The 72089-nt window shown below is 40.6% G+C and overlaps 2 long non-coding RNA genes across 5 annotated transcripts; one reads left to right on the forward strand and one right to left on the reverse strand.

Moving 5' to 3' along the window:
* Nucleotides 1-14497: 14497 nt before the first annotated feature.
* LOC143660918 (uncharacterized) lies at nucleotides 14498-21021 on the reverse strand. Of its 4 annotated transcripts, none has more exons than XR_013164322.1 (5): nucleotides 20835-21021; nucleotides 20566-20758; nucleotides 18569-19005; nucleotides 15455-15548; nucleotides 14498-14828 (listed from the first exon to the last, which is right to left on the reverse strand). It is a non-coding gene; the product is annotated as an uncharacterized LOC143660918 (long non-coding RNA). The 4 variants fall into 4 exon arrangements; XR_013164325.1 differs by having other exon boundaries at nucleotides 14502-14828; nucleotides 18569-18657; nucleotides 20835-21012; XR_013164323.1 differs by lacking the exon at nucleotides 15455-15548 and having other exon boundaries at nucleotides 14500-14828; nucleotides 20835-21017.
* On the forward strand, nucleotides 19369-42079 carry LOC143660920 (uncharacterized). Its single transcript, XR_013164326.1, has 3 exons — nucleotides 19369-20499; nucleotides 35466-35548; nucleotides 41923-42079. It is a non-coding gene; the product is annotated as an uncharacterized LOC143660920 (long non-coding RNA).
* The last annotated feature ends 30010 nt before the right edge of the window (nucleotides 42080-72089 follow it).

The raw sequence follows: 72089 nt of genomic DNA on the forward strand, positions 1-72089 counted from the left end.
CAAATAAATTCAATGTAACCATTGTTGTCATATTTATTGGCAAGCAAGAATCTGGCCTACAGTTTGCAAACGAAGACAACCCGATCCAAGTTTAGAAGCACCATTTTTATATCTTACTTGTAAAAGTTAAGAGGCTGACATAAATGACAGTAAAAGAGTTGTTTAAGGATGAAAGACCTGGTTGCAGGTAAAGGTGGAACCATCTTGAGCTGCTATTCCTATTTATTTCCTGCTCTTTACTGGGATGGGATGCTTCCATCATTAATGCAGTGACTTTTTACAATTTGGTGCCTTTGCTCCCAGATGCCAAAACCCTTGAGTTCCTGGGTCACGTCCCTTCCCAGTCAAGGGCACTGTCCTTCCCCTAGCAATATGAGCTGGAGGCTCGCTATGAAGACAGTAGGTCCCTCACACATGAGGTTGCTTTCCTGAGAGCCAAGGACGTCTTGATTTGGCCTTAGACAGACCTAGCCCTCCCCAGATCTGATAAGAGTCAAAGAATGCATACTTCTTCAGGCCACAATTTCTCTGTTTAAAGAAATAGAAGCATAGTAGGTTTAGCTCATGGGTTCTCTCAATGCAGTTTCCCATCAGCAGCATCAGCACCTGGGAACTTGTTAGAAGGACACAGTCTCTGGCCCTACCCCAGACCTCCTGAATCAGAAAATCAGGGGTTGGGACCAGGCAATCTGTATGTTAACAAGCCCCACCATCCAGGAAATTCTGATGCATCCTGAAGTTTGAGAGCCACGGGTTTAGTGCTTGTAAAAGTTCGGATATGTTTGATAAAAAATAATATTCTCTTACCTCCCAGTTCTACTTTTAGACATATGCAAATATGACAAGCAGAGGCAAATGTCAGGCAATGTGTTTTATTCCAGCAGGTCACCCAAGGTTGGCAGATATGCACCTTTCAACAAGGAAAACATCTGCAATCTTTCTTTCTATATCTTTAGCCTGGGTGAGTGGCTCGTAGTGTGTATCTGTCCCTTTTCTGTTTGAAAATATTTCACTTCAGTGATGGGAAGATTTCAGTAGATCTGTGACAAGATCACAGGCCGTAGATTATTTAACAATAGTTCTACTTTTGTGGAATTATTTAAAGTATCATAGTTGTGGTTCTGCTTCCAAGCCTTCATTTTTGAGTGTGGAATTCTGTTGGGAGCTATCATAATCACTGAAGAGTATACTATTACAGGCTGGGTATAAAAATATCTTTTTAATGACTAACAAATTAGTGAAATGTCTTGACCTGAATGGAGACCAAATAGAAGATGGGGCTTTTATGAAGAGGTGGGGAGACCGAATTGTCATCACATTGCTATTCTTAAATGTCAGTTGATTAGATAAAATTTGTGACATACTGCTTCAGCATAAGTGAGTCAGGCTGTGTGGCATCCAGAGTTGCTTGGAAACTGCAATTTTGTTGTGGTTTTAATTTTAGCGTGCACAGATGGACAGGCAGTCTTGGGTGATTCACTCCTTTGCTCCGTTAAGGATGGTGCTGAGGCCCTTCTCACACCACCTGGACAGTAAAGCCAGAGTTTGTAGAAAGTTTGCCTCCCAAGACACCAAGCACCAAAGCCACTACCTTTATAATTTTCTCCTGTAAATCGAATAATCATGTGTTATATACTTTTACCAGTTTGTTTTAACTTCTCTAACATTTAACCTAAGGAACCATAAATTGAACTGTGAGGGTCAAAATCGTGGTTGGTTTGTATGCATCTCAAAACAGTGTGTGTTTTGTTCACAGCAAAGACAACCGGTTTTGTCAAGTTTTTAACCTCACAGGTTTAGCATTTCGAACCCAAAACTTGAAATGCCTGAGGTATCAAAACTATTGTCAAAAGCAGCTTAGAGTCTAAAGAATCAGCTCTTGATGTCAATTAATTCCTTCTGAGCAAGGGTCTTAATGAGTTCATTTTAGGCCTATCAGCCAGGATGCACTATAGTTCCCTCAGAATATACGTGCATTCAAAGTGAAGGATCAAAGGCACATAATTAGCATGCGTATTCAAGGATTGACTCCATGTTTGCGTTTTTAAAAATCAGAAATAATTAAAATACCCCAAATGTGTCATGTCTTCAGTGGGTCAAGAACAAGAAATAATTTATTGTACGTCCTACACAATGTTTCAATTCACTGTGCCTATGCCTTGTGCATTTCTACTCAAGGAAGATGGTCTGTGCTGGAAGTTGGGACATTTTATTACTTTTTCCCAAAATGGTCTGTCATGGCTGTGCAAAGGGCTGGTAGTTTCTTTCAAAGGACCGACGCCATCCCCACAGTGGGCCTGCAGATTCTATGGTTCTAAGAATGAAGCAGGGCCGCCCTTCCCTGCTGTCCCTTTTCCCTGCCCCGTCTGCCCCTCGTGATAAGGGGTAACTCTCTGTTAGTCACAGGGGCCAGGAATCCGTGCTCCTGTGAGTCTTTATCTGCTGAGCAAGGCATGATTCTCCCACCGTGGGATAATCATAGTCTCCCCAGAGAGGGAGGAGCTGGGAGTTCACCCAGTTCACTCCATTCATTTAAACTCACACAGAAAGATTACCTGGAGACTCTTAGAAAGGCTGTGGTGACTCATTCCTAAGGAAAGACTTGGTTTCGTTTTACCCCTCCTATTCCACAACAGGAGCTCTGTGCTAGGCACCATAACTCACATCATCTCAATTAATCCCTCCACTTACATACGTCAATCGACTATTAGAGCGCAGATTTAGATCTAGGAACTCTGACACTGTATTTAACTCCCTGCTATGCTCTGCTCTCTCTTAATGGGTCCTAAGTAATAGCAATTATTCTATTTTGAGGATGTCTCCCAGTTCAGTGACACTTCCTCATCAAAGGCCTGCTGTAACCCCCACAACAGCCCTATGGGTGGGGGTGGGGGGGTGTATTTTACCTAATAATTTAGTCTTTTAGGATTAAGAGTTTCAATTAGATTAGGATTAAGGTTAGATCAAGTCATGTGAAGTTGAAGTACTTGGTTAAGATCACCAGCTGTGAGGTGAAGCTGGGATTTGAATTCCTCTTATTCTGACAATTGCAAAAACCATTTCCTCTTGCATTTTTATAGATCTCTTGATCCATGACTCACTGCCATTATTGTTAATTGTTGTTCTTTCTTCTAGAAATTCTAAATGTCTTCAGATACATGCTTTGGGGGCTGAGCTCTCTCTGTTGGGAGAACTAAAATAAATACCACATGTTGCCTTCTACACCCCTAGCATTGCACTGTCTCTCTCATTTCCTAGATGGCAAACTTTTCGAGGTCACTATCATAGCTGTTGTCAGTCACTTTTACAGCTCCAGTGCCTAGAATGGGGTCTGATTTATTTTAAGTGTATGAAGATATTTATTGAACAAATAAATGTCCATTGGTGATTTGGTAGTTTTTAAAAATGATCTTAATTTAAAAATCAAGTCATAACATTCCGGTTGGAATATCAATACTATTTTCTTTGTTTTGTAGGCTGTCTGAATGACTCCTATTTACAATGCACCTGTCTTACCTCCTTTTCCTACTATGCTGCAGAGACATGACTCATCCTTGGGAATGCCCTGTGAGTTGGCCACCAGGCCAATTCCCTAAAGACTCTGACTGCCATAGGAAACCTGGTTACATAGGCTGTGTCATTTAATCTCCTTGCCAGCCCTATAGGATTTTGAATTGAAAACTCTGCTCCCCATACCCCTCAATTTTTTTTTTTTTTTTTAGATAAGGCAATCAAGCCTTGGTGAGCTTAATTTGCTTAGGCTAACAAAAGTTGAGATTCTAGCACAGTTCTGTCTCCAAAGTTTGTGCTTTTAGCCACTTTACCTTCCCACTTCATTTTCCAGCAGCAGCTCCCCAGTGAAGTACCACCACTTTGAAAGTGAATGTAAGAGTTGTGAACTGTGTCTTTGTGACTATCTTCAATATCTTTCTTCCTGAAAAACTGATGTTGGGCCATACAGCTGAATTTGCACAAACTTCAAAGGAGAGAAGAAGAGAGGACTGTGCATTTGCATTCTTCCTGGGCTGGCTTCCAACAGGTTTCCATAGAAACTCTTTTTGTATATTTGAGAAACAAATTACTCTCCCTCAAACACCTCCCCACCCCACCTGCCACCCCCCAAAAATGTTAAGACATAAAAGTGAGATCAGGAACATAGCAGACATTTCTCTGGATGGTCAGTACAAAAAGTACTAGAATTCTAAGTAGAGACAGGCTGAGTTCTGCCGCAGGTTTTGACATAAAAGATTCAGATCTCTAGATTTCATCATGTTACTTCAGCCCATCAGAAACTGGATTTCAACTCTCTTATCAAGGTTTAGCTATTTTACCATCACAGTGATAATCTCACCTTTTGCATCTCAAACCCTGAGGAAAATTAGGAAGCACTCAATCCTGGTTTCTTTGAGATAGAGACTCTGATTGCAGTTGGGTTAACTGGAAAATTATTTTGCAACAGAAGATAATACGACATTTAAAATATTGCCTTCTCTTTTTGTACTTGGCTTAGCTTCCAGGTGGTATGAATATATGGAACAGTTTGATCAAGAAATTAAATTTCCATCAGAACAAATATGAGAGAGCAAATATTCTGAAATGTCTAGAGATGCTGTGAGATCCCATTCCAAGGGTCAAAAGCTTTGGCAAGGAAGTGGGGAAAACAGGTCTTCAGGGTCAAAAGTGGACCCAGAGCTCAGTTTTGCTACTAACTACTTGCTAGGATATTGGGAAAGTTACTTAAATTCTGTGAGCTTGATACCTGCTTTTTAGGGATATGGTGAGGATTAAATGGCATAACATATGTAAAACCCTTGATATAAAGTGTGTATATTCAAGAAATGCTAGTTCTTTTCCCTTGTTCCCTTTCCTCTCTCCTAGGAGATAATCCATCTATCTCTGTTAGAGGATAGCCCTTCCGGGGCAAGAGGGTATAATGCTGATTGGAGAAGTAACAATATAATGGATTGGAATTTGAATGCTCATCTGGGGATTTTGTCTGTGTTAACTGCTGGCTGATTTCACTACATAGTGACTTTCTTTATATCATGGTCCCTTTAGGAAAAATGGAGTTATGGCAGCAACAGCAGGATGTAAGTTTCTAGAGAACCATAGGGACAAGACTCATCCCTGCAATCACAATTTTAGGGCTAACTTTATATATATATATATATATATATATATATATATACTTTAAATGGGGCAGCCAAAATGAATATTTCTGTTATAGTTTAGGAAATGGCTGCAGATAGGAAATTATACCGTCAGACAGCAGAGAAGTTAGAAATAATTGGTTCTGGTTGACATCAATAGTCCCTTCAATTTAATCATAAAAGCACGGCATTTTATAGTGGAAACTTTAAAATCACTTACCATAGAACAGGAACATTTATGTTACCTTGTTCTATTCCTAAAACAAATGCTTAGGTAGCTTTTAAAAAACTTGTTTTGCAAATAAGGAAATTAAGGCTCAGAGAGGATAAGAGACTTGAGGATTTGGGTCCCCAGACTTCAAGTTCTCTTTTTGATACCATACTGGACTTCACTGATGAACTTTCTCTGAGCGAAAGTTCAGGAAAAAAATGTTCAGGTAGAGTAAGCACTGGAATTTCGTGAGCATTTCTGACTTGGCAAAAATGACAAGGCCTTTTGCATGTGGCAGTATAGCCCACTGGAGACCATTTCAATTTCAGCTAAGTCAATCTCATCATCCATGGTTTGTCTACACAGTAGCGCATTGGCAGACACACAAGAGTATCAGTTACTCTGATTACAGTGACTTTGGGGACCATGACCGATCAGTTTAGACCAAAACTCCAGTCATGATAGTTCTGGAAACTTGTACCGCCGTGGCGAATGTAGAGACAGGCACAGTCAGAAATCGCATCAATCACGCATAGGTTGTGTTTGTTATTGGAACCCGAATGGACTGACGGTTTTGGCTTTCTATAGCCATCATTTCACTTAAGACCAGAGTTTCAGACCACTGTGGAGTGAAAGCATCTCCTTGAGGGCCTTAGAGTCATAGTTTGCTCTGTGAATAAGATTATCAGTTATACGCCTGGTAAGTGTCCTGCAAATTTCTAATTGAGGTGGTGGAGTAAAGGACCTCCCTTGTTATAATACGTAGTGGGCAAAGTTACTGTTGTTAATTCTCAGAGCTTTCTAGATTCCTACGTTGTATTGGCATTTAAATGCATAAGGTTCCCTGGAGAAGTTCTTAGCAACTTCAGGAGAATGCTGCAAAAATTGTCCACTGAAGTTTGAGGAACTGAATCATTTAGCACTGCCATGTTCAATCTATCCCACCATGTCAGTGTCCCCACACAGAAGAAGAAACTGTCAGACATAACCACACACCTAAAGTCATTTTTTCTTTCTTAAATTTTAAGTTTCAAAATGGACAAATGGTCTTTAACTTGGGAGGGGCCCCAGAATGTACTCAATATCACAGAGTCAAATGATTGTTATTTATTTCCCAAACATGGCAATTTTGTATTTTGTGACATAGTCATGGCTCTGGTGTATATTGTGCCTTCTGAGACTTGACAGAGGTGCTCAGGTGGCTCAAGGCTGGGGGTGGTCACCTGAGCAGCTCAGGTACAACACAGAATCCTGCCACTTCCCCTTTCCTTGACTCAGTCTCAGATTGAAGTTGACATTCCCAGCCACAGGGGGCCCATGTGGCAGCTGCAAAGCCCAGATGTCCAGCTGGAGAAATATGGTCCATAGCCTGTTAACTTGACAGACGTTGTGACTCTGGGACAGGGAAAATTGGCAGCCGAGTTGTCATTCCTTGTAATCTTTTGAGTTGGTCATGAGTGGGCATGTTAGGAGTTTCCAAGCTCTTTCCTCCACATCCAGAAAGATCCAATGGAGAAAAAAAAGGAATCATCTGTTTTCTACTGGAATGATGGTCATTGGTGAAAAACAGATATGAAGTAACTTTTCCAAAATTATCAACTGTTGAACTGAAAAAGAACAGTATTTAAATTAAAAAGAAAAAATCCAAACTAATAAGTTTGTTGTGAGGCGAAAATGAACACGTGGGCCGTACATATCAATGATTTGAAAGATTTCTTTTTGAACTAGGTTAAATATTTGAACTCTTAGTCATACAAAAAGAGATTCATAGCTCTAGGAACAGGATTCCCCCAAAAGTTGAAAATGTTTTGGAGCCTAATACTTTCACAATTTAGACTTTATGTGCTGCTAATAAAATGGTATTTTTTATGTGTTGATCATTTACTCATACAAAATTTATCCAACTGACATTTTATGAAATATTTTTGAAATATTTATTGCTATGTGAGTCTGTCTATATCCTAATGAGATACATTGAAATCTTTTATCATTAAATAAGGTTTTAATGAGTGATGTCAGCAACAGAGAGAACACAAGATTTCAGGTTACAATTCTTTAGGTTACAATTCAGGTCCAATACAGTAGCCGCTAGACTACTAGACTATTCAAATTAATAATCTAAAGTGCTAGAGATTAAAATAAAATAGAAAATTCAAGTATATTGGACAGTGCAGGTATAGAACATTTCCATTATTGTGGAAAATACTATTGGATAACTGTGATCTAGAAACCTTCCTGGCTCCTTGGGGGTCAAGAACTATTTGGAAAACTGCCTTCTTTTTCTAGCCAGAATTTTCAAGAACAGTTCTTCGTGTTCAGTCTGAGATAGAGGAAAAGCAGGTCTATATTGTTACAAGAGAAAATATCAGATAGACATTGTTGGTGGAAAACATGATTTTCTAGTGTGACTCAATATCAGAATGGTGTCGTAGCAGCTGGTCTGTGGCAATCCTTATCAATTTTGAGAACCGGCCCCCATGAATCTTACATATGTGGTCCCTGCTACATGAAAAGGGGTGGGCTACCTTTTGCTCTTAAGGGACTGATTAGTAAACATTTTAAGCTTGTGGGCTAAATCATGTCTGTTGCAGCTACTCAAACCTGCCATTGGAGCACGAAAGTACCCTACATAATAGATAAAGAAATGAGCATGGCTGTGCTCCACCAATAAAACTTTATTTACAAAAACAGGCAGCCAGATGGATTTGGCCTGTGGGCAGTAGTTTGCCCGCACTTGCCCTGAGAGTATTTTTAATGGCTATCTCCTGGCTCAGAATTCGATTGACAATGCAATTAACACATTGACTGTGACTAACCAATATTTGCTCACTAATTCGCACAACATCGATGTAATTATAATGCGGACAGTTATCCATTTTAAACTTCCCTCCTATGGGATACAGTCAGATAAATAGATACTGTCAGCTCCCCTACAAGGTCTTTGACATTAGAAAAATTGCCTCGTTTTCAGCTGTGTTTGTATCTTAGAATGCCTACCTTAGGAAAGCAAGAACGATAGGAAGAGAGTGTGCCTTGGAGAATGGGATTAGGTATCAGGCTGCGTTGCTTAGTGGTTTGGTTTTTGTTTTCCTTGTCATATGAAAGCTTACATTACGTGAAGAAGGCAGTCAGACTAGGGAGACTGACACTCCTTCAGGATGCTTTCTAAGTAGATGGGCTGCCGCCCTCTAACAGCCACACTGTGCGTGCTTGTCATTCCCTTAGTAGGTCAGTGTTCCGTGGGTCTAGGGGTCAGTCCAGAAGACCCAGCCTAAAATCTCCTCCTTCATGCAGCCCGTCCAGGGTTTTGGAAAGCACCCGATGCCTTGTGCAAACTCTTCTCCTGCTTCAAATACTTAGATATTTTGTTGCTTGCGCTGAACCCTGATTGACACAAGGAGGTATATAATTTGTATAAATTCTGAAGTATGTCTAAGTTGATCATGTTTTTTGGAAAGTTATATCTCTAAATGAGGCTCCAGTTCCATTTCTTCGTAACCCTAAGTTTACGTTGTCCCCATCATTTAAAAAATATTTTTATTTACTTATTTTTTATTAGAGCAGTTGTAGGCTTATAAAAAAATGATGCAAAAGTACAGAGCTCCTATATGCCTCCTCCTCACACATGGAGTTTTTCCTATTATTAATACTGAGCATTCGTGTTGTAACTTTGTTACAATTGATTAAATAATATTAATATAATTATGATATTAACTTTATCCCACTGTATACATTAGGATATGTCACTCTTTGTGTTGTATATTCTATGGTGTTTGTGAGCATGTGGGTGTGTGCCCATGATAACTTACCTACCATCTAAAATTTCCCTTGATATCCCTTTTCAAACACAACTCAGTGGCATTAATTACATCACTATCATCTGTTGCCCAAACTCTACCATTACCCCAAAACAGAAACTCCATACAAAATAAGCATTAACTCCTCATTTTCTTCCCCTACCCAGCCCCTGGTAACCTGTATTCTAGTTTCTGACTTTTTGAGTTTGCATATTCTGCTTATTTCATATCAGTGAAGTCATACAGTATTTGTCCTTTTGTGTCTGGCTTATTTCATTCAATATGAAATGACCGTCTTCATGGTCCATCCGTGTTACAGCATGCATCAGAACTTCGTTCCTTTTATAGCTAAACAATATTTCACTGTATGTATATGCCACATTTTGTTTATCTATTGATGCGTTGATGGTCACTTGGGTTGCTTCCATCTTTGGGCCACTGTGACTAATACTATGATAAACATTGGGGTGCAAATACCTGTTCAAGTCCATGCTTTCAATTCTTTCAGATTTACACTAGAAGTAGAGCTGTCAGGTCATATAGTATGGTAGCTTGGAGTTAGGTTCCTCACAAAAATATGTTCTTAACCTTAAATCCGTTCGAGTGGGTGTGGACCTATTATAAATAAAATCTCTTCAAGGCATGGCCCCATTGAATCATGTTAGGCTTTAATCTGAAATAATAGAGTACTTTATAGGCAGAATGAAAGTCAGACACAGAGGCAAGACAGGAGAGACTGCCAATGTATACTTCCATGTAACTGAAAAGCCAAGGACCAAAGATGGCCTGTAGCCAGCCCCAGAATGCTAGCCTTCAGGAGGAAAGCATCGCCTTGCTAGCACCATGATTTTGAAGTTCTCTTAGTCTTGAAATCATTAATGAGTAAATCCCATTGTTTAAGCCAACACACTGTATGGTATTAGTTTTAGCAGCTCGGAAACTAAAATCCAGTAATTCTATATTTAACTTTGTGAAGAATTGCCAAATTCTGCTGCAATGGCTGCACTATTTTACATTCCCACCAACAGTATATCAGTGTTCCTGTGTGCTGGTTTGAAAGGATGTATGTCCCCTAGAAAAGCCATGTTTTAATCCTAATCCCATTTTGTAAAGGCAGCCGTTTCTTCTAATCTCTATTCAGCATTGTATGTTTGAAACTGTAATTAGATCATCTCCCTGGAGATGTGATGTAATTGAAAGTGGTTGTTAAACTGTATTAGGTACGACATGTCTCCACCCATTTGGGTGGGTCTTGATTAGTTTCTAAAGTCCTATAAAAGAAGAAAGAATTTGGAGAATGAAGAGATTTGGAGAGAGCAGAGAAATGCTGCAGCACCATGAAGCAGAGAGTCCATCAGCCAACGCCTTGGAGATGAAGAAGGAAAAGCCTCCTGGGGAGCGTCATGAAACAGGAAGCCAGGAGAGAAAGTTAGCAGATGATGCTGTGTTCACCATGTGCCCTTCCAGATGAGAGAGAAGTCCTGACTGTGTTCGCCATGTGCCTTCTCACTTGAGAGAGAAACCCTGAACTTCATCAGCCTTCTTGAACCAAGGTATCTTTCCCTGGATGGCTTTGATTGCACATTTCTATAGACTTGTTTTAATTGGGATTTTCTCAGCCTTGGAACTGTAAACTAGCAACTTATTAAATTCCCCTTTTTAAAAGCCATTCTGTTTCTGGTATATTGTGTTCTGGCAGCTAGCAAACTAGAACATCCTGTTTCTCCACATGCTCTCCTATACTAGTTATTTTCCATTTTTTAAAATAGTAGACATCTTAGTGGGTGTAAGATGGTATCTTATTGTGGTTTTGATTTGCATTTCCCTGATAGCTAACGAGGTTGAGCATCTTTTCATGTATTTATTGACCATTTGTATCTTCTTTGAAGAAATGTCTATATAAATCTTTTTTCCCATTTTTTAATTGTCTTTTTGTTGTTGAGTTTTAGGGGTTCTTTATGAGCTGTCCTAATAGTTAGGATATTAAACACTTATCCTAGACATATGGACCCTCATCATTTTTGAAGTGTCTTGGTCAGTAATCTTCTCCCCCTTTCTAGAAGAGGAATTTTTCACTGATGGTTGGGAGCCTGAATTCCAAACTGCTCTCAAGAGTGTCAACCTATAGATACAAGTCTAGATACGAATGATGAAACTGACTACTAAGGTCATGTCATATGAGGCCACTCTTAAAACTGGAGAATGCCACGATTTGTTGGAAGGAAGCACCTATCAATCTTTATTAGCATGTATTCCATACAGTTCCATGGCATAATTATGCAGTGAGCTTCAAAGCCTTTGCTATGTTTGCAAAATGCATCAAAGAAACAACTTATCATCTGACTTACATATTATTGAATAGATTGTTTCTGTCTACTGGGGTTTAGACAGCTCATATGGTCTTTTATTTGATCCCCTTAACATTTCCCCAAATGTCATCTTAACCTTCTTGTCTGGGTCCCTAAAAGGGCACTCCTCATGCCGCCTGTCCAGAAAAGACTCCCAGCCTGTGCGTTCATGTGACAATCACAAAGCATCATGGCTAGCTTTCCCTTTTTAATTGTGATTCAGTGGAATGCCAACCAGAAAGGAGGGGTGGAGGAAACATTACAAAGCATAAAGTTTTATGATTAATTTCCTTGAGTTCAGATATAATTTAAACATATTGACTTGTCTGAAATAAGTGCCAGACAGTGGAGCTGGGGAGACAGGAAGTGGCTGGGTGAGACTGCTGAAACAGGCTGGAAGAGAAGTCAAGGGGGGGTAACGACATTGTCATTTAGCTGTTCTCCACAGCCAGGCAGAAAATGGCACAACTGCTGATGGGCAGTGGAATCAAAGGGATAAATTATGGCTGAGTCATGTCTTCAAAATTAATGGAAAGTTAGAGTCGATACTTCAACTTTGCACAATCCTAAAAAATTGGTTCAGAGACAATCTATTACAAATGATTTTTTTTTTCGATCATACGCACGATCTGTTCAGGGATTTCTCTGAGGGACTAGAGCTGCTTTGCTGCTTCCCAGGCTCCTCATTCTGAACTGGTGGGCTTTCCGTCTCCCTGCTTTCATTGGCTCCCCACCTGAAGCTGGTAGAATGGCATTAGCACCGGGGAAGGGCTGCAGATTCTTTAGCATGAATGAAGCCTTTAGACCAGCGGTGTGCCCTTTCATTTGGGGAACCAGGCTGCTCTCAATACTTTCTGTAAGCTAGGCTGCGTAAAAATACAAAACTGATTTTGCAGCAAACTGGGACCAGATGCGTTTCTCTGTGCAGAAAGTTTAGAAATCCAACCAGCTGTTTTCAGTTTTTGATAATGGATTATGGTGTCAAGGGGCCGCACTAACTTTGATATCCATGCCTAGGAAAGCAGAATGCGAGCAGTTGGGCTAACCTCACTGGTGGATTTTTAACACACTTGGGGCACACGTGATTCAGTGTCCCCTTGAAGCCAAGCATGACTGTTGAATGCAATTTGTGTAACAGTGATGTCATCTGCTGAGGCCTGGTCACAGACTCCTATTCATCCCACAGCCGGGCTCCGTGGTCCTTGTGGCGGTTCTTCAGCCCAACACCAAAGGCGGACTCTGATTCATGTCTCCGAGGTTTCTGGAGAGCTTGGAATAGGCCTGCTGCTCCCCTCCTCACACCAGGCCTCCTTGCAGCCTACAGCTGTGCAAAAATTTCACACAAACAGTCAGAGTAGCCGCGTTTACCTCTTGGCTGGCTTTCCAAATAAACTCCCTGTCCTGTCTCTGATACAGGAAACCCAGCTCCAGGCTGTGTGGGAGAAGGCATGCTGATGGGTGATAGGCATGTTGAAAGTGGTAAAGGGCAGGAAGGAGGAGTCATGTTCATTGAGATCTCTGGTCAAAGCTAGGCATAAATACAGAGTTCTACCACTTCGTTTAAATCAAGACAGAGACCAGAAAACCCCATAGAACTCAAAGAAGTTTCTCGGAGGATTTTAGGAGCTGATTAAGAAATGTAAAATTGAATTTGGTCATGTCATTTCATCAAATTTTGGGAAAAAAGACCCAAGCATGAAACTATTCACATTTGTTTGCTTGTCCCTGAAAGGAAAAATAACAGGGATGCAAAGGAAAAAAGTTTCCATATCACACCTGATGATGGAACCAAATGAACTCATCATACATCCACATATGCATGCACACACACACACAAACACACGCACGCAATTGCTCACATATGCACACACACCCCTATGTACTCCAAGCACATACATGTGAAAGCACAAATGAGCCTTAGGACAAAGAAACAATCAGTGTAGAAAGGAAATCAAAGGGATAGCCCCCTATGTCCCATACATTTTCTCCATCTGGATAAGAAATGGAAAAAATTGGACTTGGAATCTCTCCACAGCCTTTGCTCTTTCCTGTTGGAATTTCCTAAAGTGAAAGTTTGATGTTTTTAAAACCAGAACAGCTCAGATATCACTCTGTCTAGGGAAGAAATCTTTGTGTGGTCATACTCCCTTTAGCTTATGAAAGTCCTTGAGGATGACAGGTCACCAGGCCGTGACGAGAATTCTTTTCAAAGAATCCCAACCTAACTTTAAAGCTCAATGGTGAGCCTTATACCAACAGGGAGAAAATCTTGGTCTGAGAAATGGCTGAGATTCTGTTCATGAAGATGCATATCTGTTTGTAAAATTCAGTATACTTTTATGGTAAAATTTAATAGTGAACCAATTTACCCTTCCCAAGCCCTAGAATAAATCATTGCCAACATTTGGAGATGTTGAAAAAAAAAAGTCTGTGGCAGTTTTCTTTCTTTCCTCTGACATTTGATCAAGCTTTGGTCTTGTGCTGTACCACAGAGCCAGCCTCTGGATACTTCCTTTGTGTCCAGAAGCAACATAAATGTCCAGGGGCCTATGTCCAGTTACCTGGCAGGGTGATGTTTTTCAATCTGGTTACAACTAAGCCACTATTATGTCCATTTCTCTAAGAAAGCCAGGTCGCTAGCTGTCCCCTCCCAGGCCCAAAGACATTGACTCTGTTGTTAGTAATTTGACTTCAGCATCCCTGCCTTTCTGTTGGTTGCAGTTTGGTGCAACATTTTCCAGAGTCAGGCCACCGAGTGGCATGTCTAATGGCAGAAGATGACCGCTGGTTTCTTTCCTCCGTACTGGAAAATGATAAAGCCCGTACGTTATCAACAGGCCATGGACTGGTTGTTCCTGGAGTAGGGTTGCAAGGTTCAACACATTAAAAAAAAAAAAATTAACAAATAAAAACCCGTAATACTCAGATATATTTAAAATTTCAGATAAACAATGGATAATTAAAAATATAAGTATGTCTATGAATTTTTTTTACACTTACACTAAAACATCATTCGTTGTTGACATGGAATTCAAATTTAATCTTGCAATCCTATCTACAAGGTATCCCATTTTGACTACGCCCAGGGCCCCACATGATCAAAGTTTGATTTACTGCCTGTGGGTTTGTCTTCCCCAGTCATTTTCTCATGACAACACCTCTGCTTTCCACATAGATGTCTTGCTTGAGTCTCCACTGTTTCCATATCTTGGCATGTGTTTCTTAAATTGCCAGTCTTTGCCTAGGCTTGCATCATGGCCTGAAATATTTAAATCACCAACTTTTGCTCTTTCTTGGCTCTTCCTGTGTTGCCAGGAGGATTCTGTTTTGGGAAAAAGGGTTGTAAATACAAATGCATTCAGGAGCCCCTGGGTAACGTAAGCGTTTGAAGTAGGGCAGGTAAGATCAATGGTCAGTAGTGGGACTTGTGGCCAACAGCAGAGTGCAGGCCCTTGCTAAAGCATTTCCCAAAGGTTTATAAACCACTAACCCGGCCAAACAAAGCAGATCCGCTCAGTTAGTGGCTGTCATCTCACATCTCCTGCTTTAGCACAAAGTGACTTCCCAACTTTTTCCCTTGCAACACTTCGGTCTTGCAAAATATTAAAATAAATTTGAGAAACATTGTGTATTGTATTCCCCTCTTGAAGACCATCAATGTAAGGCCCACTAGCTAGACCTAAGCTCCAAGAAGGCGAGAACCATGTCTGTTAAAGTCACAATTTCAATCCCTGAACCTAGCATATAAAAGGCTCTCCATAAATATTTGTTGAGTGACTATACGAAGAATCAAGAATTAGTTATTTTCTATCCTTACTCATTCATCATGAGAAACCAATATTTTAAATATAAACTTTGAATGATGTATTAGGATTCTATAGAGAAACAGAATTGACAGTCTTTATATGTGTATAAATATTATGAAATTTATTATAGGAATTGGCTCACATGACAGTAGGAATTGGAAGTCTGAATTCTGTAGGGCAGGCTACTTGTTGTAAACTCCAGTGAAGTTTTTGATGAATTCCCCAGGAGAGGCTGACTGGCCAAGTAGAAATAAGAATTCAACTGATTAGATGAGACTTCTCCCATTGCTGAAGGCAATCCCCTTTGTTGACTGTAGATGTAATCAGCTTTAGATATAATCAACTGACTAATGATTTACATCCATAAGATGTCCTTATTAACAGTTAGGCAGTGCTTTCTTGACCAAACACCTGGATGCCATAACCCAGCCAAGTTGACACATGTACTTAACTATCACAGATGAAAACCAAGCTACACACAAGTGGTAAAGATTTTTGTGGTGAGAAATTAATTGAATTTAACATATGATATCTAAACTTTGAACCAGGGCCTTGAAAGCTACATCTGGCCCTGGGATGTATTTTATTTCACCAACACAGTGTTATAGAAAAACAGTAATTTTTTATGCTTGGGACAGATAAGAACTGATAGCCCACCAGCATCCCCACCACTCCCTATTGCCTCCTCCCAAACACAAAGTGTGACAATGTGCAAAAGTATTGCCAACCAGAGAATTCACCCAAGCCTGTGGTGTCCAAGGATTTGGGGTTGGGGTGGACAGCTTAATCATACACTGTCCACATGGTTGGCTTTTAGCATCAGCACCTCCCAGAGGTTGGGCTAATACCATTAGTCTCCAGTTCCCCTGGAGGTCAGAACTGATACAATGCGGCCCAAAGCCGTGGTCATAAATCACTTTGTTAAACTGTTCAGTGGCTGAAGCCCTCAAGCAAACAAAGGCCCTCCTATCAGGCAAGACATTCCAGGCACCTAGAGATCATATCTCAGTAGCAGAGAGCAAAGGCCAGATTTCTCTTTGGGTAAGGTTAGTTCTTGACTACACAATAATAGTACTTACTTGTAGAGCTAATAAAAGGATCAAATGATATTACCAATGTAAATGGCTTAGCACATAGCTAGCACATAGCCAACGTCCAGCAAATATTATTTATATAATAATAATTTCTGTATTATTGTTGTTTCACAAGTATATGAACTGGTTCTAGAGTTTATGGAATGTACTTCAAGGGTCTCAGAAATCAAAATCTGGAGCCATGGGCTACATATAACGTACCCTGGAAAGTCAACAAGATGACCCCTATGACCTCTGCCTCCTGGCATTCCTACCCTTGTGTAGCCCCTCTCACTTTGAATCAGGGCTGGTCTGTGTGACCAATAGATTATAGCTGAAGTGATGGTGTGTGGTTTCCAAGCCTAGCTAGGTTCAAAAAAAAAGGAACCGCTGTTTATGTCTTCATCTCTCAGATTGCTTCTTCTGGAGGAAGTCAGCTGCCATGTTGTGAAGATATCCGTGCCACTCCATGGAATAACCTATGTGGGGAAGAATCGAGGCCTTCCACAACAGCCAGCAGCAACTTGCCACCAGGTGAGGTAATTACCCTAGAAATAGACCCTCTAGTCCCAGCCAGGACTTTAGTGACTGCAGCCAGGCCTGACATCTGATACAGCCTCAAGAGGGACCCTGAGCCAGAGTCATTCTGCAAAGCCATATCTGAATTAATGACTCACAGAAATTGTGCAGTATGCCAAGAAAAATAATTGTTGTCTTAAGCCACTAGATTTTGGGGTAATTTGGTTTGCACAATAATTAATACAAAAGGGATTTGATGCTACTGACATTTCAGATATAGTATGTTCAAGAGAGGTTCTTTACTGAATTACAATGAACAATGACATAAAATAGTTTTAAATCCATTATTGACAAGTAGTTCATAGACCTTGTCACCTTTATCACTACCCTAGAGGGTCCTGAGGTGCAGTTGACTTGTAGGAGCAGCCCTATGGTGCTGACATCAACTCCTCAAGCCTGTACTTAGAAAATGGAGAGGACATGAAGGGCCTCCAAGAATGGCAAGAAAAGAATGTCACTGAACAACAAAGGAGTCAGGTGGTCAAGAAATACCATTGAGCACCACTGCTTGCAAAGGGGCATTGTGGACACAAAGAGCAACGACTTATACCCATGGTTCTTAGAGTCCAGTGAGGGACAGAATAAACATTTGAGAAGTGGATTAAAAATTCATGGTATTTCGTCTGTGACCAGTCCACAGCTGCCGTGCTGTGTTCCATTCTCCTGGTGACATCCTCTGAGGCTCAATGACATGAAAGAGGATATCCAGAAGAGAGTAACCTGGATGTGCTCTCTCAAGGAATAGGGGAGTTGCACATGGAGGAGGAAAGACCAAGTAAGGTGAAAATGCTTGCCTTCAAATATCTAAGAGTGTTGTGAAGAAGATGGATGAAGCTGCTCTAAATTGCTCTTGACTAAAGAACAAAGACCAGTGGGTGAACTTACAAGAACAACAGATCACAGCTCAAAAATTAGCTTTTCATTAAAGCTTGCCCAACATGAGGGAGAGAGCCATCCTCAATGACAGGTCGCAGCAGTGGGTGACAGCCATGTTCAGTGATGTTGTAGATGAGTTTCCTATATAGTGTAAAAGATTGGGTCGGCTATCTCTGAGTTTTCTCATAACTAACTCCAGGATTTGAAAAGGCTAAGGCTGAAAATGGTAAATGGGAGGATAAAATCTCTGTGTCACATGGCATAGTGGGAAAAGCACGGGCTTCAGAGTCAGACAGAAAGGCTTTTACTCCTGGATCTACCATGAAAAGCTGTGTGAATCCAGGAAATCTGCTTAACTGCCCAGTCCTTAGTTCCCTTAGCTGTAAAATGAGGTATAATCCCATCTGCTTCATGAGCTTATTATGAAAAGCAGAAATAGACAGAACATGTAAATCACGTGGTACTTTTAAGGAATTCACTCAATGATAGCTGTTAATGTGCCGTCATAAGATTTATTGGGCTTGAAACAGCAAAGATCTTTTTGTTAGGCCATCCTTGAGGCAGTATGAGGAGAGCCAAAACTTCTAAAACTTTAAAAAAGGGGTGCTTCCTGCATTCTTGCCTCAATCCACCCACTGTACCACATTTGAAAAGATTTGCCATGTCTTCCTTTGTGTGTGCACTGTCTGGCATACCCAATTTACCAGCACCACAGGATTTCAACATACCTGATAAGCACTGCCACCAGCACTTCCTCTTCCACTGGCCCCAGACTCAAAACGTGTAAGCAGTTAGATCCTTCTCCATAAGTTGCAAGCTATTTTGCAAGACGATGGGAGGTGAGGAGAGGTAAGCAGTGGTCTAACTCCACTGGCATTCAGCTAGCTGATTGCATGGAGGTTGGCCCACCTCAATCAGAACAATGGCTTGAGACAGACAACCAGAACCAGTGGGCAACTTTCTCCAGCCTACAAACTGCTACCAGATACTTCTTACTTGAACAGGATTCCAGTGATATCTTTCTCCTATCCAAAAACAGTCAGTGGCTTTGTGGACTCCCTCCTGAATTTGCTACACGTTCCTTCCATTAGGATTGAAATACTTGCACACCGTAATTTTGCCCAAACTTTCCAGCTTTCTTTTCAAGGGTTCTTCAACTCATTCTCTGCAATTTAGGTAAATTGAATGACTTGTTGCTATTTCAGTTTACTACACACTCCTTAGCTTTCAGACCCTGCTATTTCCATTCTTTTACTTTTTAATTTCAGTGTATAAATGGTATATGAATGGCTTAAAGAGTAATCAATTTAACAACTGTGTACCCACCATGGACATAAAAATAAACACCCTCTGAGCGTCTCTTTCCAATTTTATCTTCCACCTTCTCAAAGGAAACTATACTCTTTTGTTTTCTTCATTTCCTTTTTTACTTTTGATAGCTATCCCACCTATTTTTGTATTCCTGCATGGGCACATGCACACACATATTAGCATAAACCCAGCTGCGTAAAGAAAAGGGCAGTATCACCACTCTCTGATGGAGGGTCCCAGATGAAGATAAGCGGGATAGAGTCTCTGGGTCATGGCCCAGTTTGAGTGTCCCTGTTATTATTACTATTATATCCTTCCTTCTTCACAGCATTCTTCTGAAGCACAAAGGATTTTACTGGATATGTCAACCACCATGTAAATGTAACATACTATGAGCTCTCAGTATTTGTAAGGACTCATCTGGGTCTTCCCAGAAGAGTCCTGCAGAGCATCTTTCACAAAGCAGGTGTCTCAGAAATGTTTGTTGAATTGAATATAACATCTCAATATTTAGGGAGATACTATATATGAAGGTACAAATGCACACAGTTGTGTGTGTGGTTTGGTGATTGGAGAGGTTAGTATATTCCTTCTGTTCCAGAATATTGGCAGAAAACAATTTTCTTCTGGCAATGTAACCTGCTTCCTTCTAAAGCCCCTGCAACCATATATTTTTGGCTCAAGTGCTGTAGTACTCCAGAGCCAGAGAAAGCAAAGCAGGGTTTGGTGTCATCATATCATGTGCAGTCAGGTTGTTTTAGAAGCTTTATAAGCCTTGAAAGCATTAAAGACCATTGGCAACTTTGAAAAATACCCTGCTGAATACAATATCAATCTCTTTCTAGCTCATCTCTACCTTCCGTGTATGTGTGTGTGTGTGTTAATGTTTAGTATTTATGTTTACCTTTTACTAGGGCTATTTACATGAACCTAGGAGCTTTGCTGCTAGGGAATGCATCAGCTCTTGCTGCTTTCCCTTCACCTGAGTCTTAGTCTCAGTTTATGAAATTATAGTCAGTTACCATGGAGACAACTGTGATGTCACAAACAGTGTACTATAACTTCAGGTGGTTAATAAACCAAAGAAGCAGATGGACTTCTAAGCAACAAAGATCCTATTATCATGTAAATGTTCTTAGTAACCAAAAGCATACAAGGAGGGACGTGAAAAGACTCTGGAATATCAGTCTCCAATATGTTGCTCAATCTAATCCTTCTCAAAGCTTTCCACATAGTATCTTTTGGGTGTCTTGGTAATACAATAAAACAGAAGAGGAAAGGTCATCAAATGCTCTTAGCAGAATCCAAACACTTCTGGTTCACTTTCTGATTAGAAAGGATCTGAATAGTGAGTTTGAAAAGTATCTAAACCTCTTGAGTTGTTCAATTTTAACCCCTGGTTTTGCTCACTTACCTTTTTCTTCTCCCAGTAGTGACTTAAACTGGTGCTTCTCAAACTTCAATGTACATGGGAGTCACCTGGAGGTGTTGTCAACACTCCAGATACAGAGTCACAGGCTTGGGTGGGGCAGGCTCCTGCATTTCCAACAAGCTTCCAGGAGATGCAGTGGTGCTGCTATTCCTTGGACCACATTGAGTGGTGAGACCTTAGAAGCCAGAATCCCAATTATCCTTAGGTCAAAATAAGGATCTTATGACTAAAAATGTTCCAGAAATACTTACCCTCTGTTTACCAATAATAGGATTGTGGTTCCTAAATTCTAACTTCACGTTTTAACTTTTCTGGAATTGGCATATGACAATCATGTCAAAAACTTTTACAGCCACTAAGCAGAAGAGTAAGTTGCAACATATGGGTGGTTGTCATAGTTATGTGTGAAGTTAGAGGTTTGTAGGACTTGTTCATCCAGTTGTCACCTGGTAACAGCATTGGTAGCAGCACATGGGGAACAAACTTTAACTTCCATTTGCTCATTAATAGTTTCAAAAAGCACTGATCCTCAACCTTGCTTGCACATTGAATTCATCTGGGAAACTTAAAAAAAAAAAATCAACGCTTTCATCCCATACCCAGAGCTTCTGGTGCAGCTGTCCAGGAAGCAGCCTCCCAATGCCCAGAGAATTCTAACACGCAGCAAATTTGGAGAATCATCGTGTTAAAATAGCTTCACTGAAAATAACAATTGTTGGAAATTGTTGGTGGGAATGTAAAATGCTGTAGCTGCTGTGAGAACAGTTTGGCAATCCCTCCAAAAGATAAATATAGAATTTCCATATGACCTGGCAATCCCATTTCTAGGTATATACCCCAAAGAATTGAAAGACAGGCCTCAAACAGAAATTTGCACGCTGATATTCGTGACGTTATTCACAATTGCCGAAAGGTGGAAACAACCCAAGCATCCATCAGTTGATGAATGGGTAAACAAAATGTGGTATACACATAAAATGGAATATTATTCAACCGTAAAAAGAAATAATGCTTTGCTTCATGTGATGACATGGATAACCTTGAAGACATCATGTTGAATGAAATAAACCAGACACAAAAAGAGAAATATTGTACAGTCTCATTGATATGGAATAATCAGAATAAGAAAATACATAGACCCAGAAACTGAAGTATAAGTTACCAGGGGCCAGAGTGCCCCTGGGAATGGGGAGTTAATACCTCATTGGTATAGAGGTTTTTTTTTGGGGGGGGGGTGACATTTTGGTAATAGATGGTGGTGATAGTGGTGATAGTAGCATAACATTGTGAATGTAATTAAAACCACCAGATTGTCTATTTGGTGAATGAGGTTAAAAGAGGGAAATTTTAGGTTGCATATATGTTCCTGGAATAAATTTAAAAAAAAAAAAACCCATAGGACTATATAACACAGCGAACTCTAATATAAACTATGGACTATAGTTAATACTATAATTATAATTATGCTGTATCTTCAATTGTAACAAACCCACCCTACTAATGCAAACTGCTAATAATAGGGAAAACAGTGTGGGGCAGGTGGGTAGGGGATTATATAAGAGCACTGTATTTTCTGCCTGGTTTTTTTCTGTAAACCTACAACTTCTCTGATAAAATAAATACAGAAATGAAAACCTAAAAACAATATCTTCACAACGACCAAGCCATGACAGAACGCAGAGGCAACACGTTATAGTGTCCACATCGGGCAATGTCAAAGAGAGAAAGTGCCGTATCTCTTAGAGAGGTGGCACTTCTCAGCGCTCAGAGAGGTTGGCCAACTGTTCTGTGTGCAGAGCAGGAGTCTCAGCCAGGTGAGCACCTGACTGATTTCAAGAGATTCGTTTCTGCATCCATTGAAATAGCAAGTTTATGAAAATAGAAATTGCAGATGAAATCCTGATTTCATTCAGAATGCCACAAAACCATGTAAACCCTGAAGAGGCAAAGGGTGGGCTACAGCCATGAGCATGGATTATATGAACCATATGTTGTGATACTGAGCATGGCTACATATGCCCAAGAGTGAGTCCAAATGTCTTTCGTTCCTAAAGTGAGGAAAGCTTGGACTCAAATTTTGTGGTCATTAATAAGAAGTTATTTACAATTATAGAAATTTGTATATAATTCTTCTTCATAAAATTGCATACCCTTAATCAAGCATTTACTTTTTTAAAACATTTTTTATTGTGAAATAGAACAGCACACAGAAAAGTGACAAATTTTAAGTTCAGTTTAACAAGTAGTTATAGAGCAAATTTCAAAACATAGTATGGGTTACAGTTTCACAATTTCAGGTATTTCCTTCTGGTTGTTTTTATGGACTAGAAACTAAAAATATCTGTATAATGATTCAGTAGTCATAATCATTTGTTAAATCTTATCTTCTCTGTTACAACTCCTCCCTCTCATTAGCTCATTCTCTCAATCTTCAGGGATATTTGGTCAATGACCATTGTAGCTTCTTCATGTTGAAAAAGGGTGTCATCATTATGAGGTAGGGGAATGCAACTGGTTAATGTTCTGGGAGTGTCTGGTACCTCTACATTTCAGGGCTTATTTAGCATAGGAACAATCTGGAGATTTTAAGCTTCTGAAACATAAACTTAATAAGTGAAACTTTTATAGAGATTTAGATAGAGCCCTCAGTTTTCTTTAGGGTTTTCGGGAATACTGTTGGTTGGGGCTTGGCATACCGTGGCAATTTGTAACATCTGGAGAAGCTTGCATAAGAGTAACCTCCAGAATGATCTCTCTGAAGTCTTCTAGCCACTGAAACCTGATTTTGTTACATTTCTTTTCCTCTTTTTGGTCAAGAAGGCATTCTCAATACCATGATGCCAGGGCCAAGCTCATCTCTGAAATTCATGTCTCACACAGTGGGGAGGGTAATGGTTTATTTGCAGAGTTTGGTTTAGAGAGAGAGAAGGGATACATTGGAACAATAGAAGAGAAGTCTTTTGTTGAGAGACTCTTAGGTGTTTTTATAAGTGGACTTAGCTTCATCATTACATAAATAGGTTTCACAAGGGTCAACCTTGAGAGTGAGTGCTTGGCCTTTTAAATAAGGAGTCCACAATGTTTGAGAGAATATCAGGAATTTCCCAGATGGGGAAATTTAATAGTTCCATACTTTTTTCTCAAGTCCCTCAAGGGGCTTTGTCAGTAATTTTTTATTATGTGTCCAAAATACTCTGGAATGCATCATGGTATTACATTAAGCTATACCAAATTACCAGATCTCATTCCCTAGTCTAGGCTCCGTGTATTTAGATTGTTAAAGTAAATTGGCCAGACAGGTTAAGTTAATGTGCTACAGAAAATTTAAATTTTGGACAAAATAAACATCTCTTCCTTTGGTCTCAAACAGAAGTTGAAGTTTTAAAGTAGAGACAATATCATCCTTTACCCTGTATTCTGATTACCTTAGACCTGACCAGATCAACTTCATTCATCTCTCTAACTGAAATCTTATTTCTTTTTCATTTTCTCTAACAGTTGGAATAATGTTGACTTTCAGAGCTGCAGAACTCTAACTCTGTGTTTTAGGTGTCACAGGACACATAGATCCAGGGAACTACCAAATTATACACAAAAAGCACAGCATCTCAGAATTTAGAAATAACACTAAAACTCAGGAAGAAATGTGGCTACTGTAAGAGCTTACAATCAAGGTTCTAATTTACTTATAAGCATTTTCTAAATGAGACCATAAAGTATTTGTGCTTTTGTTTCTGGCTTATTTGCTCAACACAATGTCCTCATGTCTCTTTCACCTCACTGCACATCTCATAACCTCGCTCCTCTCTGTAGCCACACAATTTTCCATCATGTGTATGCATCACAGATTGCCCTTATGTTCATCAGTTGATGGCCACTTTGGCCACCTCCATCCATTGGCTATCATGAATAATGCCACCATAAACATCAGTATGCAAGTGTCTATTTGTGTCCCTGTTTTCAGTTTTCCCCAGTCTGTCCCTGTAACAGGATTGCCTCACCCTATGGCAACCCTATATTTAGCCTCCTGTGAATCCATTACATTACCTTCCAGAGGGACTGCACCATTCTAGTTCCCCACCAACACTGAATTGGTATAGCTCTCTCTCCACATCTTCTCTAGCACTTGTATCCCTCTGCTTATTTGTTTGTTTATTTGTTTTTTGTTGAGATAAATTCACATACCATATATTCTATCCAAAGTATACAATCAATGTTTCAAAGAAATCCTCAACTCGTTGTACAATGATCCTCACTCTCAATTTTATAAATTTTCATTGTTCCAAAGAAAAAAATAACAGATATACACAGCCACACAAAAAAGAAAATCCAAAACACACCATTTCCCTTATTGCCCCAATGATTTACCCTTAAAGTTGATGTGGTACTAGTAAGATACTGCTGTTGAAAACATTCCATTGCATGTAACAGGTAATTTCCCCCATCTGCCACTCTATTATTAACTCTTTGTATAAGCGTCATACATTTGAAGTTCATGCAAGAACTTATTAATATTTGTAGTATTACTCAGTGAGGTACATGACTTTAGACAACCTTTCAATCATATTCACCTTCAATAGGCACCTATAATCCCAGTAATGAACTACTATCACCTCTATTTGTTCCCAAATATTTAAGATCAACCTCATTAACAAATCTGCTCCTTCTTCTTTAGCTTCTTTTTATATCTAGGTCCCCTTATTCTATATTTTAAGATTCTAAGTTTACAATTTTCTTATACTTCCTAACTCTAAACCTTATTATGAAGCCATAGTGGTCAAAACAGCATGGTAGTGGTTTATACAAGTGAAATAATGCAGTATTTATCTTTTTGTGTCTGGATTATTTCACTCACCATTTTGTCTTCAAGGTCCATCCATGTTGTTGCATGCTTTGGGACCTCATTCCTTCTTATTGCTGCGTAATATTCCAATGTATTATATATCAAATTTTGTTTATCCACTCATCTGTTGATAGGCACTTGGATTGTTTCCATCTTTTCACAACTTTGATGATGCCGCTATGAACATTGATGTGCAATGTCTGTTCATGTCACTACTGGCAGATCATCTGGGTACATACCAAATAGTGGGATTGCCAGGTCATAGGGAAACTCAATATTTAATTTTCTGAGGAATTGCCAAACTGTCTTCCACATTTTTGCGTTACTATTTTATATTACCTTCAGCAGTGAATAGGTATTCCATTTTCTCCACATACTCCCCAACATTTGTGGTTTTCTGATTAATAGTGGCCATTCTTATATGTGTGAGATGATATCCTATTGTGGTTTTGATTTGCATTTCCCTAATACCTAATGAAGTTGAACATCTGCTCATGTGCTTTTTAGCTATTTGAATTCCCTTTTTGGAGAGATGTCTATTAATATCTTTTGCCAATTTTTATAATTGGGTTGTTTCCCCTTTTGTTGTTGAATTGTAGGGTTTGTTTATATATACCTTGTCGGATATATGGTTTCCAAATATTTTCCCTCACTATGTTGTCTATCTCTTCATCTTTTTGACATAGCCTTTGAAGCACAGAAGTGTTCAATCTTGATGAGTTCCCATTTGTCTTTATTTTTTGTTGCTTGTGCTTTGGGTATAAGTTCTATGAAGCTTCCTCTTCCTATTACTAGGTCTTGAAGCTGTTTCCCTTTATTTTCTTCTAGGAGTTTTATAGTACTGACTCTTATATTTAGGTCTTTGATCCACTTTGAGTTAATTTTTGTAGAGTGTATGAGGTCGGGGTCCTCTTTCATTACTTTGGATATCGATATCCAGTTCTTCCAGCCCCATATATTAAAGAGAGTATTCTCTCCCAGTTCAGTGGATTTAGGGGCCTTGTCAAAAATAAAAATCAATTGACCATTGATTTGGGGGTCTATTTCTGAACTCTCAATTTGATTCCATTGATCAATATGTCTATCTTTGTGCCAGTACCATGCTGTTTTGACAACTGTGGCTTTATGATAAGCTTTAATATTATACTCAAGAAGTGTAAGTCCTCTCAATTTTTTCTTCTTTTTTAGGATATTTTTGACTGTTCAAGGTCCTTTTCCCTTCAAAATATATTCACTAAATAGCTTTTCCAAGTCTGCAAAGTAAGTTGTTGGTATTTTGATTGGTATTTTGTTGTATCTGTAGACCAATTTGGGTAGAATTGACATCTTAATGATATTTAGCCTTCTTATCCATGAACAAAGAATGCCTTTCCACCTATTTAGGTCTCTTTGATTTCTTCTAGTAATTTTTGTAGTTATCTGTGTATAGGTCCTTTACATCCTTGGTTAAGTTTATTCCTAGATACTTGATTCTTTTAGTTGCTATTGTGAATGGAATATTTTTCTTAATTGCTTCCTTGGCTAGGCCATCACTGGTGTATAGAAACATTACTGATTTTTGCACATTAACCTTGTATCCCACTACTTTGCTCAATTTATCGTTTAGTTCAAGTACCTTGTCATAGATTTCTCAAGATTTTCCAAGTATAGGATCATGTCATCCGCAAATAATGAAAGTTTTACTTCTTCCTTTCTGATTTGGGTGCCTTTTATTTCTTTTTCTTGCCTAATTGCTCCAGCTAGAAGTTCTAGCACAATGTTGAATAATCATGGTGACAGTGGGCATACTAATCTCATTTCCAATCTTATGGAGAAAGCTGTCAATCTCTCACTGCTGAGTATGTAGGTTTTTCATATATGTCTTTTAAAATATTGAGGAAGTTTCCTTTGACTCTTACATTTTGAGAGTAAAATGTAAGAGTCCTTACATTCAGAAAAGGATGCTGAATTTTGTCGAGTCAAGCATTTGCTTTTTATTAAACAATGGTGTACCTTTCCACTGCAGACATCTTAGCTTTGAGGACAAAACAATAACAAATATATAGCATACCACCAACCAAACTAGTAATTTTACTTAAGGCATTTCATTTGATTTTCATGATATCCTGCTCTATAAGTAACACCCCCATTTTATGGAAGCAAAAATTGGGACTCTGGGGATCCATTTACATTTCCTGTAAAACCCCCAGAAGCAACCATGAAGAAAATGTGTTTATGGATGCCTGGGACTCTATTAGCTGATGGCCAGGAAATCAGTGCAGCCCTGGTGGTGGAATGAGGTGAATGGTTAGATTAATGTTTTGCAGACCATGTTCTTCCAAACCCTACAATTTGGAGGAGGTCCTAGGGATACAGGGTGTGGAAGCAGAGAACAGGCGTATTTGTAGGTAGAGGGAGGACGGCTTGCTTGCAAACAAGTGCCAGCCACTGATTTGAACTATTACAGTCAGAAAGCTATCCATATTCAAAAATCTTCAGGGTTTTTTTTCCTCCAAAATCCAGGGTAATTTGTGCCTGGCATGTTTTAACACTTCAATTATTTTGAAAATGACCTTTCAAACTGTATCTGGGGTAATATTAATTACTCTTTTAAAAAAACCTTAGAGGTTATTGATACAAGAAGAACTCAAGCTGAGTTCAAAGTGGAATGCTTTTTGCAAGCAAATCTATGTAGAATCCTAAACTGACAGAAAACATAAACCCACCTAAGTTGGAACACTTTGCTAGATTTCCCCCTTACCTCCTAACCCCACGCAAGGCAGAGAATGGGGCCTCTGTCCAAAACCACAGGCCTCCTCTCCCAAGTCCAGCCGGGCTCCTGAGGGTTTGAAGTGGATGCACTACTACTTCTTCGGGAAGCAAACGTAACCATCCAACTGCTCAACATTTAACAAAAAGGGTGATATCTCTTTTAACAAAAGGGTCCTTTTCCCCCAAGAAGAATGCTTTGTAAGTCAGCTGATGACAAGGTTGCAGCTGCTGCTTATGGGACTGTCTGAGCATGGAACTGTCTGAGCCCAGCTTTTCTGACTCTGTGACAGTCTTTGAGTCGCTTGTATCCTTTGTAGGACAGCCAAGAAAGGTACATCATAGCCAGGTGCTCCAGTGACATAATGCTCAAACCTGGAGGCCCTGACCTTAACAACCATGACTGATTTCTTAAGATGGGTCAATTTTTGAGTTTCTATGTAACAGACATGGCAGACCCTTGAATACCTCCTGGCTACTGAGTCAGTCTGAACCTGTGCTGCAGTTGCTCTTCTAATCATTGACTATTGGATGTATTAGGAGGAAATACAGTGACTAGTTTTTGCATCTCATTCTCCACCTGCACATACCCTTGGAAGGGGGAAGAGTTCTGGGGAAATGAAATGAACTTGTTTGCGGGATAAGCTGTAGGAGGAGAGGGTATTGGAGAGATTCCCCAAAGAGGAGAGCAATTAGGTTGGCAGGTTTGATCATTGAGACCCACAGTCAACTCCTCCCCCTGACTATGACACAAGGATGAGCTGGATGGACCTCAAAGGGTAACTGATGCATAGAGATTCTATGTGCGGTTGGAACATAGATGCAGGCTTTTCCAGCTGCAGCAAAGACCTCTGCCAGAAGATGCTGTGAATGCAATGCCCCATATCCCCCAGCCCACCTCTGGTTTACCTGTAGCCACCCTGGACAGTTCACATAAACACTAACAACTTCCCACCTAACTGTCTGACCTTACCAAAGACCAACTTTCCTTGTGCTCCACTTCTCATCCCCTTTCACCTTCTCAGAGACATCAATTCTCCAATTAATCATCAATCTCTCCCTCACTGTTGGATTATCCCTATTGACATAAAAAAAAATCACTTCATACCATTTCTTTTTAAAAAACAACAAAAACAAAATTCCCTTTTACATCAAAACTTTCCAAAAGCCCTTTCTGAAATCACTTTTTCTTTTCTTTCTTCAGACTATTCGGACACCCCTAGGACAACCCTAAAATGGGTCATCATGATTTAAATTGTGCTGATAATCATTTGTCTGCCCTCAATTTACTGTACTTTTAACAGGTTTTTTTTTTTTTTTTTTTTTTTTTACAGAATGACTCACACCCTCTTTTGTGAAACCATCTCTTCTCTGGATTTCCCCAGTTCCACGTTTACTCAGCTTCCTTCTGTCTCACTGATCTATGCTGCCTGTTCCTCCCAAATTCCAAACCTCTATTAAAATACTTCTATATTTCACACCTGTCTGTCTATGAGCATCAACCAGTTGCCTCCCCCTCCCCCATAATGTCGACCGTTTTCAACATAAAGAAGTTAGAATTGTCATTGACCAAATATCCCTAAAGATTGGGAAAAGAATCAAAGGAGAAGGAGTTGTAATAGAGAAGATAGGATTTAACAAATGAGTTTGATTACCGGATCATTATATTGATATTTCTTTTTAGTTTCCAGTGTCTTAGAGCAACTAGAAGGAAATACTGAAATCATAGAACTGTAACCCATACCATGCTTTGAAATTTGTTAAAAATGTAATAAGAATTTTGTTGTTTTTTGTATATATGTTATATTTCACTATAAAATGTTAAAAAAATTGTTTTGGCTGTATTAGTTTCTTTGCTTTTCCATATAAATTTTAGAAATCTCTTGTTAATATCTACAAAAATGCTTGCTGGGATTTTAGTTGAGAATGCATTTAATCTTTAGATCATTTGGTGAGATTGATATTTTAACAATATTGAGTCTTTCAATTCATGAACGTGGTATATATCTCCATTTATTTATGTCTTCTTTGATTTTCCTCTCAATGTTTTCTAGTTTTCAGGATTCAAATCTTGTACATATTTTGTCAGATTTATACATCAGTATTTTATGTTTTTCAATGCTATTGTAAATAGTACCTAAAAATTTTTCAGTTTCCAATTGTTCATTGAAACACATACAATAGATTTTTGTGTATTGATCTTGTAACCTGTGATCTTGCTGAACTTACTTTAGTTCTAGCAGCTATTGTTGCAGAAAGTTTGTAGTGTTTTTTTTTTTTTAGGTGCGTGGTCCAGGCATTGAACCTGGGTCTCCCACGTGGAAGGCAAGCAGTAGATTTTTATGTAGACAGTTATGTCATCTAAAAATAGAAGCAATTTTATTTATTCCTTTCCAATCTATATCCCTCATTTCTTTTTCCAGTCTTGTTGAAATGGTTAAGACACCCCCCCCATGTTGTTGAGTAGGAGTCATATCAGAAAATATACTTGTATTATTACAGATTTTAAGGGGAACACATTCATTATGATGTTAGCTGCAGGTTTTCAGTAGATGTCTTTATCAGAATGAGGATAATCCATTTAATTCCTAGTTTCCTGAAAATTTTTACTATGAATAGATGTTGAATTTTGTCAAATGTTTTTCTGTAACATTTAGAGGATCATATGAGTTTTCTTCATTAGGCTATTGATATAATGAATTATAATAATTTATTTTTGAACATTAAATGAACCCTACTGAGGTAGTTTTAAAAGTGTCATCAAATTTCTTTTATGCTCCTTCCTTAAAGAGAAGGAGCTAATGCTACTATATTTGATTATGGATTTGATAGCGACTTGTTTCTAATGAAAATAATATGTCAGAAGTGATGAAATGTCATTTGCAATTTTAGGTGATAAAAAGACTATGGTTTCTTTCTTGTGTGCTCTGCTGCATTCTCTGTCTTTGCCTCAGTGTCTCTCTGTTTCTGTCTCCCTCTCCCTCTCTCTGATTATTCACGCTGAATGAAATCATGTTATAAGCTACCCCCATGGAGATGCCCATGTATTGTCAAACCAAAGCCTTCTTCCAACAGCCCTGTGAGTGAGCTTGGAAGTAAACCTCCTGCCCCAGCGAAGACTTTGGTATCTGCAGCCCCAGTCTAAAGCTCGATGGCAACCTGGAAAGATTCTGAGTTAGAATCACTAAATTATGTCACTTCTGAATTCTTGACTCTTTAGAAACTGTGTGAGAAAAACTCGTTATTTAAGCCAATCTGTTGTGGGGTATTTGTCATAGCAGCTCAGTGAAACTAAGACAGAGGGATAGAGGGTAGGGGAGGTGGTAGCTAAGGAGTACAGGGTTTCTTTTTGAGGTGATGAAAGTTTTCTGAAATTCATTGTTGTGATGATTGCACATATTTGTGACTACACTAAAAACCACTGCATTGTGTACTTTAAATGGGTCAATCGTTTAATATGTGATTTATATCTCAATGAAGCTGTTATTAAAAAGAATATTCTCCCCCATTATCCCTCCTTCTGGGACTACAGATAGATATGTAAGGAATTGGTTATAATATCTTATCATGCATATTTTTCTAATAAGAAAATTAATAAAAATTTAACACTCTCATCTAATTCATGGTCCATATTCATTTTCCTAAGCTGTTTGCAAAATGTCCTTTATAGAATTCTTCCAAACCAGGGTCCAATCACAGTTCACGAATCGTATTTGGTGATTATTGTGTCTTTAGACTCTTTTAATAAAAAACAATCCTCTCTCTCCTTTTATTGGTTTTTATGATATTGTCAATTTTTGAGTAATCCAGTTTATCTGTCAATGGGAGATAATCTATTATGTTTCTAATTTTAATGTTTATTTACTTCATTTCCATAAATTCTATTTTGTTCTCTCTTTTCAAATAGTATGGTTATTTTTTTAATTCTTGCTCTTTGCTCATTTTTCAATTCCATTTTTAATTTGTTTAAATATTTTGTATACAGTTATTTCATATTCCATATTTAGAAATTCCAACATTTGAAGGTCTCAGAAGACAATATTTATTTGCTATTCTGGTGACTCTTACAGTAGTAGCTTGCTTCCTCTAGAATCTGGTCAATTTTAATTGAGAGCTCTTATTTCACTGAAATAGAATCCCAAGGGACCTGCATAGAAGGTACATTCCTCTATGAAAATTTGTCCTTTTTGCAGGAGCCAAGGGAACAGATATAGGGTCACTTTAATTTCTCGATTTGAAGTTTACTTAGTAAGCATGGTGGTATAAATTTGAACTCAGGCTATATTCTTTTCTCCAACTGGACCTGCAGTTGACAGATACAGCTATGCACTGAGCCTGCCATTCCAGCCTTGCCCCATCGCTTATGCTTTTACTGAGGGCTGGGGTCCTTCTAACCTTCTCCCATCTTGAGTGGGCCCAATCTAGTCCCCTATCCCCGTCATGGGACCTTTAATCCCCCAAACTCTAGATTTCTAAATAGCATTTGCCCCAAGGCAGACACAGCTTCCACATTAGTTCACCACTCCAGTTTCAGTTCACTGGGCATCTTTTCACCCATGTGGATTTACCTCACTTTCATGCAGTTTCAGCTATGCATCACAAAATATGTTGTAATTGATTCTGGCTAGGGGATATGCAGCAGCAGGAGGATTTTCAGAGGAGCGAGTCTGACACACTGCTGGGAGAAAATCTCCCACCTAACTCTATGACCTCATCTCCCTCCATTCTCCTCTTCTTCACGCTGCTCCAACCACACTGGCTTTCTTTCTATCACTCAGTCTTACAAAGCTCAAGCTGTCTCAGAGACTTTTCACCTGTTATTTCCTTAAAAGGCTCTTTCCCTCAGCTCTTCCTTGGTTGCTCTTTATCACAACTCAGGCCTCAGCTCAAATGGCTCATCCTTGGACATCTCTTGGATCACTCTCAGTTACTTTGTCTCATATTAGTTTAATAGAACGTGCTAGAACCTAAAATGATTTTGTTTTTCTGTTTATGTTTTTTTTTCCATAGAACACAAGTCACTTGAGGAAAAGCATGGAGCATGCATAGGCACTTCAAAAGTATTTGTTGACTGGTAGGGTTTTTTATCTTCTGCTAGATACCTTGCTATTGTCTCTTTTAGGCTGGTAACCAGGGCTATTTTCCTGGCTGGGATAGTCAGTCTACCAGAGCCAAGTCACCACAGACATGCTTTTCTGTTTCCTAAGGAACGAATGCCCAGCCTCTGTGTGTGTGTGCGCGCGCGCTTACATAGAAATGTGTTGTAATAAATGTGTAAGAAATACGTCTAGTTGCACAACCCACACCCACAATGCCTTGATTCATCAAACAAACAAAAACTGTGATTTAATCTCTGTCTTGGAACCCTAGGGAAACCTCAGGGAGGAGATGCAGTGGAAAGACCTATTTCTTGAATGCATAGTTCAATGCATTAGTCAGCTTTTTAGAGCTCTGCAGCTATGGCTACAAAAGACTCCCAAATTTCTCCCTATGTCTAAGTCTTTCTGGCTGCAGGCAAGAGGTTAGCTCACTTAAGGAAATGTCTTTGAAATTTACCATTTGATTTTTGATTATGAGTGAAGAAATGGTTATTATTTCACTGAAAGCACTAAATGTTTTTGTATGTACAATCTGACTCCAGTGATCTCATGATCAGAGGCATTTAAGCATCCAGGAATTTTGAGTCAGGAAAGATGCATGAGTCATGTCTTACACAAGAGTGATATTAAAAATATGTACCACCCATCATGGGGTGGACACCAGCCATGGCACAGGAGAAGGGAGCCTCCTGCAGCTCCAGGTAGAGTGGTGGGAGGCTTCGGGGCTCCAAGGCAGCAGCTATTCAACAATCAAGGTGAATGTATTTCCATAGTTTCATAATCAGCATGACTTGGGCAAAGATAACCTGGTCTGTGCTTTCAGAGTCCTTAAAAATCACCTAGTCAAGAGGTTTTCATATTTATTCTTAAAGTGGGGGAATAAACTCAGTTTATTTATAAACTATTCTTAGATTTTTTCAAACAATGTCTCTCAGTCCCTTCCCCATACATTAAGATTGGTTTCATCCATGCATGGCCATCAATTTTAGAGAGCTTAGCTGTTTACACCTCCTTCTCAGAAGTCCATCATATGCTTTCAGAAACCTCTTAAAAATGACTGACCATGTAGAATTATCCCTGCAGAGAATCCCCCATCTATTAAATGAAAAGATATAACCTCTTTTTTGTATTTTCCCCTTATGGAAGAACATAAGGCACAGTTAATCCAGAAGTCTCGTTTTGGCCATAAGTTTTAGTTTAACCTTTTCTTTCTTCAAATCCTTTACTAGAACTATGGCATAGATTCATGTGAGTCACTCGTCCTCTCTCTCTTCCTTTCTCCTGACCATCTGGGATGGAGGCTGCTGTGCATCTGGAAAGAGCTAGTTCCTAGCAATAGGTAATATACAGTAGGTGCTCAAAAATGTTTGTTGAGCCCAAAGCATAAGTGGGCAGGGAAAGGGTAGCCAAGAGGAAATGAAAGACAGTAGATGCTCTTAATAATTCACAACCTGGATAATCAGACCCAATGCTCAGTGTGTCGACAAATTCATCCAGTCTTTCAACTGAAAGCAGGAACATAGTAGGTTTCTTATCCAAATTTGAAGTCCCAATACTTTCCTTAAGGGTCCTCTGTAGATCTTCCCCAAAACACATTTTAGCATTCCAATGAGCGTTTTTCCCCAAATTCAACCAATATGGCAAATTGTTTAACAACCCTATCAAATGGAAATAGAAATATGTTTCTTATCATTTAACAGGAACTTCAGTTTTTTAAAAAAGTTACTTTTTCATGTGGTCATCATGAATGAAGGAGCAGTTTTTAGCAGGAAAGAAATAATAGAAATAATGTGTTTGCAGTAAGACAAACAGCAGGTCAAATTTTGGAGGGTATGTTAAGGAAAGGGCAGTAAGATAAAAATGTTTTACCAATGAGATTTCTTTAGCTTCCAGAAATAGAGAAAGTAGTTTACATACTCCTGCACATCTGTAGACTTGCAAAATGCGCCTTGTCTAATTCTTAGGTAGTACTGTTTATGCTGTTGGTATGAGGAAGACGGATGCTGTTTTAATATTTATGCCACTAACAAACTCCTCCCACCCCAAACTCTGCTTGTAATACTGAATCAGAACAAGCACTAGAATTTTAAGGAGTCATCAAATTTTGAGTCAGAAAGGACATTAGGTATCAATTGCTATTGGGGTAGAGGTCTCTTCTCTAGCTTCACTGGAAAATGCTTTTTATTTTCTAGGAATATTAATATGAGGGTGAGTGGAAGGAAAAAAAATCCTATTTGAGACTTCATGATTCTCTGCTTGAACCCACTGGACACAGGTATTTAGATCCAAACGCGCTTCTGGCTTTTCATAAATCAGTTCCGCATGAGAAAAGGGCCTCCTCCCAGAGGGAAAGTAGCTCCCAGGATCTTCCCACATTGTTTTCTTTTTTGTCTTTTTGTTCAAGATTTCAAATACTGTAGCAATTTTGAATTCACATTGCATTTCTCCTCCCCTCAGGATGTCTTTATTGTTTTCTATCTTCAATTACCTGGGCACATTTATCTGTCATTAGCTCTCAGGAAGGCCCTTTGCTCCATACCTTTCCTGCTAAGATCCTTTGCCCTTGGCCTGGAGTTTCTGTGACAGCAAACCCCAATCACTCGGCCACTGTTTCTGTGTCCCCTCCCAAAGGTGAAGACCTCCTCCTGGTGGTCTTCCCGGTTCCCCATCTCCTTGATGATCCCACACATGGCCCTTGACCCCTCTAAATGTAGAATGATACACGGGCAAGGCTGTGACTCTATACACAAAGGACTTGGCTCACTCTTTGAGTTTTTCTGTGATTTCATATGCTGTAGATAGAGCTCGGTTGTTGTTTTTTTTAAAATACTTTTTGTCAAAAAGAAAACAGGCTGACCTTTAATGCATTGACCAGTTCATTTCACTTTTGAATCAAACAGTTATCTATTACAATATAATAAGGACGGGATTACCTATTTGTAAAGAATTGTGTGTAAACTGAAGGGTTGTCTTTGGGTATGAATAAAGAGTTGTGGTGCTCAGCCTCTGTGACCAAGTAGCTTCCACTCAACACTCACCAGCTTCAGGCTACTTTGGACCCCAGGGGGACCATACACTCTGCCTCGTTTTCATGGCTTGAATTCTGTGTTCTCACAGTTTTGAGGGCCACACATTTCTTCAGAGTTCCTCTCCCATCCACGTTCCCTTTTTCCCTGTGGGCTCCTGTTACCGTTTTATCTGGGAACAACTTTAAAGCAGATGAGGACAGCAGCAGGGCAACTGGGAATTTGTTTTCCTTTTCTTTCTTTCACTTGACTCTCCTTTTAGGTTTTCTGTACCCTTTGTCTCCACCTTCTCTTCTCTCTCAACTTCTCCTTCTATTCAACATTGAAAACTCTGTAGTATAGTTAAAGCCTATGGTGGGTGGGGGGACTGGGAGGGAGGTAGGGAACCGTGCAGATGGGTCAGCCGGGGCCACACAGCCCTCAGGGCCTCCACTCAGAGGTCATCTCCCAGTGCGGACACACACGCAGCCACAGAGGTACACCCAAAAGGCCAAGGGAAGGCATTCTCGTAGCCACCTGCCCAGAGCACACTATGCATTAATTTAAAGCAAATCCCTAATTATCTCGTAAAGAGCATAGTTTAATTTGTTAAATACAAATGTACAAAATATATTGTCATGGTCAGGTTCATATGTTATTTTGGTCAGGTGGTCATGCCTATTTGTCTGGCTGGGTAAGTGCTGGCCTGTCTGTTGCTATGAGGACATTTCATAGAATTAAATCATGATCACGTCAGCTTCATCCACAGCTGATTTCATTTGTAATCAGCCAAGGGGAGTGTCTTCTGAAAGGAGTGATGCTTAATCTAATTACTGGAAGGCTTTTAAAGAACATTCCAAAGAGACAGGCTCTCTTCCTGCTTTCACCAGCAAGTCTCACCTGTGGAGTTCATCCAGACCTTCCATTGGAGTCATCAGCTTCACAGCCTGCCCTACGGGTTTTGTACTGTATGTTCCCACAGTTACATGAGACAATTTTATAAATTTTATATCTATGGATATTTCCTGCTGATTCTCTTTCTCTAGAAAACCCTAGCTAATACATATACCAAAATGTTTTGAACCTTATTTTGACATTTCTTCCTTTTTTTAGTATAGTCCAAGTCACCCCTCCAGAAAACTGCAAGGTAAGGGGAGAAAAGACAATAAAAAAAAAAAGACATGGGCATGGACTGGCCCTCTTTCCATCCTTGGGGGGCCCTGATTCTGGAGTAAAGAGGGACACAGTGGTTCCGGGGACATAGGACCCCTCCCAGCTCTACCGTCCACTAGCCTGATAATCCCACTCGCTGGGCCTCACCACACTCAGGTGGGGTGATGGGGTGAAGATACTATCTCCTCAGAGGCTGCAACTTCCCACAATCTGATGGACCTTTTGAAGAGATGTGTTTAAAGTTAGGGATTCATACTCCAGATTTTTGTGGAGAAAGAAAAAAGAAACCAATTATTTTTCACTGCCTTGGCTGGAGACCCTTAAAGAGGAAGTATACCTCAAAATTCACTCGAAGCAGCCAGGTTTAGTGATATGATTAATCAGACTACCATGAGGGAAGCCAAGCAAAGAATTAAGAACTTAACTGATTTCTCCAGCAGAGGCCTGGAAGACTTGGTCTTTTGTTAAGCACTGACTATATCAGGGATTAAAATGAGTTGGAGAGGTTGATGAAAGCAGGTTTCTCATGACAGATGCAGGTGAGGCTAGCAGGGGAGTTTGCCTACAGGAAGGAGGCAGAAGGAGATTCTTGGAGAGGCAGACACCATAGCCACAAATACTCCTTTAAAAGCAATCTTTAGATAATGGAAAACGCATTTGAGTGCATGTAGACAATAAAAGCCCAGAATAGGCCCTTTTCTTGTTCAGTATGTGGAGTGACAGCTGAGGCTTGTTGTCCATTGAGAGACCAGATGCCTTCAGAGACCAAAGCTAGCTGTGAAATCCAGGACTGTGGCTTGCTTTGTCCATGATATCAGTACTAATAGTTAATGATTTCATTTCCCCTTCAGGGGATTCCAATTCTACACCCTTTATTCATTGAACCAATAGTGGACTTCACCATTTTAACAAGGTAACAAGGCCTTCTAATTATTTACGTGAGTTTGGGTCCTGGCTGTGACAAAGTGAGCAGGGGCAGGTGTACGGATGCAACAGCAGATGGGATTGGATTTAAAATCCAAACTTTTGTGCAGCTTATTCCGGTAGCATTTATATTGATGTTCTCCTAAATTTGATTATCCATCCAGAAATCAGAAAATCAGGACAAAATTTTTTATAAAGTGGAAAATTTAATACCTGAGGAAGATTGACTGATGTATCACTGTATCTTTGGGATCTCACTAAGGAGAGTGTCTCACTTGTTGGAAGGTAGCAACCGAACCAGAAAATATTCTGTGTTCCCTTTAAGGATGATGATTTAAGCATTCACCCCTACTCCATGTCTCAGCTTAGTGCAGACAGAAGAAATAAATTATATTTATATGTTTTATTTATCCAGCCACTTTACCTACTTTATTCCTCAAAGTAACTCTATAAGCCGCATATTGTTATCCTCTCCATCTGGCAGGTGAGAAGATTGAAGATTCCTCGTACAGTTAGTCAGGGGCAGAGCCAGGACATAGTTTCCATCCTGACTATAGAACCCTCCCTCCAGAAAGATTCAACTTCCCCATTTGGAGAATTTCTGATATTCTCACAAGCACAGGGGACAACTAGATCAATGGGCTGAGCCCTCGATCTTGGGGTTCGCCCCTATGAAAGTTATTCCTGCAAAGGACAGGCTAATCCTACATAATATTATGTGAAAGAGTCACCCAGAGAATCTCTTTTGTTGCTCAGATGTGGCCTCTCTCTCTAAGCCAACTGAACAGGTGAACTCACTGCCCTCCCCACTATATAGGACATGACTCTCAGGGGTGGTGCATGAGCTGGGACTCAGCATCAAGGGATCAAGAAAGCCTTCTTGACCAAAAGGGGGACGAGAGTAATGAGGTAAAATAAAGTTTCAGTGGCTAAGAGGTTTCAAACAGAGTTGAAAGCTTCTCCTGGAGGTTATTCTCATACATTATATAGCTATCCGTTTTTGTTCTAGTAGCCTTGATTCTTGAAGACAACTGTATAAAGATATAACTTTTATAATGTGACTGTGCGGTTGTCAAACTTTTGTGTCTGATGCTCCTTTTATCTAGGGTATGGACAGATGAGTAAAAAAAATGGATAAAAATAAAGAAATTATAGGGGATTAAGGGGTAAATAGATTGGGTAGATTGATATACTAGTGGTCAGTGAGAGGGAGGGGTAAGAAGTATGCGATATATGAATTCTTTCTTTTTTCTTTTTATTTCTTTTTCTGGAGTGATGTAGCGGTTCTAAAAAAATGATCATGGTGATGAATATACAACTATGTGATGCTATTGTGAGCCACTGATTATACAGCATATATGGACTATATGTGTGTAATGATTTGTCAATAAAAAATACTTTTTAAAAAAAAAGAACCCTCCTTCCAACCATCACATAATTCACCTCCATCTGTGGACTCTGGGGTTCCTCTAGAGAAAAAACATGGGAAATGAGAACAAGAATTCGGTTACCAGTCCACCTGAAATCTCAGCTCTAAGACACCTAAGAAGGCAATAAAGGGGCTCATTTGTCACTTGTGCTTGTGACTTGGTTTTCCAGAAATGCAGACCAGAACATTAGTCACCTTGTGTAGCACAATCAGTCACCAAACCGGCACTATCAGATCAAGTAACAGCCTTGAGCATTAGAAGAGCATCTTGTTCCCATCCATCTAGGTTCGGTTGGTATTGTGGGAAAGGCTTCCAGTGGATGGTTAGAAGGAATTCTTCTGTAGAGGGGTGGTAAGGGGAGCTAACAAAGAATGTGGAATCTCCACCTTCAGGTCTTTGTAAGTGGGGACAGACAGCATCTGTTTGGGTTGGGATGTGAAAGAAAGAGTCAGGCATTCAAGTTTCCTTCCTGTTCTAGAATTTCCTATCAAGAGCCTCCCATTGTCTTCTGATACTCTTTAGTAAAGTTTTACTCTTCCTCACCACCTCTACAAAGAGACACCAGTGGCTGTATGCAGCTACCTCATTCATTGTGACATTTCCTTGGCTACCCAACATGGGTGCACGTTTTGACATCACAGAGATTATAACCTAGAGGAGGGGAAGGGCCATTTCTTAAATTATGTTATAATAATTTTTCCCCTGATGCTTCCCATTCATTGATTTAACAAATATTTATCAAATGTCAGCTTGTATTAGGACTGGATTTATTAAAAAGAGTAAAATTTAGCCCTGGTCCTTAGTGAGCTCACAGCTCAGACACACAAACAAAAAGTGGGATGTGCTATGATAAACATTGTGTATTCAGAATACTCTGGGGAAATGCGTACTTTGTGTTACACAGAGAACAGATACTCAATAAATATTTGTTGAATGAATGAGATATATGCTTGCAGAAGAGTAGCAGAAGATGTGTTTATTAGGGATTATTTTGGCATAAAGTGTCCATTTTGGGTAGAAGACAAAAGGCTGCATGCTCATAACCTACCCATCCCGAGTCTTATAAAATCCTGTAATTTTAAGGTTCTGAGAGGCTTTAAATCATGCAATTAAACCCTCTCATTTATACCATGAGGAACACTGAGATGCAGCGAGGTTGTCTCGCCTCAGTTCACCACCTTATCACAACAGAAGCTGCGTTTTCTCCTTCCTCACCAGTCCTCCCCTCCCGACCAGCTAACCCCAAGGACCACAGGCCACTGCGGCAGCCTTAATAACCCCAGTTCCCGCCTTGATTGAGCTTTTCCTAATCACAGCACAGCCCTCATGGAAGGAAATTTCCAAAAAGCTGCCTGAGGCTGCTGATCAACAATTCATTTTTAGCATTTCTTTTTAAATCGCTCTAAGTCGTTGCACCTGGGTCACAGTGACAGCTGAATAAGGGGCTGAGCGGAATGCGGCAGGCCCAGGTTGGGGAGCCCCTCTGCCATGTATATGCATGAGCTTGTCATTTGCATGAAGTGAAAAAGCGCCGCTCCCATTAATCACCGCATTCATCTTAATAATTAGTGGCAATAATGTTGAAGAGCGGTGGTCTCCACATCGATCTCCGAGCCACCATGGGCTATTTCTGCGGCAGATGAATGATCATCCAGAGTGACACCTTGATGTCTTTGGATCGACCACGCCAGGCCGGCATGCTTTACAGCCTGGCAGCTGGTCAGGAAGCGAGGGATGATGTGTGGGGCTAACGCGGTCCCTCTAACAAGGCCAGTAAAAAGGAGTGATGTGACACCTGGGAGGGGGCTGGAGAAAAAAGTCCCTGACCACTTTAAGGGGCCCTCTCTTCGCCATATGCATAGTAAACTAGCCGTAACTGCAAAGCGAGAGGCTATTTGTCATAAAGATTATGACTCGATGGTTAAAGCACTTGAAAGGCTACCACTTGCTCTCAGACCTTCTCCATAAAAGATTGGCTTGGGGTCTGTAATTTGCCAATACTTCTGGGTCAAGAGAAAGCCGTTTCAGATCAGAAATGTAATTGAATGTTTTAAGGCCTGTGGTACAGTGCCAGAAAGGATGGAAGTATTAATAATTTTCATGGGTTTCTTTTTAAGGCCCTATCAGGTAAAAAAACAGAAGCCACAAAGGAATCCACTTGAAGATTTGAAGAGAAACTACAAAGGACTTCATTAATACAAAAGGGAAGATTAGTCAGAGAACAAAAGAATAAAGAAGGAGGCAGCAAATGGAAAGGGGAAGGAATTATAATGATGTCAGACCAGGAAACTGGTGAGTCAAAACCAGTGAGGAATTAAAACAAAGACTCCTCAACTTTTTAGATCCACGAGATCATCCTGGATATTTCCGCTCTGTGAGGAGATGAAGAGAAAGTGTGAGTGGCAGGGAAGTTCAGGTTTGAAATGTAAATGTTTTTAAAATGCAACAACAGTTAAATTTCTCCTGGAGCCTGGCTTACCAGAGGGCCATGAGCACAGCATTGACACTGATGTGGGGAATTGGATAATACTTACTCTTTCAGTTTCTCAGCATATGTTCACCAATAAATAGTCTGCTTTTGTGATCTCTCCCTCTGCCTTCATCAAGAAGTGAGGCTTATAGTATCATTGGAAAATTGTTACAAACTCCAAAAGAAAAAGTACAGGTGTTTCCAATGACTGTTTCCTTAGGGATATATTCAAATACAACTCTCCTTTCCTTCTGCCTCCAGCCTCCATCCCCCCAGGGACATAGGGAGAATCTTCTGCACCTCCAACCCCAATGTCTGGTGGCCTCTGAACTTGACGGTCTCTGTTAAAGGGACAACACATTGGATCTAGTTCATTTCTGCCACATCAATCATCTTGGAAAAAGAAAAAGGTTTAGTTTTTTCAAGGAAATGGCTATTTTGTACAGAACTGGTTGGCCTTAGTAATTCTCTTTCCAAGGTATATGTGGGTATGTGTGTGTTACAAAGACTTGTGTGTGTGGAAACACACCCAACTTAGCTTTCAGGTGAGATATCTGACTCACTCCCAAAACTGAGCACTTTGAGAATTTCTGTTTGTTGCTACACTTTTACTTTTCTTCTCTGTGCAGCTTTAGCTGATTTTATCATCTGGAGGCTTGGTTACACTTCCATGCTGGGTTTTGAAGGGAAGGGAGAGGTACAATTGTAAAATAACTAGTCAACTGTGTGAATAGATACCAAGGCTAATGGTTGTCCTCCTAAATTAAGTCCATAAAGACCAGGTCTTGCACACTCCCTTGGGCCAATTCTACTCCTCTTTGGAGAGAAGACACTGGAAAGAAAAGGAGTTCTCATATACAGGTTCAGAAAGGGCACAAGGATGCTGGGATGTGAACAATAGCATCCTCCAAGAATTCCTACTTCGTGGTCACAGAAGGGGAAAGGAGGGGTGCTAAGTAATGACAGGATCTGGCATCTTTCAGCGAAAGATATAAAACATTGGCACGAACAAAAGAGGAGCACAATACGTTTCCATTCGAGGGTCACTGGCCTGTGCATTCTGACCTTCAACCAGTTTGGCCCCCATTGGCCAAAATGGCCACATTGCTAAGCCATGGAAGCTGCGCAGTGAAGTAGTAGCTTGCACCTTCTGTGTAAGATCTGCACACTTTGTAAGGCTAGATATTCCCTTCACACTCTGCTCCCCAAAGCGTCTTGCTGCGTGCCTGATTCCACTGCCCTGTACACACAGCCTGGCATGTCTATGGGTGTTTTTAATTGGATTCTCTGAAATGCATTTCTGACACTCATTTGGTTACATTATATTCTATTGTTATCAAACAAATTTGATGTCAAACAGAAGATCAATGTTATTGTAATGTCCTACTTGATGGATTAAGCAGGGTATTATTCAAACTCTTTTATTAAACAATCAAGAAAAACACACTGGGGCATGCTTTCATTTGCAGCTGCTAACAAATACAGTGCATCTGATCTGTGATTAAGAAACAAAGTAGGAGCAGTTATTTTCAGATTAATTAAACAAACAAGTAGGATTTAGGGACCAAGATTTTTAAAACCCAGAACAACTCTTTGAAACATATTTGGAAAAGGCTATAATTTACTTTAACTTCGTGAGTGAACACTTGATATAAAATCTTCCAGTGACGCAGTTCTGGGTTAATTGCCCGGAACTATCGCGGCATCATAAACAAAACCGTTGCGATGATGGACCTTTCAGAGGAAAACATTTTTTTTTTCCCCTTGTGAGTAAATGTCCATTTAGAGAGCTTTTCTAAATTTAGAAGCAATGCTCATCAATCATTTATAATAAGCCCCGAATAACTTCACTCGTCTGCCTGCCCAGCCGCAGCCCCCCTTTCGGAGCACGCTCTCCCTGCTGGCCTGGCACCCGCTCCGTTACCAGGACCTGACCTTTGTGTTTATACGAGCTCACTCCGAAGATGCCCAGAAAAAAGCAAATATTGAATCAGTGGAAATCTCTCTCTTACCCTAGCCTGCCCGGCTCTATATTATCTTTAGACTCCCTCCACCGACCCCATCCCCCAGCTTTACATACAATTGGATACATTTTGGCTCCTTCTGTCTGATGCTGTTTCCGCTAATGGCTGAAGAAATGGAACATTACACCATTTAACGTGTGTGGGTCACATTAATCACAGAAAATTCTTTTAATGTTTCAGAAGTAACTGTCAAACTGGACATACTGAATCTATTTAAACTAAAGCATGCCATTTTTTATCTACAGTGATCTTTAATTCCCATAAAAGGGTCAAGAAAATGTGATTAAGTGACAGTTTTAAAATGTACTATAATATTAAATAGCTTGATTAAGTGACAACTATAAAATGTAATACAATATTAAGTATCTGGCTATGTCCCAAAAGAACTTTAAAGTATTTTTGAACGGTTTGGGAATTCACTAACCCATAATGGGTTACTAAGGAATTTCTTTTTTTTTTGGTGGCGGTGGTTGGGGAGAGGGGGCATAAAAATAGTTGAACTTAAAACACACACTGAAAAAAAAACAAACAACAAAAAAACAAAAGCTCTGAGCATTTACAGATTACACAGTTGCAGAGTCTCTCTTTGGAGTGTCAAAGACTGCAGGGTTTTTTTGTTTGTTTGTTTGTTTTGGTGCTATGGAGTGATCATTTTAGGATTCTGTGTTTGCCTGGAATTGTAATGCAAGCAACACAAAGAGTAGGATCAAAAGGAGTTGTGGGAAGGAGATCTCACAGCTGGATGGAAAACCTCAGGCTTGGTCGACCACCTCTCTGGTTACCTGCACGGGGTGGGGTGGGTCACCTCCTCCCAGGAACCAGGCTTACCTCATGTATTAATATCTCAGCGTATTTGGGGGACCAAGTAGTAAACAACAACATGGCTGGGCTCAAGTCCTCCAGTTTGTCAGCTATCTGCAGCAGAATAAGCCTGTGGGGACACCGAAATATAAGACTTGCTATGCCGGGACTTTAATGAAGACATTGTCTGGGGACTGAGATTGAAAGAGGATAATTCTACGCAATGCCTAAGATAAATGTGTGGACTAGGTGCTCAAGCCAAATGATCAAAGAAGACGTTTATACCTTTCTTCAGACAATTTTGTACCTTTATTCAGACACTTGTAATTCTTGTCTCCCAATTACTTGGCCATATCTTAATCTGGATTCCCCTACAAAGCAGAGCTGGAGGCCAAGTCCACTGTGCTATTGTTCTGTTAGGGAATGCAATCCCAGGGAGCAGGAGTGAGGGGAAAAGACAACCAGGCAAGGAAGGAGGGAGAGCCAATGTGAGGATGTCTTATCATACTGACTGCCACTAAGAGTGATGGGTTGCCTTGATCTTGCAGGACTGTCCCCCAGGGAAACCATAACTGCATACCCAGGCAGTCCATTTGGGGGGAGAGGGGGAAAAGGACTTATTCACCAGCTCCCATCTTTCCTAAGTCAAAATTTCTGGCTACTGTGCATCAACCCCTTCCTACTTGCAAATTGCGTCTGGGTAGATACTTTGTGGGCTTCCAAGGCATCCTACACCTCTGCAGTAACAGCAAAGTCCCAGAACAGGAAGTAAGGCAGGCCAGGTGAAGCCCATAGGAAGGCACAAGAGCCCACACAGAGCTGGTTACTGCGATAGAACGAGGTGAGTCCGAGAGGATCTGAGGTGGCACGTTAAGTTCCCAGGTCAGAATCAGATAGAGGTGCTCTATAGGCAGTAAAATTCAGCAGAACACTTCCACATGACCCTGCAGAAAGGAGGTCAATTGAATTTTTGAAGCATCTTCCTGAATTTTCTCCCAAGCATGAGCTATTTCCATCCCCAGGTAGTATCTGGACTGGGTACCACCACGGAGATGTGCACTGTGTCCTCTAGAAATAGTAAGGTAGGTAGTAGGTTTTCATGACGACTGTCCACTGGCTACACCTAGAATTTAGGACACGGGCCACATGCACTTAAAGAATCTTCCAGAGACCCATGGAGATCTCAGAAAAGCGTTGATGCTTTTTATAAGGACTATGAAAATGATGGAAAGCTGAGCCCATCTCTACAGTTTCCACAGAAGCAGAGACAAATGGCTATGACACATTTAGGTAGGCTCATTCTTTCTCGGGGTGATGATGAAGCTTCGTTTGGAAGATTTGCTCCTCTGTCTAATAAATCAGCGAAGAATGTTTCCTGATATTTACTCAGGACTTTCTTCCCCATCTTCATTTCATTCCATCCCTCCAATTGTTCACCCTAATACCAGGCTACATAAATCTCTGCTCTTACTTCTGCCCCTTTGTCAACCATTAGCCTGCTCTCCCTCTGTCATTGTTTCACCAGACCATAGATGTAACTCTTCTAATCTTCCCTGATAAATCAGGCTCTTGGAATCACTCCTTGTTGCTCCCTCCAACTCCCTGGAGCTGGGATATAGGGCTCTAAGGGCCTGGTGCAGACGTTTTTTTATAATGGGCCCTGAAAGGTTGTCAGCTGCAGATAATTAGGATCTCACTTCCCGCCATCGAGCTGCATATATCTTCCACGCAAAGAACCCCCATCACCTTCAAAAGAATTAACACATGCAGAGGAAATAATACGAGGGGGCTGGGTGACTGAAGGATGGGGCCAGCTCTTCTGAAGGCCAAAACTGCTTCATGTTTCATGTGCAACAGAGGCGCTTTCTCTCAGGAGAACTTGACCCTTCTCATACTGCTTTATGGTAAAAATCCCATGCCGTGTGTCTGGATTGTGCATCATGGATTAGTGAGAATATCTTCTTAAGGCAATTATTTTATGGCAGCACTGTGCCTTCGTGCCCCCCCCCCCATCTCTCTCCCTGTTGAGCTAAAATGTAGTCTTATGACAAGAACTCAAGCATTTTTCATCTGTGGTTTTTATTCTCCAACTCTGATTTAACAGGCCCGTGTCACTTTTAGGCATACTATCCAGTTGTTCTTTACCAGTTCTAAAGAAACATGGAAGCTGTTAACTTGGGGAAAACTAGCTGGGCTGTCAAATGGATATGACGCCACAGCACAACATTGGTCCTGAATACAACCAGGTACAGAGAAGAATCTTAGACAAGTGATTCAAGAGACCTAAAGATGATTCATTGGTTGGGAGCAGGAGGTGGTGGGTAATATTCGGAGGGAGGGAGAAAGGAAGGGGGATGGGCTCTAAGACCCCAGTCCCCAACCCGTACCAGAGCAGGTTTCTTTTTATCCATGTTAAACATCGAGATCCCTTCTAATATTTTATTTTTTTAAAGAGGAGAAATTAAATTTAAACACTGCTGATTCCAGACCAGTGTCATCACCTTGTTGCTGAGAAAAGAGATTCAGAAGTGTTAAGATCACATGGATAGTTAGTGCTAAGCCAGGGCTCGTGTCCAGGACCCCCAATGCTTGGATTTTTTTTTTTTTTAACATTTTTTATTGTTAGATATAACATATATACAAAAAAGCAATAAATTTCAAAGTACATTGTGATAAGTAGTTATAGAACAGATTTCAGAGTTTGGTATGGGTTACATTTCCACAATTTTAGATTTTTCTTTCTAGCTGCTCCAAGTACTGGAGACTAAAAGAAATATTAATATAATGGTTCAGGAGTCAGACCCATTTGTTAATTCCTATCTTCTCTGTTATAAATCCTCCTTCTTCTCTGATCCTGTCTTTAGGGGTATTTGGGTTATGCCCCCATTCTAACTTTTTCATGTTGGAAAGGGGTGTTGACAATATGGGATAAGGGGATGGAACTAGTTGATATTCTGGAGAGGCTGGGCCTCCAAGGACTTATCTGGCCTAGGAACCAATCTGGAGGTTGTAGGTTTCTGAAAGTAGCTTAATGTGTGAAACTTTTGTAGAATCTCAGATAGAGCCTTAGGTGTTATTTAGGGTTGACAGGAATGGTTTTGGTTGGGGGCTGGCAAATCACGGTAAATAGCAATATCTAGCTGAAGTTTGTATAAAAGCAGCCTCCTGAATAGCCTCTCGACTCTATTTGAACTCTCTCAACCACTGATACCTTATTTTGTTACGTTTCTTTTTCCCCTTTTGGCCAGGAAGGCATTGTCGATCCCAAGGTACCAGGGTCAGGCAATGCCTAGATTTTTGATCTTTCTCTTCCATCATAATCCTTCTGATAATATTCTTGGGAGCCATTAGGAAGTGGACAGGCCTATACATCCCGAATAAAGTGTTGTTCATGGAATGAGATGCTCCTCCTGACCTGTGCACTTGGAGAGATGTTTCTGGGGGTGGGGACAGATGGGCACTAAGTCACCTCTACAATTGCCATCATTTGAGAGATGATTGGTGAGTCTCAGGGGTTTGACCTTTGACCATGAACCTCAGCAAAGGGAATTGATGCCTTGAGGGAGAAAGTACTATTTGGTCTGGGCCTCATTAGGGTCAGCCCTGGGATTAACCACAGAATTTCAGAGCTAGGCTGGATCACTGCCATTCCCCATTCCAGGCCCCTCCTTTGGAAGCTGCCGAGGTCCTCAAAGGACAGATGATTTTCCCAAACAGAGGAGGAGGGAGTTCAGGACTGGTGGAAACAGACGTTGGTTCTTGCTTCTTAGCTGGATGGAACTGGGTTTGTTTCTTTTCCTTCTTCCGTTTCCACCTGGACCAGTACAAGACAGTGATTTGCACTGCAGACTAAAACTACCTGGGGCTGACTCTTCCATGGTCTAGATCGAAGAGAGAAAAGGATCTGAAGGGAGTTATCAGGCCTGCTTGCTTCTCACACCAAACTGTGTTCTCTCACCAGGTCTTACCAGCAATAAAGATGATATCAGAGGCCTTAATATGGTAATTCATTTTTCACTTGGGTGAGTAAAGGGATGCTATTTATCAGGTACCCCATACTCCAGTTTTCAACATCATACTTTGTAGAGCTTCTGTTATCCATAGTCTGCATGCTGGCACCTCCTGGAATCTAAACCACCTTCCCTCTGGTGAATGGAGCCAGCTGGAGTTGTTCTTAATAAGAAGCCCAGTGGTTGGCATGATTTCTTAAAATGGATGAAAACCAAAGTTATAGTGAATTTTGACTGAGATTCCTTTTCTAAGCAGGGTTTTGGAAAACATTTCTTAAGAGTAAAACTTGAAACAAATGGAAGGCCTTGTTCCCACCAGGACTTAAAATACCAACATATGTATCAAAAAATCTATTCAATTTGATAAGTCAGTTCAAAGTGACTGGGACATAGCAGCAAGAATCCAGACATGCAAACCAGCATCCAATGTTTGGAGAGCATTAAGCACCCTCTGTACATGGGTTGTTCTCCAAAACTTGCAAGTTCTAAAACATTTCTCTTCTCTTGTATTTTTCTTTCTTGTCAGACACTTATTTATCTTCAGAGATCCAGATTGCTTTCTCTGAAGAGGTCAGAAAGTCACATAAAAAAGCAAAAATGGGCCCGTCTAGCAAAAAAAGCATATTGGTCAAATCAGGATGAACAAGGGGAGAGGCCTTGGAGGTCCTAAGAAGAGGTAGATAAAAAAGTATCACCGAGAAAGCCACGTTGCTGTGTAAAGAGGGGTACATGAATTTACAGGATGAGTTTGAATTCTGATGCTGTCACTTGTTATTGAGAAATGCAATCAGCTGTCTTACCTCGGTTTCTTTAAATAAGTTACCTTATCTGGAAGGATGTTAATAATACCCACCTCTTAGCGGATGGGAGAGTGACATGTGAAAATTATGGTAAAACATTTCTTGAGCTGGAAAATGTGCAAAATACATAAAGTAGGATTAAGAGATGTTGTCTAAAGCCCTGTAAACCCCACCCTTCCTGAAGGAGTAGATAATAGGTTTTTGGCATATTGTACGGTATTTGATGCATGTTGTAGGAAGTTTGATATAGGTTTCTTGGTCTGCTTTTCTCTTTCTTACCTCGTAGAAAATACAAGGTACCAAAGTAGCCTCTCTCTGAGGGCAGGCACCAGCACTTGGTCTCCTTTATCTGAAAAAATAAACTTTCTAAGAGCAAACGATGTACCCGGCACTCATTGCATAGCACCTAGCATTCCCCCATCCTCAGAGAAGCACCTTTTCAGGCCCTTTGAAAATCAGAAAGAGCCTCTGTAAATGCAAATGACCCGAAGGCTGCCAATACCTTCAGCACAGCTATTTCTGCCCAGCCAAGAAAAACGCAAACGCACACACAAAAAGTGGATGGTGGAGGAAATGGACTGGGAAAATCTCACTTGTTTGTGATGCTCTATTCAGGTGGGACAGGTGATTTTAGTTTTTCTGCCCACAAGATTAGGTTAGTGTTAATTATAAGTGAATTGAAATTTGATTAATATTTAACAAAGAATAGGCACCTCCCGGAATGCAGGTGTCTATTCACTTCACACAGATATACCAAGCAGCAGGTATGTGCTGATATCTATGGTAGGAACTGGGAAGATTCACCTATGAAGAAGGAGGACAAGAACCCCCATGGAGTTTGTTTCCTAAGGAGAATGGCAAGAAAGGAAGGCGTTTTCTTAATTTAGAATATGATTTGCCTCTCCCATGAATCTCTAATGGGAGCTCTTTTGTGGTTCTCCTTAGCAGTATAATCTCTATGACTAGATCCCACCTTGCAAGACAGGTGAGGTTTTTTTTATTTTTTTTGCCTGTAATCCTGTTTGTTCTTTGTGCTCATGTTTTTCTCCAGTCAAATTGTTTGCTTTCCATTGCTGTTTTTGCTTCTTACTAGTGAGCATCTGGCATGGGTGTTTTCCATTAGTATGAAAATTCAAGAGGCTGCAAAAGGAAATACCTACAACCGAGCAGTGAGAGTCGCTTCATTCCCTTGCCAGACAGTGTGTCTTGCATTTCTTTAGTGTAAATAAAATGATGATTCAAAGAATGGTCCCCATTAATGAATATCTGATTTAGAATAAAATAAAATCCATGCTGGGAAGTTGATGAGCTGGATTTTGCTGAGTTGCTTCTAGCATGCAACTCATATTTATTGGTCCTTTCCCTTCGACAATTGTCACCAGTCATCTGCTATTCTTTCTGCTGAGTGGAAAGGGAGAGAGCTTGCAGGGTGATTTTAGTTCTCTGTAACTGGAGGTGACATTTGAAAGTTCGAGGCTATTGAAGAAGTAGGTGATTATTAAAATGTAATGTGTTTCTGTTTTCCAGATTATGACCTCCTGGTCTTGCAATTTGCTGCCAAACATGTGCAGAAGCCCAGGTGGTGATGTGTCTTCCCAGCTAAGGGAGAGTTTTAGACCATGATATCTACCTACTTGTTCACCTTTCCTAATTGTTTTCAACAGCAGAGATGCTGAAAAATTAAAATACACTGAGAGAAAGAGATGCAAGTTTATCTATTGCACTTCTAATGAAGAGGAAGGAAAGGATGGGGAAGAAAGGAAAAGGAGGGGGGGGAGAAAGAGAGAGAAAGGGAAAGAGACACACACACACAAAGAGAAGATAGCACATAATCAGAAATTACACCTAAAACAATTGGTGTGGAAGGGTATTTCCCAGAAAAGCAGCAGAGCCTTTTCAGAGCACAGACTACACTTGCATTAACCAGTCATTAAAATCATTCTCTATTGATTTCCAGCTAAGCTCCAGCTTGCCACTCCAAAGTGCAATGAGGAGGACTGGAGCAGGAGGCTCTGGAAATGCCAGATGTAATGTATCCTAAAGAGCGGGCATCACAACAAGTGAGAAAGCAGTTTTACTGGAGGTAAATGACAGATGCCCAGCACAGGGGACAGGGACCTGCTGTTATCAGAACACAGAACTTGATGCCTTCTGAAAGAGCTGTGGGAACCAACTGTTAATTTTCTGACCAGTTGTTAGAATTAGGCAAGCTGGGGTGATTAAAAGAATAGGGCTCTCTAACTGGTAGCTTTGTGAAATTCCTTTGCCTGTGGATACCTCTGTTTTCCCATCCATAAAGTAGAGCTAATACCTGTGTCATAGGAGAAAATAAGTAAGAAAAAAGTTTCTAAGCACTTAGAATAATTCATGTACACTGTGTATGCCAGGTGTGGAAAATTGGTACTTGTCAGCTATGAAGCTCTTTCCAATGGATATTTTTAAAACTCTGTCCTTTGGTATTTCATCAACAAACAACACAGATACTTAAATTAGGGCAGGCTCCAAGAGAGCACACATTGCGTTACATGTAGGTTGTGTCTGTAGGGACGAAACAAAAGAATTCATATCCCAAGATTCCAGCCTTCATGGCTGTTTACTATTCTCATGCGCCCTTCCATTTGATGACTGATTTATGTTCATAAATCCCACACCCATAACCCCTCTCTACTTCCTCAACTTCAAATTAAAAGCTACCAAATCATAATCTCTTCTTCTAAATGGTTACGGCATGCACAGAGCTCTACCCTTCACTTAAATCCATATAGAATTCAGAGCCAAAATGACTCCATATTTTAAAAAATTCTGTGCCATGGCTTCTTCAAGTTTCAGAGCCAGGTGCCCTTATCCACAGAAGCCAGGGCTCGGGTCCCTCGGAAGTCTGATCCACAGGTCTGGGTGGACAGGGTGGACTGCTCAGCCCTCCTCTGCTCTAAGCATGACGGGGCTGCAGGCTGGATAGGAATCCCAGGGAAAAGAGCTGCGCATGGGGTCTACCCCCTAGGTACAAGCAGATCCATCTCTGCCCCTGTGTACTCTGCCTAGTCCTTTTCTTTGTCAGGAGGAGGAAACTGAGGTCACAGTCTCCCATAGTCCAATCTTTAAGTTCTACAAGTTTTTTTGTGGACTTTAAAAGCAGCTTCCTTGCCCCAGAGGTAGGGGAAAGCTGAATAGAAATTTTTAATCTTTTTCATTTTCTTCTTTTGGAATCCTGTAGGATGCTCTTTTTCCTCTACTCTTTGCTATTTATTTGACTTCAACTAAAAGGCCTTCACCTAAAATGGGAGAAATACGTCAGTAAAGAGCCCTGAACTGGGAAGCAGGGAGCCTGGGATGCCCCCTGTACTTAGCTGTGTGATCTTGGGCAAGTGGTTTTACCTCTCTGGGGTGGGGCATGTAGTGGTGGGGAGAAGGATCTAAGTCAATGGCTCTTATATGGGGATGGGAACACAGCAGCCCATCAGAATCCCCTGGGGAACTTTTTCTAAATTAAAAAAACGAGCAAAATCTGTAAATGCTCTCTCCAGAGACAAGACCTCCGTGACTCGATCGGATCTTGGGGAGAGTGGGGGCTGCAGCAGGTAGGAACATGGCCTTAGGGACTGGAAGACCGCAAGCTTCAGGGAGAAGACCTTCTTGTGTTTCTTTAGAGAAACCATGTCACCCAGGCAACCTCAGAGCCAGCCAACCGAGAGGTCACTGGGGAAAGGAAAGGAGCAAAGATGCTGCTGTGAATCGATTATGTGGAAAAAATAAAACAAACCCATACTCAGGTTTCTGTTGCTGTTCTATGTCTTGCCTAGAGACATTTACCACAAGGGAAAAAGTAGGTCTTTTTCTCTCCTCTTGGTTTTAGTGGCCATCAAGACAAACTAGCTCTTCACTTCAGTTTTTGAACCTCCTAGAAAGAAAGGACATGTCTCTGGAGTCATCATATTATTGTTCTTAGCACTAGAAGAGCACAGATCTACTTTTAAGTTATATCTGTCTATTCTGAATTCAGGTTGGCGGGATCTAGATTTTAGGGACCCACCCTACCAAGCCAATAAAAGGCTATTTGATATTTGCTGGTTAGACAGCATGGGGAGGCAATAAAGCCAGAATTAGATGAGCTTTTGGCTGTATTATTTTGGGGTCCAGTCAAAAATCTAGGCTAGTTTGAGTTCAGCAATGAGGTTTTCATTTGATAACATGATATGCCTCTCATACTCATATGAATTTTTCTTAGTGTTTCCACTGAGTGAACCTGCGTTGCATAGCTTTACCTTTCAGGAGGTTGGTAAAAAGAAGGGGGAGAAAACTTTTGTAACCTGTCATAATTTACTGGATCAGATGCAGGGAAGAATAGCTGGGGAAATAGTGCTTGGGGCAGTGGGGGTGAAGCTGGAGCCCATGGTTTTCCAGGGCATTTATACTTTCTACACTCTAAGGGCAAAGTATTGTTGTTCTTTGGTCTCTGCAATGAAGAATTGGCTACTCAGTAACTAGTTACTGAGATTTATATCCTAAAGTTTTGTGTTTAAATAGGAAGTCTTTGATTTAAATAGTAGACTTTGTTCCTCAATTATCCTACATGGAAGCAGCAGCAACTGGACAGATTTAGATGTCAACTTGGGACAGGAGCCTCCAAGTGACTTCAAACACACCCTAGCCAAGGAATTAAGGAAATAGGAATGGAACCAATGACTGAATAAATGAACGAGTGTCCTGACTGTTAATTCAACAGAGAGTAGGCTTGAACCATGGTATTAGCAAATCTTTCATGATGCTATGGCATCAAATGGTCCACAAAAGGGGAGGAAGCATGTAATGGATGAATGTCACTGGAGCACTGGGGCTCAAATCCCATCTCTAGCCCTATGTGAACTTGAGCAAGTGATCTCTCTGCCTTGAGGCTTTCATGTTCACCTATGAAGTAGTAATACATACCTCAAAAGGTGTCCTGAAGGTAAAATTGCATGACCACTGTTTCACACCAGGTGCCAAGCCTGGTGAACAAGTGTGCCATCAGGGTTATTATTTGACCACAGTCGCCATGGCTGATGCCATTTCTTTCTCCCATAGTAAGGTAAGTATGATCATGATAGGCTGGCTTTAATGCACAAGTGCTTCAAGGCTTTTCTGGGGTCATATAGTTTCCATCTTGATTTTTCATCCATGAAATGTAACTCCTCCAGAGACTGTGAAAAACAATCAAATGCAAGTAAGTTCTAGGTGCTGTGCTTGGCAGCAGGCGAGGACTTCCTGGAATGTCAAGTGTATATTGACTTCCCAGTGTGTATCAGTGCATTATGGTAAGCATAAATCCTTCGTTCTTATCACTTTATGCTACATGGTGAGAGCTGAACGTAGGCTCCAAGTGGAAGGTGAAATTGAAACCTGATTATTTACTACCCAATGGGTTATCTATGAAAGGGGACTATGGAAAAACCAATAACAGAGCTCTTTCTGTTCTTGAAGGAGTCAGTGTTTCACTACTAACTCTGGTTCCTTTATCAGTTGACACTCTTAGGTTATTTATTTATTTATTTTTTCCCTAAGGGAAACTTGGTTTCCTAATCATTATCACTTTGTACTGGATAGCTGAGGTCTGTTGTCATAAATAAACTTTACTTTAGTCATATCTGTCCTTAACTGGAATTGACACGTGGTTGATCTTATAGACTGGCACATTAAATTACATTTTTAGAGCAAAATGACTGAGAAGCCTACTTCAAGTGTCCAGATCAATTTTTCAACACATATCAGGGAGAAGCCTTTTTTATTGTGGTAGACTTCCTTCAAAAATGGCTTAAAGTACTCCTAGTTTCATTATATCAATCCTGATAAAGAACTTTGCTGACAACAGCTTTGCACTTATGTCATAGGTTTAGGGAATGTGTAGATAAGAGCGCTACCTGAGCTGTCACCACCACACCTCAGTGCCCTCAAGAAGATGGACAATTTGAAGGAGGAGGGGTGGGCATTCTAATATTTAGGTTCAAAAGTAGATTGTAGAGAAAAAACTGACCTAAAATTTTGCTTAATTCCTTGTGTTCAATATGTACCTTCATGTCCCACAAAAGGAGTCAGTTCTTTTGAGTTAACACTGGGGCATATTTTATGACTTCCCTTGACTGTCTCTCACCAGATAAGGTGAAGCCTTAATTAGGAAAAACATCTCAGGACACTTTTTTGATTTTGTGTGTGTGTACATTTTTGAAAAAACACTAATCCCTTGGAGCCAAGTTAGACTCTGCCAATAGGGATAAGGTGATCAGGTCTGAACCAGGGAAGACTAAGGAGAGCAGGTTGGATGGGTGGCATGTTTCCACTGACCATGGATGTATTTCTTCCTTCCAAGGCAACGTGGTGACCACACAGCCATTAAAGTTCACTCCTCTAGAACCATTTGACATTGACTCTTCAGCTATACCTCCTGCTGAGTCTCCAGAGTCACAATGCAAAGGAAACAGTAATTCAGACCTGACCTCCAGCAATGCTGATGTACCATCACCTGCTAATTCTACACCAATTTGTCAAGTCTCCAATGTAAACGTGTATCAGAATCACTTGGGTGGCATGCTAAAATAGGAGCTTCTCATGCTCCCCTGCAAAGGGTATCAATTCAGTAAGTCTGGGAGAGGCTCCAGAAATTTTCCATTTTTGTAAGAACATTGAGTGTTTTTGATGCACATAGTCTATGGACTGCACTTCTGGAAACAGTGGCTTACCATAGTGGTACTCACACTTGAGCATGCATCAAAACCACCTGATGGCTTTTTAAAATACAGGTCACTGGGCTCAACTCCCTGAATTTCTTTTCAGGAAGTCTTGAGTAGGACCCAAGAATTTGTGTTTTCTAGCGAGTTCCCAAGTGATGCTACTACTGCTGCAAGGATCACACTTTGAGAACCAATGGTTTGGAAAAACTCTCTTTAAAACGCTGTTAGCTAAGAAGGTAGGATACTTCTTGGGAAATGAAAAGGAAAGGGACACTTACTGAGAATCTATGAGGACAAGATGCCTGGCACAGTGAAATAATATTTATTTTATCTTGGTAACTTTTAATTTTATTTCTGTTTTTTTTTTTCCTCACAGATGAGAAAGCCAAAGTTTGGAGCCATTAGTATTTTGCTAAAGGTCACAGAACTAGCTCAGGAGGGACTATTTGGCCCCAACAGCTGGACTCTTTTGAGACTGTCTATTGTCTCCAGGTGTATTCTGTTGCGGGGACAGTGTTGTATTCCTTGGAGTTTCTGTAGTTATATTACATGCAGCAATTTAGAGTAGCTTTTGGCTGAGTAATGAAGCTGCTTTTTGTTACTATTCAACTTGGCCCAGACTTACCCAGCCTTGTCATGTGGAAAGAAAATGGCATTTTTGTCACCCATTTCCTGTGATAACAAGAACCTCTTTTCTATAAAGATGGTTGGATTTCATTGCTAAGCTTACCATTTTAGGGGTCAAGAAACCTCCCCAGAACAGAGCCAGCAAGCAATTATTAAACCAAGTCATAGGCATTGATTCCATCTGTTTATTTATAAAGAGCATTTATTTATTTATTAGTTCACTTGACAAATATTTTTACTGAGGATAACTGTATTTGTCAGGTATTGTGCAAAACACTGTTGGAGTCAAAGGAGCACTAGAGTGAAGCCAGTAGATCAGAATTTGGGCGCTCCCCCCTCTACTTGCAAGTGCTGTGTCCTGGGATAAGTTCCTTTATCTCTCTGGGTCTCAAACTCTTTATTGAGAAAATTAGGGAATGAGATGAGGCAATCTCCTAATTTCCTTTACTTTTAACCACTCCCTGAATTTATAATTTAACTTTCACAATGGGCCTAACCTTTGTGCTATGGGATAGGTATATGGAGGGTGGGGTACAGGTGGTAGAAGGGGTGGTGGTTAATAGAAATAGTAGGCAAAGGCTCTCTTTGAGAACTGAAAAATCAAAACATAAAAAAACTGACGTAATTGAAGCAAATTATATGGTATCTAACCCCAAGGGAGGTCAGGTAATACAGCTGTCCATGGGTGGGGTGGTCAAGGACGATGAGACATAAAGTAGGGAGTAAGGAACGGGGAGGGGTAGATTAGTGGAAGAGGAAGCAAAGAGTGTGTAAACTCAGAAGCAGGCAATAAACCTGAGAATATTCATGATCTGACAACTTCTGACAGGCCAGAGTCCTCTTTTCTGTGCAGGTCACCTCATCAAAGACCTCTGGGCTGCATGAGCAGGCCTATGAGAAGGGGTGTCAGGTCTAGCAAACAAAAAGACAGGATGCCCCATTAAATTTGAATTTCAGATCAACACACATTTTTCCTAGCATAAGTAGAACCCAAATATTGTATGGGACATATTTATGCTTAAAGAGGCATGTACTGTTGATCTGAAATTCAAATTTAACTCGATGTCCTGTATTTCATTTGGCACCTCTACATTCTGGGGCATCTTTTTAAAACCTGGACATGCCCACAGAGGGTTGAGAGGACGACATCTTCAGCTGTTATTAATACTTTGGCCATTCAGAGCTCCTTGACTGATGGCTCCCCCAGAGGCACAAGTACCTAGAGAGCAGAACCCCGCTTCCTTTCCCTCTTCCACCCACCCCGTGTTCTGGCTGGAGTTGAAAACAGAGAGGCCTGCGGAATCCTCTCTTTCATGAGCCAGTTTATCTCCAGGATTAACACAGAGTTGCTGGCTGCACTCCATCCCCTAAATCTCCCTTCTCCAAGGCTCTAGAGGCTCCTAGGAGCATGTGAAAATCTCTCTGCTTGCTCTCTCTTAGTCCCGTCATTCTGAGGCTCAATAGTGGACACAGAGAAAGAAGGGCTAGAACAGCTGAAGGAGTAATTTTCTGACACCAGTGGTCGGGATAGGCCGACCTATTTCTTATGGTTAATTGTGTTCTTTTTTTTTTTTTTTTTTTTAAGAAGAATCCCTGCTCTCCTGTCCTCCTAACCCTATGCAGAGGCTGATTGAGGGGCTTCTGAAAAAGATAATCCCTGTCCTTATCCTGAGCCCCCTCTTCAGTGTAATGCAAGTTACGGATTCATCTGGAACATGGCTGGAGAGCTGCACTTTTCTCCTAAGTTCAGAAGCTGCTGGTTACTTGATGAAGAACTTCTGATGGGCAGACAAGACCCATTCATTAATTTTTTTTCACCAACATCTCTTTAGCGCCATAGCATATGTCTTCAGAGTGACGCTCTCTCCATGATTGCTCGGGCTCTGTACCATTCAACACTATAATCTGCTGTCATGTCTAATGGCCGAGTGTGACCCATCTCGCTGCAATTGGATGGTGCAGCCTGGAAGAGAACAGGACTGAACTTTGATTTGCCTGTTGGATTGGGGGCAAGTGCTAGGAATTCCAGGTTATGTGTAAAATATGGTACTGGAAGAACAAGGCCACAGGTGCTGTGATAGTCATGGCAAGATGCCAGGTGGAAAAGGTCCCATAATCAAGGGAAGCCTATTAGCAACTAGGGCCCCAGCTGTAGACTCAGGTTCAGGAGCAGGATCTCACCCTGGATGAAGAAGAGAAGCCAACAGGGAAAGGCAGGGCCTAAAGGACCTGGAGAAAACTGAGGTTTCAGCCAAGAGGTAAATGTAAGGATGGAGATAGAGGCCCAGTTAACTGAGGTGAGGCACAAGAAGGGCCTGGTCTCAAAAACAAGGAAAAATCCCTACATTGACTAAACAGGCCATAAGTTTGGAGCCACTGGAGCAATGGCTTTGGGGGTAAGCAGAGTTAGAACTGCTTAGATTCCACTTTTCCAAGGTCAGAATAGTTTCTTGGGCTCTGTGAAGCTGAGTTTTGCAGGTGTGGCCTAAGTGGTTTCAGGAGGGAGCCAGATGGGATGCCTGGAAGCTGGAAGGGCCTATCTTTACTATCAGCCTCCTCATGGGTTTCCATGATCACAAAATTTTGAGTCTTTGGGGCATTGAAAATGACTTCCATTGGGTGAAACAATCTAATCAGATCAGACACCCTGGAAATTTATATGGTAGCAAATTTAGAACTTATTGAGAAAGCAGACAGGTAGGATTTGATTTCCTCTGCAAACAGGTATTTTAATTTGGTCCCATGGGTAAAGGAAGGAAACTAGGAGCTGACCCTGGTAGAGGCTATCAAGGCCTGGTGCAAGTCAAATTATTTGAATTTCAGATCAACGTATATTTTTCTTAGCATAAATAGGATCCAAATATTGTACGGGATTTATTTGTACTTAAAAAGGCATGCACTGTTTTTCGAGATTTTTATACTTAAAAAGTATAATGTGTTTGCCAACCTGTAGTGGGATCCACTCACCAGAAAGCAATGTCTACACAGCCAAGGGCTAACTGGAGAGCCTGCCATGGGCCCAGGGCCTGGGAGATGAGTAAAGGGGAGATGTTCCAGTCACAGGCCTGAGGGCCAAACAGGCAAGGCCCTTGAGTAGCAACAAAGCAGAGTGTCAGTGGGTGCTTCTCTCCCTGATCTGCTGGGGTCATCTGTGAAGAAGCCAGCTGTGTCCTCTGGTGATGACTGATGTTATCAAGCTCTCTGGAGCATGGAGTTATTAGAGCAGAAAGATCAGTCTACAGTTGAGTGCAGGTAAAGCAGAAACCTGGAGGCCTAGCAATAGCCTAAAGGGATGGATTAGAGCCACAGAGGCCCAGTTTTCCCTAAGGAAAGGCACGGTGGTGCTAGAGGAAGCTCCACAGCTTTAGAGGCCAAAATTAGGGACAGTGGTTGGCATCATCTTTGCTGAGAGAGCAAGTAATTGCTCTCTGGTAACTGGTTTGCAGGCCTTGTGCAGCTTGTCCTGTCCCAGAAAAGTCATACAGCCAGCCCTGGTTGGAAGAGGGCCTAAGATATAACATACCTTAGGACTTGGGTTAATAATTTTAAAGGTCTCTAAATGATATTTATAAGTGAGGCTTCCCTTTGAGGCTTATACGCTTATCTGTTTTTTAAAGAGTCTGAAAACTGCATCCCAAGTGTCCCTCATATAAATCCATACTCAGGACCTAACAGCTGGGCCAAGTTAACATTCCAGCCCAGCAGAGCCCGTGCACAGGAAACCAAGTAAAGGCTGCTGATGCCTGGCTTCTGCAGCTCTGGGATTGGAAGGCAAGAGACTTTTCAGCATCAAATTCTGGGATGGGATGTAGGGACGCTTTTTCATCCTCTCAGGCTAGTCTCAGTACTCCAGAATCGAAAGAGAAAATGCAATGTCAAAAGATGCTCAGACTAGGAGAGGAGATTATGATAATCCTGAACACCTGCCTAAGTCTTTTGCCTCTGTAAAAATATAATGACATCTATTAGCTCCACTTGATTCTTAGAACACTTCCATGGGGGAAGTAAGGTCATTATAATTATCTCAATTTTATGAGAGAGGAAACTCAGTTGTATGAGTGGGGAAACTGAGGCCCATCAGGGTTCAGGGACTTTCCTGAGGCCACATAGCCAGGACTCAGCTGGGCCAACACAGTGCAGCACCCTTCTCAGCACAATGCGAAGGCTCCTAAGACAAGCATGTGTCTCAGACACATGCTGGGTGGCTTGTTTGAATTGTTCTTTGCATTCTCTCCCACTGTCACCTAAAACACGTGAACTAGGTCATTAGCTTCGTGGCCTAGGTTGGAACCCATATGACCAAACTGGAACGTTACTTCCATCTAAGGATTTTGGTTCCTGAGTCTCTCCCTAACCCTTTTCCTTTTCATTCACAGTTTTGATTCTGGTCAAGAATCTTAATTTTTATTTCAGCTCTTACTCTTTGTAAGACACTGTTATTGGTTCTTTACAAGTTCCAGCTTATTTATTCCTTATGATAATAGTATGAGATAAATGCCACTATCATCTCTATTTTATAAATATAAACCAAAGCCAGGAAGGTCAAGTAGTTACCCAAGATCACACAGCCAGGAAGTGGCAGGGGTGAGTTATGAATGCACATTGGGAGGCTGGCAAGCCTGTGCTCTTAATCTCTGCACTGTCGTCTTGGCTAACCTAAGGCCATTCTCAAACCTTACTGAGCCTCAGGGTCCCTGGAGGACATGTGAAAACACAGATTCATGGACCACACTCTCTGACATTCTGATTCAAGGTGGAACCTGAGAATTTGCACTTCTAACCAGTAATGATGCTGATGCTGCTGGTTGGGAGTCCACACTCTGAAAACCACTGATCCCCCAAATGTAGCTACTTGAGAATCAACTGGGGGAGATTTTGAGAAATGAAGACTGTGGGGCTCCATTGCTGGATATTTTGATTTAATGGATTTGGGAGTAAGGGCAATACATCAGTAGCTTCACAAACTCCGTTGAAGATTCTGACGCTCGACAGGGTAAAGGGACTTCTGGGTTAATCTCTTGATGACTCAGTTTCCCTGTCTACAAAATCAGCATTAACACGAGGCTGCCTACACGAAGTTGTAGACAAGCTCAAATGAGCAAGCAGATAAAGAGATGCGAAAGTTTTTTGTAAAGGTGAAACATCTACCTGGAAGCATTTTATTGCGGTTAAGTGTTTTATTGTGGGGTTTGGAGTTAGACCAGCCTGGTTTTCATTCTAGCACCTCCATTATCACTTCATCTCTTAAGTGGAAATAACAGTTCTTCAGAGGGCTATTGTCAGGATTAAAGGAAAGAATTCTACTATTGTGTTTAGTGCAAGGCAATTGCTCAGTAAAATATAGTTTCATTATTTAAATTTTAATTTACTTATTAATTTTTTTGTCTTTCCGTTCATGCTGAGAACTATATTTGTAAAATATGCACAATTAATACACCTTGATAGACCTTTTCCTCCTCCCTGAAAACCCACCTGCTCCTCAGTGTAGTGTGGGTCTTTTTCTATTTGCTTCATTACATGATGGCCAATCTCCTTTTGAGCATCTCTGCTTGTCTATCTGTTCTATTACCTCAGGGTCTTATTTTTTTTGTTTTGTCTGTCTAATTTTGGATGAGAATAATAACCAGCATGTGCGTTTCTCTTTAAGAGTTTTCTATCACACTTTAATGTGCATTATCTCATTGGAGGCTGTGGAATCTGATGATAGTATGACAGTGATAATGATGATGAAGATGATGACGATGGTGGTGATGATCCCTTCTTACAAGTAGGAAAAGGAAGCATAGAGAAGAGCAGCGGCTTTCATTAGCCCCACACTGTCAGTAGACAGGACTCAATCCGAGCTAAAACCCTATCCTGGGTTAGAGAGAGAGAAATATTTTTATGTGGTGCATGTTTATTCCTTCAAATGTATTTTTAGTCATGCCCTGCTCTTTCCTCTCTCCTTACAAAGAACTACTATTGGGTTTTTTTTTTACATAGAATTCTAAAATGTATATCATTTAATTTTCTCATTATTGAAACTTTCTTTGCAAGAGCATGGTTTGCCTCACCACTTATCAAAGCCTCAGGTAAAGCCCCGTAGTAGTCTTTGTGTGTGGTATAAATACTTCTCATTCTACTTGAACATGTTCTATATTTTTAGCTTATTTGGATGGGCTCATTTTTTTCTTTTTATTTTCCAGATGATGATTGCTGATGTTTAGGAAATCAATGAATTTCAATAACTGTTTTGCCAGCAGTTACTTTAACTGCACTCTGTAACAAATAATAACAATTTTTCAGTAGATTCCCTTTGGGTTTTTTGGGGGGGTAGGGGTGCATGGTCCAGGAATCTCGCATGGAAGGTGAGAATTCTGCCACTGAGCCACCATCGCACAGCCTCCCTTTGGTCTTAATAGCCAGAAAATTACATAATTTTCAAATGTAATATATTCATCTAATATAAACCATTTTCTTTTCTTTAGTGCTTTCACATGGATACTTTTGTGGAATTTGAGACAATGAAGAAGTTAGCTTAGGTTTACCTTTTATTGGTGAGACTAAGTATGCTCTGAAGACTAAACTACATGATTAAAGTTAAGTTTCATGTCTTGCGAATATCTCTAGAACTAGAATTTTTACAAGGTTTTGTTCTTTGACAGGTTTCTTAATCTAGTGTTGGGTATATTACTTATTCAACATTAAATAGGAAAAGAAGGAAATGCAATTTTGATGTTTAGTGGCCAGTCACTGTTTTGATTTCAGGAGAGCAAGCAAAAGTTATTTCTGGAGTATTGAAATGAACGTGTGACAGTAAATATAGTATGACTTACCTATTTTTTGCATTGATAATAATTGGCATGTTTTTCATAAATTTAAAAAGCACTGTTTCTATATTGCCTGGGACAGGATTTATGTTATCGACTTAAAAAAAATAATTATCCATTTTGATAAGCTATCTTTAAACATGTAAACACATCAAAATATAGAAAAGTAGAATTTTAAAACTTGAAAGGTGCAGAGTTGAAATGAAAGCAAGCCCAGGGAGTTGAAATAACTTGCAGAAGCTCTTTCAGTAACAGTGATAGAAGAGGCCTAGAAGCCAGATTTCTTGACACTTTATGTTCATGCATATTCAAACAATATCTAAAAAAATGCTTTGTGGATAATTAGCATTTTGTTGGATTGAAAAAAATGGCTAATTTCATTAATGGTCCCCAGTCTTGCTGAATCCTCGTGACCTGAAGCAGACAGGACTTCATAGATCATTGTCCTTTGGATGTACTTTTTTTTGGAGGGGGAGGGTTGCATGGTCCAGCAGTCGAACCCGGGTCTCCGGCGTCAAAGGCAAGCATTCTACCACTGAACCACCCATGGCCCCCTTGAATGTACATTTTAAGGTTTCAGGGCCACCCCTCCAGGAGTAAATCTTAACCTCAGCCCTTCTGGATCATGCAAGTCTTCACCTCCAGAGGATGGAGATGCAGGAAGGTCCAGCCCCATTGGCCTACACAGTGCAAAGTGTGAAAGTAGGAGAGGAACCATCCCTCCTTCCTAAATCACAGCCAAGGACTCAACCATTGGGTCAGTGCATCTTGCCTGTGTAACATGAGGGTGTTACAACTACACTAATTAGTTATCTTTGAAAACTCCTGACTAATCTCCGAAAAGCAAATCAGAGGTCTTCTTCCTCTACCATAGTAGGTCACTATGCGCTATGACTACTGAAACAATATCTTATTTCCTTATCCTTGTGGATTAAGTTTAATGAGTTGGTTCATTCAATGCCCATTCCAACTTTCTTGTAGCCTCTTTAGCAGACTAGAACACTAAAAACGACATTTGCCCGACTCCCTAGCTGCCAGGTTATAAGAAAATTGCCTACTGATCAAAGCTATCCCCTATGTGATTTGGAACAATAAGAGGAAGCAGCTATGCAAAGAGAAATAGGATCCTCTGGGCAGCATGCTGTAGGGAGCTTCTTCTAGGGTAGTAGTGGTAAAGCTCTTAGCATCCAACCTCAATAGTAGTCAGTGCTGAGAGGGGGACAGTGGAAGCATGGTGTTTCACTATAACAGCCCTGTAGTATAGCTGGGTGCTATTACTGACTGCTTTGATCTGGCTGTATAATAAGCAAGTCTGGGTTCCTGGACATCCCAGCAATTCTGTGAACTACTTAATATCCTCCAATATCCCTTTTTGCTTAAAATGGCTAGACTTCATTTTCTTGATGGCTACTAAGGACCACGATTTATGAAATCTTAACTACAACAATTATGACCCTGATGATAATGATAAATGACATTTAATAGATCTTACTATGTACCATATACTCTTCTATGCACTTTACATGTACTAATTAATTTATCTAATCCTCACCTCCATCCCTAGGAAGTTGGTACGATCCCTGCCCATTTTACAGATGAAGAAATACAAGTGTAGCGAGGACAAGTTGCGTAAGGTCTCACAGCAAGCAGGTGAAGGAAGTTTAGATTTAAGCCTACACAATTTGGCTCTGTAGCCCAATTCCTCAGGGATCTGCTGCCAGCTAATCTTGTGAGCTAGTTATTATTATAATAATTTTCCAGATGCAGAGGTGAGCTACATTCAGAGAAATTCAATGGTAGAATTTATGCAGTTGGTAAGTGACTGCACATTAGTGGACCCCAGAACTTCAGACTTCATGTCTAGGGGTCTTTCTGCTTCCTCCATTGTTGGTCAGGGCTTCATACTATTAATTTATTTGTCCATTCATTTATTCAGACCATAGACTGTCTGTCCTATCTCCATTCATTCAGCTGTATTTTTCTTTTGAAGCTGCTCTGGTCTTTTTTATTTGTAGAAGAATACGCAGCATGTGATTCCAGGGCCTCTTTCTATAATATGCTGAGACCCACACCTCATTTCCTTTGGGGTCTTATAGAGGTATAACATGGCCCATAAAAAACCACCATCTCTGCTCATATCTCATGATTTTTGCAAATTAATGGTCTAAGTAAAATGGACCATTGCCTTTAAAAGTGTGCAATAAAAAATGATAATAAATGCCAGGCTGAGGATCATAACGGAAAAACAACTGTTTGGGGTATTTTGCTATGGTACAGTTCCCCAGTCTGAGTCCTTTAAGTAGTGCTAGCTGGGTTTTTGGGGGGTGGGTCCATGTTCAATGCCCCAAGTCTTTACACATGGCTGCATGTAGAATAAGAACTGCTTGTGAAATCCCAATAGGCTGAAATCTGAGGCCCACCAATAAATGTAACAATTAGACAGTGACCCAGAAATTCTTGGACGAGTGAATTTCTGAGCTCCCTCTATCTCCTTGAGGGCTCCGTCTTTTCCTTCCTCCCTTCCAAGACTCCTTGGTAGAAAGCTGGAAGAATTGGGATATTTGCCAAGGAAGATTTAGGAAAACAAAAGTTAACTGCTGTGTCTTTGAGAAATAAATTGCTCTTTAAGGCAAAAGAAAAATCAAAGATCTTGAAAGAAAAATGAAGCCACAGTTTCAATTATAACTGTTACCAGGTTTAGATCCAACACTGGGCCAAAGTGTCACGCAGACAGATGTTCTTGCAATTTGGTTTCCATAATAAATGTTGTACTTGTGAAAATATTTTAATGACATCTCGGCACTTTACTAGGCCTCAGATTCTAGAAGACTTTCCAGGTCAGGCAAGGACCATTTGCACCATCTCACCCAGTGACCTCTTTCATTCTGCTGGGGCTCAAGGAGAACATTAAACTTGCAGATGTAATCATTGTGTAATAAAGTATTGATTTCCTAAGGAACCCTGTAACATTTTCTTCTTCATAATTAGCATTTACAAGGAATACATCCAAGAACTTTGATAGAGGATTAACTACCTATTGCTACTTGAACGAGACACTTAGTACTTTTGAACGAGACACTTAGTACTTTAGTTAAAAAATAAACAATCTGAGAAAATAGCCACAACTTGCAGAACTGCAAATCAGATGCACATCCCATGTGTGGGTTCTCACAATCTCCTAGTTCAGATTATAAAATAGTTTTGATATATGATATAAATCATTCTAAAAATATCAATTACAGGCAAATTGAATTATCCTCTCACAGCTGATATGGACTTTGGTTTTGCTTGACTATGGGATAATTACCGACTCATCTCCAATGGACAGTTTTCATCTGCAAATGCATCAGAAATAAGAACACAGTGCACAGCTATAAAATTAAGCCCCCCACCGAAGAAAAAAAAATCAAGTACAATTTAAAGATAATTTCAGCTGCATAGACAACTGAAGTTAGTTAATGCTCCAAGTAAACAAGGTCTGTGGGTGACTCCTCCCATCTTCATGGGAGAAAACAGAAGATATATTAAAAAGTCATCCAAACAAGATGTTTTTCCATATGTTTTTGGTTTGCTCCTGTTGAAATTAGGGAGTGCTTTCATTTTCTTCATATGTTCTGTTGAATTGGTTTTCTGTATATGTAGAAGTTAGCTTTGGGGGAACCGTAGGCACCAGGATTGCTGGGTCTGAAGAGTAGCACGCTAGCATTAATCAAGCACTAACCAACCTGGACTCCATTTCTAATCACACCACTGATGAACTCTGCCACTTAAAAATTTTCCTGTGCTTAGCTTAGAATCATGCTCTTTTTCTCTGAATGACTGTGGTACACCATTTTCCTAATGATAAGGTGCAAGTAAGTCCCTCCAACTATAGCTAATTGGTTACATGTCATCTCGTCTAATAGACTGAAGAGGTAGTGTTGTTTGTAGCAAAAGACATATGTTTGAACTTTGGTTCCATCATTTGCTAGCCAAGTGACTTGGGCATCTTCTTGGACTAACAATATGTGCTTCATAGAGTTGTCATGAAAATGAATTGATGAGAAGTGTGCCTAGCACAGTGTTTGCCATATAAAGTCAATAAATGTTATTCTCTGTTCCCATCTGCTCTTTGATGGAAGAAAATTTATCTTAAACTGTTTACCTTGCACATATCAGATATTCAAAAAGAGTGAATACTAAGATAGGAAGCCAAATTAATCATTTAGACAACTAAAAGTTTGGAATTTCAGAGAGAGGCCATCACTGTGCAGGCTGCAGTGCTCAGCAAATCCTTCCTGCATAAAGGGAGAGCTGCATGAACACTGAGGGCTGTGTGGGATCTCCATTCAGGGCAAGCTAAGAAAAATAAACACCAGCTATTGAGTGCTTCTTTTGTTCCAGGCAGTGTGCAAAACCTTCAACACGTGTTAGCTCATGAAATCCTCATAATAACTCTGCAAAATAAGGGTTATTATAATCGTGACCATTGTACAGAAGAGGAAAATGAAATTTGGAGAAATCACTTTTTCAAGTTTATATAGTTAATGCATTACTTGGCTATTTTCAAGGTAATGCTGTGTAACAAGTCACCCCAAAACTCAGTGGCTTGGAGCAATAATCATTTATCCATATGCCCATGGATCTGCATGTTGGCTATAACTCAGCTAAGGTGGGCTGGAGGTCAGGCTTTGAGCTCTGGGCCTTCGGCTCTACCTGCTCCACCTGGCTCAACCAGCAACAAGGTTCATTTGGTCTGCTCCATCTGGTTCATTCTGGGGCTGAGGCTGAAAGAAGAATTAGGGCATGTTCCTCTTATAACGTGTCTTTAGAGCACAAAAGGACCAAGTGCAAACACATTTCAAACGTCTTTCTTGTCGCATCTGCTGATATCCCATTGGCCAAAGCAAATCACCAGGCTAACTTCAAAGTCAGGGGTGAAGAAATCCATTCTACCCCCCTTGGAGCATAGCAAGGGTGTGGACACATTCTTCTGTTGCAAAACAATGAGGAATTAAGAGCAGCAATTCATTCCCACGGGTAATAACTGGCAGCACTAAGATCTACTCCATATCTGTTGGAATTCAAAGCACTGATCTTAATGTCTCAACCATATACTATCTCCACAATGAGAGGAAAGGAGGTCCAGGTGGAGGAACAGTACTTATGAAGATACTTTAAAAGGAAGAATGAGGAGACATTGACTAGAGCAAAAGGTATGCACCAGAGAATAGTGAGAGATGAGTATGTAAGTATTGTAGGGGCTAGAGTACAAAAAGCCCTAAAATCAGCAACTGCAATGCATGATCTAGAAAACACTCATGATTGTATTAGTGGGCCAGTACTGAAAATCTCATAGACTCCCAGGTGGGCTGAAAAATATTTGTTCTGAATTTCAAAGTGCTGTCTACATCCAGGGTGTCTGCTAGTCTATCTAGTCAACCGTGCCAATTAGAAAAAGCTTCCTTTTTTTTATCAGAGTCTCAGCCAGAAATAGATGACACAGTGAAAAGGGTGTAACTGAACAGAATTGAGCAAAGGTACTGTTTACAGAGGTGTGGGGAAGGTAGAAAGAACCCGCAAGGATGGAGGCACTGAGGGACCAGCAATACAGAAAGCTATTATTACTCCCAGACCTGACAGAACAAGAGAAGGAAATGGAATTACTAGAGCTCCAAGAGAGCTGAAGCATGGAAGAGAGGCTTCCCAGCAGGCCTTCAGCCATGGTCAGAACCACGGTTAGGGTCAAGGGGGAAGCACAGGGTAGGGGGAGAGGGAAAGGTGACAAAGGACGCAAATCACCTGGCCACTCTTTTCTCCCAACTCCCCATCTCCTCCTGGTGCTTCCAAATGGCCAAACCCAAGTGGGAGCCAGATGATAAGGCAAACTGTTATGTGGAAGCCAGCAAGTGGGCCATAGAGCTAGGCAGAGAAAAACAATGAATGGATTTGGGGAGGATAATCTGCACATACTTCCGGGCCCAACAAATTAGAATAAATATTTACTTTGGGCAGATGTAGCCCCAGGGGATGAGTATCTTCACAGAGATGGCCCTCTGGGGAACACATACCTAACATAGGGTCTGTGGCTTGGTGAGTGGAGAAAAGTCTGGATTTCAGCCCCCGCTCACCTCCTAGGCTCAGCACACTGTAGGCAGGGTAAGTTTTGCAAAGGTATACAACAGCCCTATTTTAGCAATCCCGACTTACCAGGCATGGCTATTAGCATAGGACCCACATAACCCCAAACATGGTTGTGGTAGGTAGATGACAAAATGGGTCTCCAAAGAATCCCTTAAATATCTCAGCTTCTGTCACTAACAGTGAAATATAACTTATCTTGCCTCCATCTATTGAAGCTCATTTCCTCAGACAAGAATCTACTGCCTTGGAGTTCTTTGGACCTCTGTGGCTGCTTGGGTAGTCAAACCTGCTGTGTGCTGCCTGGTACAGAGCCCCTATTTCCACTACAGATCAGAACACAGCTCCAAAGACTCCAAAGTCACTGCGTCCGAACATCAAATAGGAGCCCCCTTCTAGCCCTGCTAGTTTTGTACATAAAACACACACAAATTCACAGTGGTCTGGAAATCAATAAATGCGTGCATCTTCAGATAACAGAAGGCCATTGGCATAACAGGTTTGGAAAGGAAGTTCATAGCTACAAAATGATCACCTCACATAGCCTTAAGTCTCTGCTAATCTGCCAAACAGGACAGCCTTGCTTTTCTGGGAGTAACTGCATACCTGCCAGTGTTCTCAGGCTCACAGGATATTTGAAAGGTAGGAGGGTTCCCACCTGTCTTCCTTTTCCTCATTGCTTCTGAAACTCTGCCCCTGGCTGGGCCCCTTGGTATGCAGAACTGTCTGGCTGAATCTCATTCTTTGAAAAAAAAAATGAATTGGGTAGTTGCGCTATGGTTTATTTGCAAGGAATAGACTTTTCTTGGACATTATAGTTATACTTATTTAATCATTTATTCAATTCAACATGAAAAGAGTTCCCTACCATCTGCCAAGTGCTGAGATTATTGAAGTAAAGCAGGGTATTTGCCCTCAGGAACACACACAAATATACCTTAAATCCAAAATCTTTGAACTGGGGAGCATTACAGCTCAGCTATGTTAGACCTATATATTTTTCAGAAGCTAAAATATGATGTCTCCAGCTATAACTGACCCATGTACCTGTGTGACACCTAAGTCTCGGTGTAGGAGTTCTGCAGGTCTGAAAGTCAGCATTGCTACATACAATTGTTAAAGCAATGGGGAAAAAAAAGATCAGGCTTCAATTAGAGATCAGAATGAAACTGATTGGGTTGGGACTAAGGTAAACCAGAAAACAGGGGTAAGGAGGACATTGTCTGTATTTTAGGACTTCACCTACTCAATGAGACCAAAGGAGTGGAGGTTTATTTTGTTCAAAACCTAAATTTTCTGTAGGACATAATCTAACTCAACCTGTCAGGATAAATCATTTAAACAACCCAAACACATGGAGCCCAGAATGGGAATGAGAGTGTGTAATTCTGTATAGCTTAATATAACGCCCAAATACATCCTAGACTATCTTATGCAAATAATTTTTAAGTATTGGCAAAGTCTCTTGAGAAATGGGAGAAAAAAGATGAAACTATTAAATTTTACAACCGGAAAAAAAACAAAAAACAAAAAACAAATTTTACAACCGGGAAACCCCTGATACTGTCTCAAACATTAGGGACACTAAAGTCCATAGTGCAAGCCTTGATCTTGAGGCTTGCTCATGTGAAACTTATTTATGTAGTAGAGAAGCTAAGCCTACCTGTAGGTATGCCTCAGAGTACTTCTGGAAGACGTCTTTTGTTGCTCAGATGTGGCCTCTCTTTCTCTAATCTCAACTGTGCAAGTTGGGCTCTTTTGCCCTCACCCCTATGTAGGACATGATATCCAGGGGTGAAAATTTCCCTGGCAAAGTGGGATATGACTCCTAAGGATGATCCTGGCTCTGTCACTGTGACAATGCCTTCCTGACCAAAAGAAGAGAAAAAATTGTAATAAAGCAAGGTGTTAGTGGCTGAGAG

The sequence above is a fragment of the Tamandua tetradactyla genome, chromosome 17, assembly GCF_023851605.1.
Source record: "Tamandua tetradactyla isolate mTamTet1 chromosome 17, mTamTet1.pri, whole genome shotgun sequence".
NCBI lineage: Eukaryota > Metazoa > Chordata > Mammalia > Pilosa > Myrmecophagidae > Tamandua > Tamandua tetradactyla.